The sequence below is a fragment of the Psammomys obesus genome, unplaced genomic scaffold (assembly GCF_907164565.1).
Source record: "Psammomys obesus unplaced genomic scaffold, mPsaObe1.curated_primary_1811, whole genome shotgun sequence".
Classification (NCBI taxonomy): domain Eukaryota; kingdom Metazoa; phylum Chordata; class Mammalia; order Rodentia; family Muridae; genus Psammomys; species Psammomys obesus.
The window spans coordinates 30810298-30874477 of NW_026590062.1; the positions used below are offsets into that span (position 1 = coordinate 30810298).

The following is a 64180-nucleotide window of genomic DNA, read 5'->3' on the forward strand; positions in this document are numbered from 1 at the left end:
CGTATGTGTTTCAATATACATAGCTGTGCATTGCGTTTCTGTTCTTTCATTCGTAACGGGTTTCTGTGTTCTACACCATCAGATATTAGTTTTCTCTACATAGTTAATCAGGTGGCACGTATGTGTTTTAATTACAATGCTGTGCTGCTTTTCTGTTCTTTCGTTGAGTAAAGGTTTCTATGCAGTACAGTATGAGATATCACTTTTCTGTTTTCTTCTAAACCTAGTTAATTAGGCAACACATATGTGTTTTAGTTTACAACGCTGTGCATTGCTTTTCTGTTTTTTTATGGATATGGGTTTCTGTGTTCTATACCATCAGATATTAGTTTTCTGCTTTCCTCTCAATGTAGTTAATCAGGAGACACATATGTGTTTTAATTTACAATGCGTGCTTTGCTTTTCTCTTCTTTCATTTAAGTCACGGTCATCCTCAGGGGCCAATTTCTAAGCAAGTTTGCCTTGATGATGAGAAACATAGTTCAAGGAATAATTGATCCAGAGTTTTCCAAGCCCCAGAGTGAATAGAATGACCGAGTCTTCCCTTCTGGTCGATGTATTTGCAATGCACAGTGGTCATATACAGTCACTTCTATTAGTTTCGAGGAGAGGGTATGTTTACAGATATAGTTTCGTATCCATAGTATGCTCAAGATTACACTTATAAAGTTTTCAGTGAGATGTATTTTAACATCAGAAGACTGAGTCTATAAGAATAAGGTGCATTAATTAAAACAGTAAGCTACAATAAAATTTCAGTACACCACACTTCTACAACGTGCTTATGTTTTAATGTTATAGTGCTGATAAGCCCACTTTGTATGTAATCAGGTTATATTCTTCCTTAAATGAGAACGATTTAAACTATTTAAACTATAAATTTAAACTATGGTTTAAATAAAGCTAATTCTTTTTGAAGAACATTTTCCCAGAGTAAAGAATGAAAAATAAACCAAGTCATTTTACACAGAAGAGAATTGGAATAAAAGACTCTTGCTATTTTTTCATCAATTTGTGGTGAAATTAGTTCCTTTACATATATATTGACTCCTTCAGAAGTGAATATGCATATCCCAGAATTTTAGGAGATTGCTTATTGTTATGGACAGAAACTTATTTTGTACATTTTACATCTTCAGTGGATTTTTGTGTGGCCAATGAATTTTAGCTATTACTGGCCAGACAGGGTAATTTGTAGAAACCAGCATCCAACTATTTGACAAACAGGTGACTTTGATGATTTCAGATGATGAACAGCTAAAGCTGGCTTTCTACATGGTCTTATCTTAGTGTACTCCCTACTTATCAGATCACCTTGACAACGCTCTACTTAGATATTTTCACATTTGTCAGTGTTGCTTACATGCAATCAAGGTCATGACAATAGGACCAATATCATCTCAGTATGTAGTCATGGTAGAAGACAACATGTTTTCAGAGTTTATGCTCTTTCACTTTACATTAAAGGACATTGACTAAGCCCTATGTATACCACTTCATTCTTTCTGGAATTATTTTTACTATTGAAATATATTTAGATTTTATTTAATTCATCAGATGATAAGCATTATTTTTCAAATTTTACTTAGTTTTTCAATTAATTGCATTATTATGTATTTATAAACAGTGGTTTGAATAACATTATCATCTTGACATTCCCTTCTTCCATCTCTTGTGCCTTCCCGCAACCCCCACCTCTGATTTCTGATGCTGGTTACCTTCCTCTTCTCCAAGGGTCTCCTTGTAAAATTGTGTGCTCTTTTCCCAATTCCACATATGAGGGAAAACATAATAACTGACTTTCTGAATATGGCTTATTTCACTTGACATGATGTTCTCCATTAACATGTACTTTGTAACAATAATCGGCAAGAGGTCTGGGTCTAACTAATATCTGTGGAATACTGAATTGTATATAGATGCCAGAATTTCTCTTTCTTCTCATCATTGGTTGTAAAACAGTCTGATGCATGGCTTGACTATAATGAAAATTACAGCGTAATTGTGCAGCTAAATCTGATAGACAGTGCGTGTGTTTTTTTTTCAAGAGTACTTTTGGGATGATGTTGTAATATGAATAATATCACAATTTTTTATTATTGTTTTCCATTCTTACATATATTTTCATTTTATTTTTAAATTATTCTTTTGCAATTTTATTGCACACACACAAATGTAGTTTTATTTTATTCCTTATTGTACTTTCTCTTGTCATTCTCAACAAAACATTTGTTCTTAATAGCATGTCTTTTTTCTATTTGCACACCTTTCTGGTCTGTTTTGTTGTGATCCACTATTTTTAATCAGCATTGTTTTTGTGAGCTTTGCCACTCATGCTTATTTGCTTGAGCAAGGGCAGTTTACTGATGACTACTACTGAGGAATATGGTTTCCCCATCTCAAGCAACCACAAATTCCCTGTAGCTCCTTAGCAAGATGTGGGGTCTTATGCATTTTCCCACCTCCGTGATGAGATGTTGACAGCTTAACCTTTTGAGGTAGTCACCATTGGAGTGAGTTCATGATGAGATGTTGACAGCTCTAACCTTTTGAGGTAGTTACCATTGGAGTGAATTTATGATGAGTTGTTGACACTTCTAACATTTTGAGGTAGTCACCATTGGAGTGAATTTATGATCAGATGTTGACAGCTCTTACCTTTTGTAGGTAGTCACCATTGGAGTGAGTTCATGATGAGATGTTGACAGCTCTAACATTTTGAGGTAGTCACTATTGGAGTGAATTTATGATCAGATGTTGACAGCTCTTACCTTTTGTAGGTAGTCACCATTGGAGTGAATTCATGATGAGATGTTGACAGCTCTAACATTTTGAGGTAGTCACTATTGGAGTGAGTTTATGATCAGATGTTGACAGCTCTAATCTTTTGTAGGTAGTCACCATTGGAGTGAGTTTCTGAGTGCAATAGCCATGCCATGTTCTAATTTTTGTAGTCCTCATTCGCATTCCCTTGCTCTTCCATTGTGCACTCTCTTCCACAACATTCCCTGGACCTTGGAAGGGATAATACAGAAACCCAGTTTAGGTCGGAAGATTCAAAACTCATGTATTTTCAGAACTTTACTTGATGTTTCTCTGATTTAATAACTTCACACATAAAGCAAAAACCTTTGTGAAGAAGACTGAAAGTAGGAAAAATCTGTTTGTAGAAACATAAATACTAGTACCTACAAATTTGTTTCTTGAACTCTATTCTAAAAGTGCTAGAAAGTTGAATTTTCATGTTTATTTATTCTAGAAAATTTTATATTCATGCCTATTTATTCCATGGTCCAATCATAATTTTAAAGTGTTTTGTCCAGTCATCATAGTTTTACATAGTTTCTTCAGTTTCATTTGGTGTTGATTTATGCTTTTATTTGGTATTGCCTGTTAAGAAACTATGAGTTTTATATTTTTTATCTGTTAAAACTTGTTTCATCAGATGCTGAGACTTATGGCCAACCTTTGAGGAGATTGCAGGGAATCTTATGAAAGAAATAGGAGTTAGTAAGGCCTTGAGGGGACAGGAGCTCCACAAGGAGAGCAACAGATCCAAAATATCTGGGCACATGGGTCTTCCCTGAGACTGATAGTCCAACCAAATAGCATGCATGGAGATAACCCAGAACCCCTGCACAGATGTAGCCCATGACAGTTCAGTCTCCTAGTGGGTTCCATAGTTATGGGAACAGGGACTGTCTCTGACATGAACTGTTGGCCTGCTCTTTGATCACCTCCCCCTGAGGGAGGAGCAGCCTTACCAGGCCACAGGGGAAGACAATGCAGCCACTCCTGGTGAGATCTGATAGACTAGGATCAGAAGGAAGGAGAGGAAGACCTCCCCTATCAGTGGACTTGGGGAGGGGCATGTATGGAGAAGGAAGAGGAAGGGAGAGATTGGGAGGGGAGGAGAGAGGGAACTACAGAAGGGATACAAAGTAAATACAGTGTAATTAATAAAAAAAATAAAAAAAAAACTTGCTTCATGCTATTAAACTGATAAAATTTGGATAAAGTTCTATGAATTGCTTAGAAAAGTGTTAAATGGAGTAAATATACTATAGATGCTGTTCAAGTCACATATTTCATAGGTTATTTTTTAGGGTTTTTGTTGATATTTTTGTCATTGTGAATTAGGAAATATGCATAGTTCAGAAAGCATGGAAAGAGGAAAACATTTAATGTATTGGAAAAATAATATTAATAACTTTATTATTAAATTTCTGGAAAGAATTAAGCAAATAAATCTAAAACTGTTAAACATGTAAACCTGTGTCACAATACATGTTGATAGTTATACCTATTTTCATTCACTAAGGATACAGTTACTAAGAAGCAATATATACCATTCATTTATATTTCAGAAAAAAATTAATTCCTGAAATAATTTTAAGTTCCTTGAATGATGTGAAAAATGAACCCCTTTCAGCAACAGCCAAGCAGTGATAATCTTGGTCTTGTGCCAGTTTTATGCAGGTTAGCCGGAGATGCTGTGTGTTTGTGAGGGCGATGATATTATCATATTCATAAGAAAACATTTTCTGGCACCGTTCTCTATACTCTGGATCTATTTTCAATCTTTCCAGGATATTTCTCGAGCCTTGGAATAGGGGATATGGATGTCTCACTTAGGATTGAGCAATTGCATTCACTTTATTCTCAGCAATTTGATGAGGTGTGAATCCAGTACAAACCTCTGCTCACTGTAAATAGCAAGGTTTGTGCATACAGTTGGTAGAAGCTCTAATCTATGGGTTTAAGCCTAAATATTCAGAAGATGTTAAGTAATGCACACTTGATGAAACAAAAGCAATAGGCCCCTCTATGGCTTTTAGAGCAAAGAGCTATTAACAGGACAAGTCATTACTTCTCCCAAGTGGAGTAGGCCCTGAATACAATCAGAAAATGATTATCTATAGCATGGTAACATCTTTCCAGACAAGTCAGTTTTGTAGTACATGTAGCAGCCGCTGGATAAAATCACTGGAAACTTTTCTCATCGGGATTTTTTCTTTAAACACAAATGACTGTAGCGCCTATAATTACATGCCTGAAGAGTTGTAATTTCATCTACTACAAAGTCATAGGTGTAGGATCTCAAGGCTTGTCTGAGCAATTAAGCCTGTTTGATAGTAAAAGAAGCAAAACATACACCAAGAAACATGTTTCAAAGTCAGAATACACGCATAGCATCTGTTCCTATGTTAAATTTTAAATAGGTAAGAAATGGATGAAGCAAAGCTCTATTGATACTTATGATGCTATAATATCCATAAGCATACAATATATGGCAAATCCGGTATAAATAACAAGAGATTTTTATCTGCATTGTTATGAGTCATATTAAATATGTGCTATATCATCTTATGTAGACTATAAAGTATTGAACTTGATTTTTTGCTTTAAGATTTAGCTTCATTTGTGTGAGTTCTTACATGAGTTTATGTGTACCATAAGCATATATCACCCAGGAGGACAGAAGGTGCTGGATCCTTGGATTTGAGGTTATAGAAAGTTGTGGCCAGTCACATAGGTGCTGAGTACCAAGGCCTGGTTTGTTGAAATAGCAACAAGTACGTTTAATGCCTAGCCATTGCTTCAGACCCAAATTGAATCTGTTAGTTTGAGATTCAATTTCTACTGTTGTCAGAAAATAAGAACTACTGATGTTAGGATTGAAATGAGAAATGCCATTACTAGCCCTTGCACACAGGCAGATATTAGAAAATATTATGTATTTCAGTAGCCTTGATAGTTGCATAAAGGTTGCATTCATTAAACATACAACACAAGAAATAAGCAATGTAAATAGTCTATTTAGATTCTTTAGTATTTAATGAGAACTACTGAAAAAAAAAGAAGCATTTTTGAGTATAAAAATTTATTCTGCATGAAATTCAACATAATCACACAGTGGTTAAAATAGGTGTATATTAGCATGTTTATTCTATATTATATGACTAATATCCACTTATAAGTGAGTATATATCATCCATATGTTTCTGCTTATGAGTTACCTCAATCAGAATCTTTTCTGATTCCATCAAATTCCCTGCGACTTCCATGATTTCCTTGTTCTTAATAGCTGAGTAGAATTCCATTCTGTAAATGTACTACAATTTCTGTATCCATTCTTCAGTTGAAAAACACCTAGGTTTTTTTTCAGTTTCTAGCTATCATGAATAAAGCTGCTATAAACATATTTGAGCAAATATCCTTGTTGTGTAAGGTCAGACAGTAAGGGAGGAGGACTTTCCCTATCAGTGGACTAGGGGAGAGAGATAGGGGAGGAAGAAGGAGGGAGGGACTGGAGGGAGATGACAGATGAGCTATGACTGGTATACAAAGTGAATAAATAGTAAATTACAACAACAACAATAATAAAAAGAATTACAAAAAATGTTGGATATAACAAAATTTCAATAAGATTCTCAAAACTTAGTTTGAACAGCTACACATGATTACAGAAGCCTTCAAAGCCAGCCAGATGAGAGATGAAGGAACATATCTCAGGGTCCAAGGTCATCTTGGCAGCACAGTAGATTGGAGCCTATACTCACCTAAGGAGGACCATGTATCAAAATATAGCTTAAATCTGCTCTTGAGCATGGGGCCTTCCTTAATGGAGAATGATAGACATCCCACTCAAGAAAACGGATGTTTTTCTCTCTCAGCAAGTGTAATTTATGAACTGTTCCTTTGCTGCTGCTGTTTTTCACTGTCTTGTTTTGTTTACAGCTGGGATACAAAGTAAATGAACTGTAATTAATATAAAAAATAAAAATAAAAAAGAGATAGCAGGGACTTCAACTTGGGTGAGTAGAAAAAGAGGCTCTGGAAAAATTTGGGAGAAAAAAATGATAAAAATATAACATTTATATAATACACACATATATGTATATCATACATACATATATATATATGATGTGGTTTAGAGCATAGTTGAGTAGCAAACAAAACATACTATTTTTTATGCCTCAACCTTTTTTTTGTGTGTGACAGAGTATTTTTAAACAGTATACTCTAGCCTATACTCAATATGTAGCTCCAAATGTTCTTAATTGTTGCTAATCATTTTTTCTGAGACTCTTGCACGGTGGGATTGTAGGTATTCGTCATCACACCCAGAGAGCTGAAGAATTACTGTGAAACATAAGCAGATTTCTGCCTTGGTGTGATGCATATATTCAAGCAACAGCCCATTTGAAAGATATATTCTGTTTTATTATATATTATATGTATATAAATATATAATTACATATATACATACAATCTCATTATTATATCCATCTCCTTATTTAAATTAAATATATATGTGTAAAATCATATGGCTTTATATATTATATCCACATATATTATATCCATCTATCTGTAATATATCCATATTATATCCATATATATTAAATATTTATATATATATATAAAGTCATATAATTTTCTTGGAAACTGTAATGAAGGGTTTCTGTAATTTTAGATAGGCTTCTAATTTGTATCCTTAAAATAATGAAATTGTAGAGGTATATAAATACAAATATTTTATACTAATGAACATAAGTTGTAACTACATAATAATATTATAAAAAGGCACCACAGATGATAGAATAGATTATAATTATTGCTTTGGGTTTCCTGCTGGCCTGAACCAGGTGGTAAAAAACCATTGCTGAAGTCAGCATGCATTTTAGTTACAGGATAAAGACGAATCAAGATAAATATGTGGTAGAAGATTATGCTTTGCTGCTTGTTAGTGTACACAGCAGTTGAAGGGACTGTGTATACCTCAGGCTGCTGGGGATAGAAATCTCCATTGATCTCACCTGCCTGTGGACCCTATATTTTATAATACCCGACTGTCAGGAAAGATATATCTGCTCTTACAATAGCGGCATGAGTATTTTGGGAGTAACCATTTTTATATTACATTCGAGGCTTTCTTTAAGAATCTATACCTGGTACATCAAATCTAGTAAAAAAACAAAACAAAACTATTTTTTTTGCACTAAATAGTGCAAAAAAAAATACGGTTTTGAAAATAACAGGTCCTTAGGGCACAAACTGACACCATTTTTTTTTTTCCCATTTTGCTGAATGGACATATTGTCAAACTGCCTTCTAAATGCCTATATTCATAGACTAGTGTTGCTTTAAGACTTTAATAAGAGTCTTTTTTGTAGTAGGAAATTGTGAAATCAGAGGCTTATATGTTGTATAGTGTTCTTGTGAAATGTATATAATTTACCCTTGTTCATTCAAATGTTTATTTCTCTACCCCACTATCTGATTTTAATCTGGACATTGCATTGTGATGCTTATTTTCACCTGTCTCAACTTTGTGTAAACATGCCACCATTTGTTCTCTATATTGTCATTTAAACAACCAGCCCCAATGCTGAGCAGTTTGAGAGAATAGGGTGAGACACCCTGGTCCAGAGGGGAGAGAGAGGAAGCAGGGCAAGCAGAGGTCAGCAGGAGGGAACTTAGAACTATGAGGAGGGTCTTGGAACCAGGAGTAAAGATAGCCAGACCTACGATATAACTAAAAGCAAGTATAATGGGTGAAATCTGAATGGGAGAAAGTTTAGGATGGAGTAATTATTGCCCAAAATTATGTTCTAGGTTAATTAAATAAATCCGAGTCTCCGTGTGGTGATTTGGGTATACAGTAGGTTTAGGAATAACTGCTGTTTAACTAAAAGATATGTCAATAGTAAATATTAAATACACACAACACTTATATGTGACAAAAACATACTAAGAATAAGTGACTGTTGAGAACTGTCACTCATTTCACAACCATGGAACCTTGCAGAAGAGTGGTCAAGAGCAGGACAAGGGTAAGAGGATCAGGACACATGCTGTGAAATGGCTGAGGCCATGAGGACAAAGCAGATATCTTTAGGAGCTTTCTTAGACCTTTCAAGTTTCTGCCATGTGTGTGGCTGGTGTCTCTGAAATCCCACTTCTCCATGATAATGATCAGTTAATGATTGTCACGTTCAGGCTGTCATTTTCACTGATACAGCCATTGCTGACTTGCTCATGCCAGAAAATTGTCTTTCAAGTAACACATTTAGGTCTAAGAAAAAAATATACAATAGCACACTAGTTTGGAAAAAAAGTCAGAGGAGAATTGGGTAATGGGGGTTTAATAACATTTCGTATATATATGACTTTAATATATATACGACTAATAAAATTTCATATAAATGCAAGTATATTTACATATACATGACTTGCAAATAAGTTTGGAAACAGAAATTAAACAATTGGAAAATAGACTATATGCTTAGAGAAGGAAGACAATTCATATTGTAGTTACAGTACATGGACATAAAATTTTATTATAATCAAATCTGAGATGTACAAAATACCTCCTTGTCAATTATTTGCTCTTAAGTGTTTTTATTTATAAAATGTAAAAATAAAAAAAAACATGTTAATTTTTTATTAAGAGTTTAATTTCAAACCATCTAAAAATCCTAAACCAACAAAGTAAAACCAGTGTGATATTATGCCAGAGGTGCTTCATCTGTCTCAGAATTAAATGGCTTCCAAATGAACTGTGTGTTTTGCATAGAAGATACATTTTTAATGTATCAGTGCATGAACAATACTAAATTAGACACAGGATTTTTTTTTCATACACTTAGAAAACTATCATTCCATAGAATGTAATGGCAGCCTAAAGATTTAATTTTTTCTTTAACTATTTATTTTTATTTTTATTAGTCATTTTTTTTAATATTAATTACAGTTTATTCACTTTGTATCCCAGCTGTAGCCTGCTCCCTCATTCCTTCCCAATCTCACCCTCCTTTCATGATCTTTTCCCATGTCCCTCTCCAAGTCCACTGATAGAGGAGGTCCTTTCCCCCTACCGTAGGACACTAGCCAATCTGGTCTCATTAGGACTGACTGCATTGTCTTCCTCTGTGGCCTGGTATGGCTGCATGCCCTCAGGCAGAGGTGATCAAAGAGCCAGCCACTGAGTTCACATCCTAGACAGTCCCTGTTCCCCTTACTAGGAACGCACTCAGAGATTGATCATGAAAACATTTATGTCAAGTCAGTACCTTACTTGTCCATGTTCATTGTCACTAACTTACAACTGCCAAGTTATGAATAAAGAAAATATGGTGTGCTCACAGACAGAAAGTAATTTATTCAATGTTGAGAGAGAGAGGAGAGAGAGGAGACAGAGAGAGAATTCTCTAAAGAGAAATTATAGAATGGCAGAGAAACACTTAAAGAAATGCTCAACCTCCTTAGTCATCAGGGAAATGCAAAGAGATTTTACATTAAACCCATTAGAATGGCTAAGATCAAAAACTCAAGTGACAATCCATGCTGGAGAGGGTATGGAGAAAGGGGAACCATCCTCCATTGCTGGTGGGAATGTAAACTTGTGCAACAACTTTGGAAAACAATCTGGTGCTTTCTCAGATAATTAGGAATAGCGCTTCCTCAAGATCCCCCTATACCACTCTTAGGCATATATCCAAAATACACTCAAGTACACAAAAAGGACCATGTTTGTAGTAGCTTTATTTCTATAATAGTAAGAACCTGGAAATAATCCAGATGTCCCTCAACTGAGGAATGGATACAGAAATTGTGGTACATTATACAATGGAATACTACTCAGCAATTAAAACAAGGAAATCATGAAATTTGCAGGCAAATGGTGGGAACTAGAAAACATCATTCTCAGTGAGGTATCCCAGAAGCAGAAAGACACACAGGGAATATACTCACTCATAAATGGATATTAGACATATAATACAGGATAAACATACTAAAATCTGTACACATAAAGAAGCTAATAAGAAGTAGTACTCTGGGTAAGATGCTCAGTCCTCATTCAGAAAGGCAAAGAGGATGGACATCAGAAAAGGGAGAAAACAGGGAACAGGACAGGAGCCTACTACAGAGGGCCTCTGAAAGATTCTACCCTGAAGGGTATTAAAGCAGATGCTGAGACTTATAGCCAAACTTTGGGCAGAGTGCAGGGAATCTTATGAAAGAAGTGGAAGATAGTAAGACCTGGAGAGGACAGGAGTTCCATAAGGAGAGCAACAGATCCAAAAAAATCTCGGTCTAGGGGTCTTTTCTTAGTTTGATACTCCATCTAAGGACCATGCATGGAGATAACCTAGAACCCCTGCTCAGATGTAGCAGAAGGATTTTAAATGAATGAAGAATGGGTCAAAGAAATATAAAGGGAATGAAATATATTTTGTTTCTATGTGTCTTACACAGATATGTGTTCCTCATTGATTTAGAACAGCTTATACATGGTTGTTTATAATTGTTACAGTGTTTCCACTTCTTTTTAAATTTTTTCTTTATTATTACTATATATTGCAATTTATTCACTTTGTATCCCAGCTGTAGCTCCAGCTACAGTCCAACCCCCCCCATTTCCTTCCCCTAGTCCAATGATTGAGGAGGTCTTCTTCCCCTACTATATGACCCTAGCTTATCAGGACTCATTAGGACTGGCTGCATCCTCTTCCTCTGTGACCTGGCAAGACTGGACTACTGGAGCGGGGAGGGGGTGGGAGGGAAGGGGAGTGATTAAAGAACTGTCTCCTGAGTCCATGTTAGGGACAGCCCATGCTCTCTTTACTAGAAAAAAAAAAAAAACACATGGAGGCTGAGCTGCTCTTGGGCTACATCTGAGCAGGGGTCTAGGTCCTTTCCATACATGGTATTTAGTTGAGTCATCAATCAAACTTGGGGCAGAGCACAGGGAATCTTATTAAAGAAGGAGGACCTTCTTATTAAAGAAAGAAAGACTTGGATGGTACAGGAAATCCACAAGTAGACCATTTTTCTACTTTTTAAAAACTTTAAGTATTTTCCAAATAGTTACAAGCACTGGCATATAGAGTTTTATTTACTTAATTCTCTTTAATAGCTTACTCTAAATTATTGCTGTGCATTTCAGAGAATGTTCTATGATAGACATAATATTTGTTTGAAATGAGTGAATGTATTTAGTGTACAGCAAGTCTCAGTAAAACAACAAATAGCAGGATAGGTAGACATATCAATTGTAGGATAGATGGATGGATAGATAGATAGATAGATAGATAGATAGATAGATAGATAGATAGATAGATAGAAAGGGACAACACATAATATCTAGACCTTAAAATAGCCAACTGAAAACAACAAAGTTAGTATCTGTATGAAAAGCAGATGGCGGTCCCAATAGAGAATAAGTGGTCCCCTGATTGAGATGTCCAATAAAAACTACAGATAGCAACAGATGTCTGTTGGAAATGGTTAACCTTCTAGTGGTTCTCAAAGACACAATGTGACTATCTACTATTTTCTTTTATCCCTGTCAAAGTGTTAGGAGAACAAGACTATCATTTGGGACCTTGGTGGATGCTTTGAGACAAACATGCTTGGCTTTGAAAGTGACAGGGAAACACCACTTACAAAGACAACTAAACAGTAAACACAAATGACATATAACAATTTACCAATATAATTTACATTACAAAATCAGAGAATTACTGATTGTATTCTTTCTAGTGTTTTCCTGAACTAATGAAATGGAAAATTATTTGCAAAACATACTAGATAGTTTATAAGAAAAGGCATCATGAATATAAATTATTGCAAATTAAATCTTAATGATTTAATTTGTGATACTTAATTTAATTGTGTACTGTGATTGCCAGGCTTATTGTTCCATCACATGCACCTAGATTTACTGTTTATATTCTGAAGTTGGGAAAATGAGGCTTAAATATTCATTTATCATTTCATAGCTAACTCATTAATCCATATACTATAAAAATGATTCTGAAACTATTGATTATTGTGTCAAAGTTACCTTTTCCATAGTGTGAATAATTAAAATTTAATGTGTTGAGTTATGTGTTTAATGTGTTTAATATAGGCTGAAAATTAAAAATTTATTATTTTTTAACAATAGATGTTTTCAAAAACATATTTAAGCCACAATTAACGTGTTTCCCATTTCCCAAATAAAATAAATTTTAGAAACCACAGTCTTCTGAATGGCTAAAACAGTGTTTGTATAAGAGGAGCTCTACAAATATAGAAGTCAGGTTGTCAGTTGCATTTAGGAAGACAAAACAAGTCATATTTCAGGAAAACAGGCTGTCAGATACATTTGGACAGGCAGACAAGAGAGATTTCAATATTAAAAAAAGAAAACAATAGTTTAATCACTTAGCATCACTGTGAACTTAACTACCTTGAGCTGTCCCATTTCTTGATAACTTTACCGACAGCATTTTTCACTTCTTTGTTTCTGAGACTATAAATGAGTGGGTTCAGCATGGGGATCACAATGGTATAGAAAACAGAAGCCACTTGATCCTTTCCCAAGGAGTAGGACTTACTTGGTTTCAAATAAGTAAAGATCAAAGCTCCATAGAAGACAGTGACTCCCAAGAGATGAGAGGTACAAGTAGAGAAGGCTTTGTGCTTTCCTGAAATAGAATTGATCTTCAAAATAGTAGAGAGAATAGACACATAGGACACAGATATTGTAATAAGAGACACCATTAGATGGAACCAGCAAAAATGAACATAATGATTTCAATATTACGTGTGTCATTGCAAGAGGGTGCCAAAATTGGAGTTGTGTCACAAAAAAAGTGATGGATTACTTTGGGTCTGCAGAAATGTAAGGTGCTCATGCATAGCATATTAACAGTGGAGTCCATAGTTCCAATCATATAGCAACCAGTGATAAGGACACTGCAGAGTCTTGTGGACATGACAACTGGGTAGTGGAGAGGGTTGCATATAGCTACATACCGGTTGTAGGCCATTGAAGCAAGAAGGAAACACTCAGCAGCAGCCAAGAGCACAAAAATGTACATTTGAGTAAAACAGCCAGTACAGGAAATAATCTTAGTGGAAGTCAGCAGATTCTCTAGGGTTTTAGGTGTGATGGTGGTGGAGTAACTGAGGTCTAGGAATGACAGGTGGGTAAGAAAGAAATACATTGGAGTGTGAAGCTGAGTATCTAGATGGATTATCAGCATCATGCCTGTGTTCCCCAGCACAGTGACCAGGTATATCAGGAGAAACAGTAGAGCAAGGACCCTCTGTATCTCTTTGGAATCTGTCAGCCTCATGAGGATGAAGAAGTCAGGCTCATTTGTGTAATTCAATTTTTTCCTAGCAAATGGCCCTAAAACTGATGAGAAATCAAAGGCAATACTAAACTGGAGTAACTTTAAAAAATAGTTTTGTTTAAATTAAATATTGGTATATTTGTAGTTTTGGTTGGCTCAATATTGATATTTCTTTTAGAGTATAAGGATGAACAAATTCTGAAAATAATGAAGGTTATAACTCACATTTGGCTTGGATATGATATAACACAGCATACTCCATGTTTAAAACAACCATGGAAATATTCTAAATGATTTTATTTAATAGCACCTAATTAGTATAGAATATTTGTTTGTAGGTACTACTGGCATGCATTCATTTTAAATGAAGAATCTAGAAAGGTCAAATAACTTACCAGAATTGTATACAATGAATGCTGTCTCTTTGGTGTTTTCTACTAGTTATGCTCAAAGGACTATAAATGTGATGCTGATTCCTGTATATGACTACTCATCATACCCTAATTACTTACTTATTATAAAACAACTTTACAGATTATCTGTTCTTTGTTCATTTTTGATGTCAGTGAAAACTTATTACAATTATATTTTACTTTTTATAGAGTTCAATAGGGTATTTGAAACCATATAAACATTAATGAAGGTTGTATGCTTTCTCCTCCTGTCAAGTATGTTCTAAAATTACGGTCGTCTTCTGTGGAGTCTAATTCCATCACTTCTGCATGTCTGATTGCACAAATATTGATATTTACTTAGATAAGGCACAACTACTAAGTGCTCACCTGTGTCTTAAGTAAAGCCCTTACTTCATTCTAACAGACCTACACCGTGCCAATTTTAACAATACTTACTGTGAGCCAAACTTTGTGAATGGAAAACACAGTAATGAATGCAATAAACCTTCAATATCCTATGTCCAAAATGATGCTATTTTCCAATTTTTCTCATGACTAACATATGAAATCCAAATAAAGACATAAATATTTCTGTACTACAGCATATATTTTTCATGCAATCAATACTTTTGGATCTTTTATCCATTTATTTTTTAAATTCAGAATTAAGTTACCCTAGACTTTATTCTTGGGTCTTGACAAATGGAGCATTTCTTAGACAGCTTCATTTCAGAGAGCTACTGTGAACACAGGCTGAGCTGTACACAGCTCTTATCTCTGCCAGGGTCTAAGGACAATGAGCACCACCATTGGTCTTCCTTAGGGACCAATTTTCCTGCAAGATTATCTGGCATGCTTTCAAAAACCACAGTTCTAGATCTAATTCAGCAAAGGCTTCAAAGGAGCCTGAGAGAAAGACTGGCTATGTTGAATATGTTCATTTTTCCAACTAAATTAAAAACACATATTTAAAATGAACACATATTATAAATGAATGTATAGATTTATGATGTGTAATTTTAGGGATTACAATGGCCATGAGATAATCTCCTACACTATGAAAGAGAAAAATATTATTCATACCTACCTACATACATGTATACATTTTGTAACTTATATTTATCAGTGACAGTATCAAGGATAAATTGGGAAATTTTCCATAAGAGATATTTTGAATTGAAAACTGTGATAGTTCCTGAATAAAATGTATTCTGTAGAAATAGTAGACTATATCAAATCTGATATGAATCAATGAAGGCAAGCCCCAGTTCTTGTTAATAGTTTTTATTAAACATAAATAGCAGTTTTCTCAATCATTTTCTTTCATAAACAAGCACAGTGTTTTGCATATTTTTATAAATATTATTCTGCATATTCAATATTTTCTGGTATTTTACCATAAGAATTTTATATATTATGGCCTGTCTTTTGCTGACATTTTACAAAGTCCTTAGATTCATGTATTTCTGATTAGATTGCCATCAATTTTAAAGAAATGAACTGACATTCTCAAGGTGATAAGCACATTTTAGTATCACAAGGATGCATAATACCCCATTTGTTTTATCTTCTTCAGCAACATAGGAAAAAGTGGAAAACAGTAAGATCTGGAGAGGACAGGAACTCCACAAGGAGAGCAACAGAACCAAAAAATCTGAGTACAGGGGTCTTTTCCTGAGACTGCTATTCCAACCAAGGACTATGCATGGAGATAACCTAAGACCCCTGCACAGATGTAGCCCATGACAGTTCAGTATCCAAGTAGGTTCCATTGTAAAAGGAACAGGGACTGTCTCTGACATGAACTGATTGGCCTGCTCTTTAATTACCTTCCCCTGAGGGGGAAGCAACATTACCAGGCCACAGAAGAAGACACTGCAGCCACTCCTCATGAGACCTAATTGACTAGGATCAGAAGGAAAGAAAAGAAGTACCCCCCTATCAGTGGACTTGGGGAGGGGCTTGCATGCAGAGGGAGGAGAAAGGGAGGGATTGGGATGGGAGGAGGGAGGGAACCACGGGGGGGGGGAATAAAGAAAAAAATGTGAAAAAACAAACAAAAAAAAGAAACTTGCAAAATTTGCTTCATTTTGTCAGTGAGTCTCTTAAGTTCATTTTTATTTAAAAATATTGTGAAAATGTAACAAAGTCTGTCTGAATCTAATAATAATTCTAGAATTAATTAAGTAAAATAAATCTCATTTCATATATTCATAATTGTGTCAAATGAGCCCTTTTAATAAGAATGAAGGGGTGTGAATGTGATTTTAAAGTAGCTGTGTATTTTATTTAAAAATATTTTTGCTGGAAAAGAAATTATTACAGGGAAAGATTCTGTGAGTTTAGTCTAAATTCAAAATGAAATTAATATTTTTGAATAGGTAGAAATGACTCCTCCTTTGGCTTGGACCATAAGGTATGTGTGGCATGTCCAATACACCACAAGTTGGCAGATGTCAAATAAAGTTGAACCTAAGGCTGAGTGGGATCCAGATGGAAGGAGGCTCTGCCTGAGAAGGAGCTGTAACATACCATCAGCTGCATCTGATGATTAGAACGCTCCTTGAGAATTCGTGTGTGTACGTGAGTTAAATACAAACTTCTGTAAATATTACTACTTTGTGTGCAGAATTTAAGAACTTTATCTTATTTACTGTCATAAAACAGTCTCACCATGTAGAACAACTTGCCTCAGACTAATCATTCTCTCGACTCAGCCTCCTAAATGATGAGAATATGGCCTTGTGCCACTTCCCACCTCAGCAATGTTTCTTGAGTCAGTGCAATGAATAATGAAGTAAATAATGAAGAAATACATCTTCCACATTTAGCATAGTTATAATAAAACTCAGGGATTTGAACACTTAATCTGAGATGTCATAATCTTTATCTATGCTTGCCTTGCTTCAGATTCATATATTAAATGAAACAGGAGATGGCTTTAAACTGAAATTTAACAACATTGACTTAAAAAATAAATTGAGTTTCTTTCTATTTTTCTATTAAGTTGATAATATTTGAGTAGTATGACTGGCTATAAGTATGATTCTGTAACACATATTAGAACATTGTATTTTATACAATTTAGATATTAAATGTTTGCATGATTATAATTTTTTAAAGTTTGAATAAATGTGTGAATCTCTGTGTGTACATAAGCATGTGCAAATTATACACATCTGTTCATACTTGCATATTCACTCTGCTTTGCCTCAGAATGTGATTGTATTCACAATCATATTACTTAACGAAGCAATGAGATGAAATGAGGAGATCTAGATAAGAATGTATTCAATTTTTTTGTATATGTGTAAGGTGAGGTTAACATACAGAGATATTTAGAGTGAAGAATATGTGGAGATACTGGGAATAATTTCCTATGGCAAACCATAGAGAAAATTCTCAGAAGAAATCAACTCACAACAGCATTCCTAAGCGAATCTGCCCTTCAGAAGACGACGATGAATCTGACTATCACTTACACCATTTGCTGTCCTGCGTGTATTTACTTCCAGCACATCAACCTAACAGCTCTCAGTGTCGCAGGGGTGTGTGTGTGGATGTACATGAGTGTGTGAACCGGAGAAGATTGAAATAGTGGAGGAGTTGCTTTCCGCCTGTGAAAATGAAATAAATACAGTGATAATTATGACTTCTGCTTACTTTTTATTAAAATAAATTCTTCTACAAGATATCTCAACCATAGTTTCTCCTCCTACCAGTCTTCCCAGCACCACTCCACCCGCCTCCCCAAGATACACTCAGAAAAGAGCAGGTCTTCGAGAGACAAAAACAAACACAACAAAAACAGTATACAATAAAACAAGTCAAAAGCCCTTGTATAGATGTTGAACAAAGCAACCCAATATCTGAAAGAGTCCCAAGAGCAGGTAAAAGGTCTAGCCACTCCTGCTTTTACTTCTAGGAACCACACAAAAACACCAAGCTGACAGCCATTACATATACATATAATACATGTTATATATATGTGTATATATATGTATATATATGTATATGTATATACATATATATATATATATATATGTAGAGGACCTGGTACAGATCCATGCAGGCAGTATGTTTGCAGCTTCAGATCCTGTGAGTTCATGTGAGCTCTCCTTAGTAAATTAAGTGGGCCATGTTTTTCTGGAGTCCTTTATCGCCTCTGACTCATACAATCTTTCCTGCTCCTATTCCATGGAGTTCCCCAATTTCCAAGGGGAGGGACCCATAGAGACCTCCAGTTTAGACTCTCTCCTCACATGTCTGGCTGTGGGTTTCTGTGCTCAATCCTACATGCTGCAGAGAAAGCCTTTCTTATGATGACCAATGACATCAATCTAGGAATATAGCAGAATATCATTAGGAATTGTTTCATCATTGATTCTTTTCCCCAAGTCATGGTTGGTTCTACCTTAGGTGTCTGAGCTATCTAGTCTCCTGTTTCTAGCCCCCCAGGCAGGGTTTCTATAGTGGATGTACAAGCTTGCACTACCACCAGTAGTGGAGAAATGTTTCTCCTTGTTCCCCATTCTTGCCAACATAAGCTACTGCTTGTGTTACTGATCATCTTCATTTTGAAAGATGCAAAATGGAATCTCAATGTAGTTTATATTTGCATTTTCATGACGGCTGAGAATATTGAACTTTTCTTTAAGTGACTGTCAGCCATTGAGAATTTTCTGTTTAGATATGTACCTTAATTTTAAATTGGCTTATCTGATTTTTTGATATCTACTTTCTTGAGTTCTACTCATATTTTGGATAGTAGTCCTCTATTAGATGTGGACTTAGCAAAAATCTTTTCCTGTTCTGTAGGCTGCTGCTTTGTCCAATTCACGATGTCCTTTTCCTCACAGAAGCCTTTCAGTTTCATGAGGTCCCTAGTGCCTGCCCTATTGGTGTTCTGTTCAGAATGTAGTCTCCTGTGTCGATATGGCTGTTCCCACTTTCTCTTCTATCAGGGTCAGTGTTTCTGGTTTTATATTGAGTTCTTTGATCCACTTAGATTTGAGTTTTGATCTTTACTTTAAAATGTTAACTGAGAATAGAAACACAATTAAAATTCAATGAGAAATTGGGGGAAAAGAAAAGGGGGAAGTAGGAGAAGTGGGGGGAACTAGAAAGACAGGAGGGAAGGGGCACCCATTGGATGTAAAGTAAATACATAATATAAAAATATAAGATATAAATAAAAAATTAAAAATAAAAAGAAGTTTCTAACAGAATCAGTGATAAGACATTGAAGGTAAATCTTTGTTTTATTGAGGATTTAAGGTGAAAAATTCATTTTATAGACATAAACATTTTTCTTAAAAGTTTTCTCATTGCCTCTTTCACATCTCTGTTCCTGAGACTGTAGATAATGGGATTCAGCATGGGAATTACAATAGCATAACATGTAGATACTACCATATCATGCTCCAAGGCATAGCTGGAACTTGGTCTCATGTACATGAAGAGGATTGCTCCATAGTAGATGGACACTCCAGTGAGGTGAGAGCCACATGTAAAGAACACTTTTTGCCTCCCTTCAGCAGAATGTATCTTCAGAATGGCAAAGAGGATGAAACTGTAAGAGATGATGATGATCAAGATAGTGACTACCTCAATAGAGCTTACAAAGATGAAGAGTAGAAGCTCATTCACTTTCGTGTCCGAGCAAGAAATAGCCAGCAGAGGGGGAATATCATAGAAAAAATGCTTCATTTCATTGGAGCCACAAAAAGATAGGCTAGCGGTGGTTGCTGTATGGATAGATGCATGGAGAATTCCACCAGCCAAGGAGCCAATAATGAGTGAGATGTAGACTCTGGGTGACATGCTTACTGCATACAGAAGTGGGTTGTAGATAGCCTCATAGTGGTCATAAGCCATTGCTGCCAAGAGAAAACATTCTGTGGTTCCACAACTGACAGCAAGAAACATTTGTGCTGCACATCCAAGGATTGAAATGACTTTCTTCTCTGACATGAAATCTATTAATATTTTGGGGGTGATAATGGTAGAAAAGCAAGTATCTATGAATGATAAAACACCCAACAAATAGTACATTGGGTTGTGAAGCTGGGTATTCCCAATGACTGCTGCCATCAGTTCCCCGTTTCACATTAGTGTGAAAAGGTAAATCACTAGAAATAGTACAAAAAGAATGATCTGAAGTTCAGCATTGTCTGTGAGGCCTCTCAGGATAAATAGAAGGAAGTCAGTGACATTCTCCATGCTGAAATCTCAGACAAGTATCTTAAAGTCATTCAGAAAGTAATCATTCATAGTACTAGAAAATAGTAAAGAGTCTTGGAGTTAAGATAGGTAATGGCCCCTTTCATTTATCAACTTGTCGTATAAAATGCTCAACCACAAACACAGAATCCAGCAGAAAGTATGTTGATGAACTCATGTTGTGCTTATAACTGTCATCTCTATTAGTCACTTCATCCCTGCATTCAGTTAGCTTTATTTCTCATTTCAAATTCCATAAAAAATCCAATTTGGGAATCAAGAGTGATAGTACAGTGTTGGGAGGTGGAGGTTGTAAGCGCAAAGGTGTCCTCGTAAGTGTGTGGATAGCTTGAAGCCTGTGAGACTGTCAAACAAACAAGTCGAGAGGTCAAAATTTCTCTGACATTTCAGACAATCTAATTTCTGTTAGTGTCAGCACACAGGATTCAAATGTAGATTTCTAGGTCCTTCAGCAACTGGGTAAAATAATTTGCTACAATCTTCGGTCCTATAGAATGTGAACATGACTTCACAATTGAAGTATAAACATTGAGGAAAAACATGTTAGTAGCATTGTTCTACAGTTAAACAACATGCTGAAATAAGTTGATGATCCAGAGTAAAAGAACCATGAATTGAAATATTTTAAAATGTTTTAAAAGAATGTTGTCTCTCTTAGATGTTATTAATGTAATTCGTGGCTGGTGAGGACCAAGTCAAGTCATTACTGCCAAACTGACAACTTGAATTTAATCCCTGAAAACTAACATGGTGGAAGGAGAGAACCAAACACTTCACGTTTTCCTCCGATCTCCACATGCATGCCTTGCCACATTTATGACAAAATCTTCCAAAAACGCAACAAATTTCACGTATTCTATAAAATGAATGGATTAATAAATTGATAAATAGTTGAAGTAAATGGAACATTATGGTTACATTACAATATATCACATTTCTTAAATTCTTGACACTTTATCTGTTACCAGTGATAATAAATAAGTTAATTAGACTTACCAAAGGCCTGTTTCAAACTACTGGTATTATCTATTCCAGAAGAGTCTTTGGAAAAAAGAATGAAGCCACGTTTCAACAAGCCCTGACAGGAATTCTGGGTTGTGTGAAAGAATGTCAATATCCTGAAAAATATTGTGGCAGCATTTGTAGAAATAATAAGGCCAAAGCAATTATAAAAACTATTTGCCTCTTTTCTTCCCCTCCCCTTTTCATTTCCCCCTTCTCTTTCTCCTTCCTTACTCTCATTTGTTTTCTTCCCCTTTTCTCCAAGTTCTCCTTCCATTATTTATTATTTTCATCGCTATTTTTACTATCTATTACCACAATAATTCTCAACCTCAGTATCTCAAGGTGGGTGGTTATCTATTAAGATTCCCCCTCTTTTCCTTTTGGCATTAATACAATTGCTTTTTCAAGTCATAAAACTGTCATGAGGCATATTATTTTTAGTTGTGAATATTTATTCTTTCAACTGAAAAGGGTGGGGATTATTCCTTATTGAAAAGTTCATCAAACACAAAATCACAGACATCAATAAAATATAGCCATGTTATCATAAAAAGTTTTGATAAAATCCACCCTGAGGATGAAGAAATAGAATCTGCATATCTTGAAAAAATAATAAACTAAAACTCCACATGAAAATACAGAATATATAAGGACAGAGAACTAGAAATAAAAGGTTTTTATGATTGTAGTATATACATTACATATTACTTTAGTGCTGAGCTAAAAGAGGTGAATTAAATATTATATAAAATTAACATGAATTTTCAAAAAGGAGCAATATCATAGTAATGAAAACATATGGAGACTACTGTGTTACTTCAAATTATGTTTACATAGGATTTATTATTATTATTTTTATTATTATTAGTTACATTTTATTAACTCTGTATCCCAGCTGTATCCCGCTCCCTTATTCCCTCTCAATCCCACCCTCCTTCTCTCATCTCCTTCCTGCCCCTTTCCAAGTCCACTGATAGGGGAGGACCTCCTCCCCTTTCATCTGACCCTGTTTTATCAAGTATCTTCAGGACTGGCTGCAAAGTCCTCCTCTGTGGCCTAGCAGGACTGCTCCTCCCTTGGCAGGTGAAGAGGCCAAAGAGCCTGCCATTGAGTTCATGTCAGAGATAGTCCCTGTTCCCCTTACTATGGGAAACCAATTGGTTATTGAGCTACCACGAGCTTCGTCAGAGCAAAGGTTCTAGGTTATATCCATACCTGGTCCTTGGTTGGAGAAACAGTTTCAGAAAAAAACCTTGTGCCCAGATATATTTGGTCCTTGTGGGGCTCCTTTTACATAAGATTTTATATTCATATAAAAATTTTATTCTACATTATTATTTTCTTTGTGGATTATTGTCATTTTTATTCATTACCAAGTCATTTTAATATAGACAACTGTGTATTAATTATACACAGCATCTATACTCTCTTGGGATTACCTAGTGTTGTGGAGAAAAGAATTAATCTGAAATTATACAATCAGTGATTATTAATTAATTAAATTAATTAACTAATTAAATAATCAGTGATTATTAGAGTTTTGGAAGAAAGTAAAAGATTGGCTGTTAAGAATCTGAATTCGATTAATGTATATACTGTGCACACTGGACTATTACAGGCACCACTATGAGAGTTTCACATAAGATGAAAGTCTTAATATAAGACTCTTTTAAATCATTCGTATAAGACAAGATGAAAACCACTAAAATATAACAAATACAATTGTTGTCTATTCTATAATTTTTGTTATTAGCATATCATGAAATTTTCAGAACTGCTAGATAGTTTTTGCATTATAATCTGGAGGCAAAAGCCTGAGAAGAGAAAATGAGAACAAAACCAAGGGCTTGAGATGGCTCCGTGGATAACGGTGTTCCCGTTAAACATGCCAACCCGGGTTCAGTCCCTGGGACTAGCCCATGTGCTGCACAGCCTGCCCACTGACGCTGTCTACACAAACCCCAAACACACAGGGATAAAGTAAGTAACTGTGATTAAAGTAAACACAAACAAGCTACTACAGGACCAACTGAAAGCTATGAAAGGATATATTTTGAATCTATTACAATACAAATATTTCCCATGTGCATGAAGAAGAGAAGAAAGTTTCACTGGGATAGCAGCTAAATTACACAGGACTTGCTTAGCATGCTTAAAGCAATGTACTAGGATAAAAGTAAAACTTTAAAAGTACATGTGTTTAAAAAAGCTAGGGTGATATATTTTAAGATTTTTTTTGACATAATACAAATTTGTGACCCATCTCTTTTCAAATTAGATTTTTATGAAAATAATTTTGATTACCTAGTTATTTTAATCCCAACAGCACAAACATGTTAAAAAAATTTATCCTCCATGTTTAATAATGAAACTGTTTAGTACAAAATAACATACTTTATGTTGAATTTTAGGTCTCCTAAACATTCTAAGTCTAGGCCTAAAAAAAAATGTATCTTACCAAGGAAGATCAAATACAGGTTTAATTAACTGACAGATATGGTTCACTGAGATTGTTTATATCTGCTGAGTTTGCCATGAAGCCCACAGGAAATTCTCCTGGGTAGAAATGGTACTAATTATCTTCTGTTTCAGTAAACAATGTGATAACTTATCAATAGAAAACAATGCAACACGTGTAGACAATTCATAGAATATAAAAAGAAAAAATTTCAAAAAATGACAAATTAGGAAAATATTTAATATTTTTAATATGAATTAAGAAATCTTGATATATGTGGGCCAAGATGGCTGCGCAGGGAGAGCACTGTGTCTGAGAAGCAGGACAGCACTCTCCGTGCAGCGACCAGGAGACTGAACTCTGGGCCCTAAAACTACAGCGTTCGTGTTTCCCAGGTGAGGGGAGGCTCCCACGGCATGGGAATCGGTTGGGTCCACTCTCGGCTGCCCAGCCAGAACCCGGAAGAGATCTTGGGTAACGCGGGCTTTGGGTCTCCAGGCTGGAGCCGCAAGCCTGCGTGTCCCGATCACTTACCAGGCTGATTGGTGGGCACAAGGGTGCCTGAGATTGGGAGTCCCAGTTGCAAGAAAACCCCAGGGGAAGAAAAGTTGTGGGACTGATCACGGGTCACCCAGTCTTTCCCTGGAAGGTCTCACTGACCGCGGGTACCTGTCGCCATCACAATTGAGCTCCCGCCGCGCTCAGAGAGCGGCTGCAGCTGCGCGCCCAGCTAAAAAGCCCTACTCCCTCTTTAGAGGAGGCAGGAGGCGTCCAGCAGAATCTGCCACAGACCACATTGTCTGTACCCCAACCCGAGATCAGGGCTGAGAAAACCCAATCCTTTCGGGCACTCCCCCAAACACCGCCATAACCCTGCCGCAGCAGAGCACAAGGATAAAGAGGTGCACAGCGGCTTCACAGTGCCGGAACTCCAGTGCTGCCTGCCGCTCCTAGCAAACAAACTACAGCTCGGGATCTGGGACTGTGGTCATTCAACTCGTCCTGAGACTCTCTGGGGTCCAGTGCAATAAGGTCTAGCACCAAGTCCTAATACCGCCCCCCCATCCCTGGCAGAGAAACCCCGGCTCAGGATCGGACTGAGAAGTCCCAACCCCTCTGGCACTCCCCTGAGAGCACCGCCATAAGCTTGCCCTAGTGGAGGGGAAGGTCAGAGGAGAAGGACAGAGAGGCAGCCTGCCACAGGACACAGCACCTCCTCTCCAGTTCACCCAGCGGCCCCTAGCAGAGAAACCCAAGATCTGGATCTGAGGACACTCAACCCTACCTGGTACTCTCTCAGGATCAGCAAACTTAGGTTCTTCCGCCAGGCTGCTTCTGGCAGAGAGATCTGGGCCTGGGATCTGGGATTGAGAACACTCAACCTAACTCTTTCCCGCGCTACCCCAGGACCAGCCAACATAACCCCTCCTGGCAGAGGGAAAGGACAGAGAGGCAGAACACAGGAAAGCTGGACACTGAGTCCTGCTGCCACAGTGTCACAGAGCTGACTGTTAGCCTACCCGCGCATTTACCGCAGCAGGACCAAATCAGAGAGTAGAGAGCAAGGGGAACCCCTGTGCATTCCAACTCGTCCTGCAAGAGAGTGCGTGAGCATTCTAGGGAGAGTTTGCCCCAGACCCAGAGCCTCTCCACAGAAGCAACCAGACGAGATCCCTGCCACCCACCCCCCTAGTGTGGGCATCATAGGGATTCTTGGGATAGCGACCCCAACGTTGAAGCCTCTGCCTTGTGGGTCTACCAGTGCAATCCAGGCATACAATCCCTGGATCTCAGACAGAACTGCATAATAGGGGACTGCAGGCCACTGCAATAGTCAGAGAACCCGGGTATGCACACTGCGCCCACTAAAAGCGCATGCGAATAGCGCCAGCGTCACATTCCTTACTTAGGCAAAACTGAAAGCACAACGCATACTCCCAAACCAGGGAACCTCTCTCATCTTCCTGAAAAAACAGTCCAGAAAACAGAAAGAGATGATCATAGCCTGAACTACAAACTCGAGGAACAAAAGTGAGGGTTATAAATAACCCACAAAACAATGGACACTTCAATTCACTAGATATACAAGAAAACGACCTCAAAACTATGTTTCTCCACCTATTAGGGCCCATAAAGATGAAATGAACAAAGCCCTCAGAGAAATAGCCAAAGAAATCGAGACGAACCAAGAGGAAACAAATCGCGCTCTCAGAGAAATGACCATGAAAATTGAGGCAAACAAAGAAGAAATGCACAAAGCTCTCAAAGAAATGTCCACACAAATAAAGGCAAATAAAGAAGAAATAAACAAAGCTCTCATAGGAATACAGGCAATTATAGCCAAAGAAGTAGAGGCACAATTAGTAATACATAGAGAGGAAACGGACAAAAAAATAGAAGCTGTCATTGAAAAGCAGGACTCCACATTCAAACAGATGAAGGGAATGGTGCAAGACATGAAAACAGAATTAGAATCAATAAAGAAAACACAAATAGAGAAAAAACAGGAGCTGGAGAACATATAGAAAAGATCGGGAACTACAAAGGTAAGCATCACCAACATAATACAAGAGATGGAAGAAAGAATCTCAGGAGCCGAAGATACACTTGCGGAAATTGACACGTCTCGCAAAGAAAAAATAAAATCAGAAAATTTCCAAACACAAAACATCCAAGAAATCAAAGACAGCATGAAAAGACAAAATCTAAGAATAATAGGAGTAGGAGAAAAAGAAGACATCAGGCTCAAAGGTCCAGTAAATATTTTCAAGAAAATTATAGAAGAAAACTTTCCCAACTTAAAGAAGGAGATGGCCATAAACATACAAGAGGCCTACAGAACACCAAGTAGACCAGACCAGAAAAGAAATTCTTCACGTCACATCATAGTCAAAACACTGAACCTACAGAACAAAGAAAAAATTCTAAAAGCAGCAAGGAAAAAAGGCCAAGTAACATATCAAGATAGACCTATCAGAATCACACCAGATTTCTCAACAGAAACTATGAAAGCCAGAAGGACCTGGACAGAAATCATACAGTCCTTAAGGGACCACAGATTCCAACCCAGACTACTATACCCAGCAAAACTTTCAATCACATAGATGGAGAATTCAAAATATTCCGTGACAAAACCAAATTTAAACAATATCTACATAGTAACCCAGCTCTACAGAAGTTACTAGAAGGGAAACTCCAAACCAAAGAAAACAACTACATCTAAGGAAACAGATAACTACACAACAAAAAAATCAAAAGAATACAAGCAATGAAACACCACCAACCCCATATCAAAAGTGAGTAAGAATTGTTGGTCACTAGTATCTATCAACATCAACAGACTGAACTCCCCAATAAAAAGACACAGACTAACAGAATGGTTGCAGAAACAGGATCCAACATTCTGTTGCATACAAGAAACACACCTATGCAACAAAGATAAACACTACCTCAGAGTAAAGGGCTGGAAAAATGTTTTTCAAGCAAATGGTTCCAGAAAACAAGCTGGAGTAGCCATCCTAATTTGTAATAAAATAGACTTTCAACCCAAGTTAATCAAAAAAGATAAGGAGGGCCACTATATTCTCATCAAAGGAAAATCCACTAAGAGGACATCACAATTTTGAATATCTATGCCCCAAATACAAGAGCACCTACATTCGTAAATGAAACAATATTAAAGCTTAAATCACACATTGATCCTAATACCATAATAGTGGGAGACTTCAACACTCCACTCTCAACAAGGGACAGATCAACTAGAGAGAAAACAAATAGGGAAATAAAAACACTTACAGAGTCCCTAAATCAAATGGATGTCTACAGATCTTTTCATCCAAACTCAAATGAGTATACCTGATTTTCAGCACCGCATGGAACCTTCCCCAAAATAGACCATATAGTAGGTCATAAAGCAAGCCTCAACAGATACAAAAAGATTGAAATAATCTATTGTATTCTATCTGACCACCATGGACTAAAGCTGGACCTCAACAACAGAAATAACAAAAAGCCGACACGCACATGGAAACTGAACAACTTGTTACTCAATGACAGCTGGGTTAAGGAAGAAATAAAGAAAGAAATTAAAGACTTCCTAGAATTCAATGAAAATGAAGGCATAGCATACCCAAATTTATGGGACACATTGAAAGCAGTGCTCAGAGGAAAATTTATAGCACTAAGTGTCTGCAAGAAGAAATTCTTAAATCACATACAAACAACTTAATGGCCCAACTGAAAATCCTAGAAAAAAAAGAAGCAGATACACCCAAGAGGAGCAGATGGCTGGAAATAATCAAACTCAGGGCTGAAATCAATCAATTAGAAACAAATAAAACTATTCAAAGAATCAATGAAACAAAAAGCTGGTTCTTTGAGAAAATCAACAAGATAGACAAACCCTTAGCCAAACTAACTAAAAAGCAGAGAGAAGCTATCCAAATCAGCAAAATAAGAAATGAAAAGGCTGATATAACTACAGACGCTGAGGAAATTCAAACAATCATTAGGTCATACTACAAAAGCCTATATGCCACAAAATTTGAAAACCTAAATGAAATGAACAATTTTCTTGATAGATTCCATCTTCCAACATTAAGTCAAGATCAGGTAGAAAGACTGAATAGCCCAATATCCCCCAAGGAAATTGAAGCAGTCATTAACAGTCTCCCCTCCAAAAAAAGCCCTGGGCCAGATGGTTTCAGCGCAGAATTCTACCAGACCTTCAAAGAAGTGCTAACACCAATTCTCCTCAAACTACTCGACAAAACAGAAACAGAAGGTACATTACCAAACTCATTCTCTGAAGTGATAGTCAACGTGATACCTAAACCACACAAAGACACAACAAAAAAGAGAACTTCAGACCTATCTCTCTTATGAACACTGACGCAAAAATACTCAATAAAATACTTGCAAACCGAATCCAAGAACACATCAAAGATATTATCCTCTATGACCAAGTAGGCTTCATCCCAGGCATGCAAGGGTGGTTCAGTATACAGAAATCCATCAATGTAATCCACCACATAAACAAACTGAAGGAGAAAAACCACATGATCATCTCCTTAGATGCTGAAAAAGCATTTGACATAGTCCAACACCCATTCTTGTTTAAAGTATTGGAGAGATCAGGGATACAAGGCACATACCTAAAGATAGTAAAGGCAATATACAGCAAGCCTATAGCCAACATCAAACGCAATGGAGAGAAACTTAAATCAATCCCACTGAAATCAGGGACAAGACAAGGCTGCCCACTCTCTCCATACCCGTTCAACATAGTACTTGAAGTCCTAGCCAGAGCAATAAGACAACTAAAGGAGATCAAGGGGATACAAATCGGAAAGGAAAAGGTCAAAGTGTTACTATTTGTAGATGATATGATAGTATACATGAGCGACCCCAAAAATTCAACCAGAGAACTCCTTCAGCTGATAAACACCTTCAGCAAAGTGGCAGGATACAAAATCAATTCAAAAAATTCAGAAGACCTCCTGTATACCAATGACAAAAGGGCTGAGAAAGACATAAGGGAAACAACACCCTCCACAATAGCCACTAACCACATAAAGTACCTTGGGGTGACACTAACCAAGCAAGTGAAAGACCTGTTTGAGAAAAACTTTAAGTCTCTGAAGAAAGAAATCGAAGAAGATATCAGAAGATGGAAAGATCTCCCGTGCTCATGGATTGGTAGGATTAACATTGTGTAAATGGCCATCCTGCCAAAAGCAATCTACAGATTCAATGCAATTCCCATCAAAATACCAACTCAATTCTTTACAGACCTTGAAAAAATTCTCAGCTTCATATGGAGAAACAAAATACCCAGAATTTCCAAAACAATCCTGTACAACAACAGATCATCTGGAGGTAGCTCCATCCCCGATCTCAAGTTGTACTACAGAGCAATAGTAATAAAAACTGAATGGTATTGGCATGAAAACAGAAAGGAGGATCAATGGAACCGAATAGAAGACCCAGAAATAAACCCACACACCTATGAATACTCAACTTTTGACAAAGAAGCCAAAACCATTCAATGAAAAAAAGACAGCATCTTCAACAAATGGTGCTGGACCAACTGGATGTCTACATGCAGAAAAATGAAAATAGATCCATATTTATCACCCTGCACAAAACTAAAGTCCAAGTGGATCAAAGACCTCAACATAAAACCAGATACTCTAAATCTGTTAGATGAAAAAGTGGGGAACAGCCTAGAACTCATTGGCACAGGAGACAACTTCCTGAACAGAACACCAACAGCACAGGCTCTAAGAGCAACAATCAATAAAGCAGATACAAAGATTCATGACCAAACCTTTGGCAGAGTACAGGGAATCATATGAAAGAAGGGGAGTTAGTATGATGGGGAAAGGATAGGAGCTCCACAAGGACCAAATATACTTGGGCACAGGGTCTTTTCAGAGACTGACATTCAACCAAGGACCATGTATGGATATAACCTAGAACCTCTGCTCAGACGTAGCCTGTGGTAGCTCAGTAACCAATTGGTTTCCCACAGTGAGGGGAACAAGGACTATTTCTAACAGGAACTCAATGACTGGCTCTTTGGCCTCCCCACCCCCCAAGGGAGGAGCAGTCCTGTTAGGCCACAGAGGAGGGCTTCGCAGCCAGTCCTGAAGATACCTGATAAAACAGGATTGGATGAATGGGGAGGAGGTCCCCCTCTATCAGTGGACTTGGAAAGGGGCACGGTGGAGATGAGGGAGGGAGGGTGGGATTGGGAGGGAATGAGGGAGCGGGACATGGCTGGGATACAGAGTTAATAAAATTTAACTGATAAGAAACAAATAAAATTAAATAAAAAAAGAATATTAAAAAAAAAAGAAATCTTGATATACCAGGCAAAAATCTTACAGCTTTGACAGAGTTATAATTTAAGTTTGATGATGCATGGCCATGGTCTAGCCTAGTTATACTGCGATTAATCAGCTTTCATGATAGGCTGCTGGAACATTGAAGCAGAGATGATTAAAGCCACTCAGATCCTTCACATTCTGCCCAATTTAAACTATTAGTTAGAAATAAACAAAAAATACAATTTGAGAATATCACAGGATTATTATTTTCAAGTAAAAGTCAAATAAAAATGCTAGTTGCCATGCGATAATGGCACATGCCTTTAATCTCAGCACTTAAGAATGAGGCAAGCAGATCTCTGTGAGTTCAAGACAAGTCTGGGTTTCACAGTAATTGTAGGACACTCAAGGCTACACAGAGCAACTCTGTATTGAAAAACAAAATGAAAACAAACAAAAATGTTGAGGAGACAAAAGCCATCTAATACTTTTTAAGACTTTGTAAAGCTTATGTTGTGGATCATGATCCTAACTTATAGTCTACTCATTTTAAGTATTCTGAATGCTTGCAAGCATTCATATATGCTTCCTCATACACACATGTATGTATGTGCTCCCATGCAGAAGTACCATATATAATTGACACACAAGCACACAGAAGTAGAAAGAGAATATCCCGTTCTTAGTGCCGCGGTAAAAGAATTTGACGTTGATAAATTAGGAATACACAAATATTTTTTTCCACAGCCAATAAGGTGGTACACATCTATTGTCTTAGCACTTGGGAGGGACAAGCAGACCGGTCACATCTACATGTCTGTTTCACACAGCTACATAACCGAAAGGACAAACTCAGCTGTCTTCCTCAGTTAACAGCATCTTGTGTTTAAGAGACAATGCTTCCTCAAGATCCAGCTGTACCACTCCTAAGCATATATCCAAAAGATGCTCAAGTATACAAGGACATCTGCTCAGCCATGTTTGTAGCAGCTTTGTTTGTAAAAGCCTGAACCTGGAAACAATCCAGATGTCCCTCAACTTGAGGAATGGATACAGAAATTGTGGTACATCTACACAATGGAATACTACTTAGCAATCAATCCCTCCTCTCCACGCATGGTACTTGGTTGGAGTATGAGTCTCTGGGAAGACCCCTGTATTCAAATTTCTGGTTCTGTTGCTCTCCTTGTGGGGTTCCTGTCCTCTCCAGATCTTACTAGTTCCCACTTCTTTCATAATATTCTATGCACACTGCCCAACAGTTAGCCATAAGTCTCAGCATCTGCATTGATAGTCTGCAGGGCAGAGCCTTTCAGAGGCCCTCTGTGGCAGATTTCTAGCTTGTTTCCTGTTTTCTTCTTCTGATGTCCTTCCTCTTTGCCTTTCAGGATGGGGATTGAGCATTTTAGTTAAGGTCCTCTCTCTTGATTAGTTTCTTTAGATGTACAGATTTTAGAAGGTTTATCCTATATTATATCTCTTTATGAGTGAATATATACCATGTGTGTCTTTCTGCTTCTGGGACAGCTCACTCAGGATGATCCTTTCTAGGACCCACCATTTACCTGCAAATTTCATGATTTTCTTATTTTTCATTGCTGAGTAGATGTATCACAATTTCTGCATCCATTCTTCAGTTGAGGGGCATCTGGGCTGTTTCCAGCTTCTGGCTATTATAAATAAAGCTGCTACAAACATGGTTGAGCAAATGTCCTTGTTGTGTACTTGAGCTTCTTTTGGATATATCCCTAGGAGAGGTATTGCTGGATCTTGAGGAAGCATTATTCCTAGTTGTCTGAGAAAGCACCAGATTGATTTCCAGAGTGGTTTTACAAGTTTACATTCCCACCAGCAGTGGAGGAGGGTTCCCCTTTCTCCACAGCCTCTTCAGCATGTGTTGTCACTCGAGTTTTTCATCTTGGCCATTCTGATGGGTGTAAGGTGAAATATCAGGGTCATTTTGATTTGCATTTCCCTGATAGCTAATTATGTTGAGCATTTCTTTAAGTGTTTCTCTGCCATTCTATATTCCTCTACAGAGAATTCTCTGTTTAGCTCTGTTCACCATTTTTTTTAATTGGATTACTTGGTTTGCTGCTTTTCAGTTTCTTTAGTTCTTTATATATACTGGATATTAGCCCTCTGTCAGATAAAGGGTTGGTAAAGATTCTTTCCCAAACTGTAGGCATTTGTTTTGTTTTGATGACAGTGTCCTTTGGTTTACAGAAGCTTTTCAGTTTCATGAGGTCCCATTTATTGATTGTTGTTCTTAGAGCCTGTGCTGTTGGTGTTCTGTTCAGGAAGTTTTCTCCTGTACCAATGAGTTCTAGAGTCTTCTAACCGATTTAAAGTATCTGGTTTTATGTTGAGGTCTTTGATCCACTTGGACTTTAGTTTTGTGCAGGGTGATAAGTATGGATCTATTTTCATTTTTCTACATGTAGACATCCAGTTAGACCAGTACCATTTGTTGAAGATGCTATCTTTTTTACATTGTATGGTTTTGTTTGTCTTTTTATTTCATTTTTTTAAAACTTGATATTTTTGAGTGTGTGTTACTCTTGGCTTTTTCACCCTTTCTCTGAATCTATTTTTCAAGCACCCACTTCTCCCTCTCAGTGCTTTCAAATGATATGTTTTTCTGTCTTTATTGTCACCTCCCTTTAGATAGCTGCTAGAATTTATAGTTTTCCTCTTGTATCAGTTCTCTCTAAAGAGTTAACAACATTAGCTTTGTGCTTCCTTACAGGTTTGTTGTTTTATTCATAGGGAGAACCCAAAAGAGGTAACCCAAATTTCCTCAGCAATGTGTTTAAAAATCCCTGTTGTATATTGACACACACAGACGGAGAAGTGAGCAGTTAGAACATACGAAATACACAAGGGTCTGTTAAGCCTTAAAAGGCTGACATTGGACTGCCAATGCTCTAATTTTATATTGTCCCATTCAAAGAATTTTATAGTGATTAATCCATTTGTATAGCTCTTCTTTTAATGCTTCTTTTCCAGATAAATGTAGCTTAACTATGTACACTTGTATATTTTCTAATCCATTATATTATATAACCGAAATCTATCTCTCATATAAATTAGAAGTATGATGTTTTAAAATTCATGTTTAGTTAGTAATCTTTGTTGAAAGAGTACATATTCTTTCATAAGCTGTATTTATATAATATCTTTGTTTTTATATGTTTACAGAATAATCAGAGAAAAATATTATATTTCAAGAGTGGAAGCTGGATTTCTGAGTATTTATTAGGTCCATGACACAAAATAAGAGCTAGAATTATGTTTTAAATCATTGAATTTGTTTTCCCATCCCCCAGATATGCTTTTTGTATTGAGGGTTAATAGCTGTCAAGGCCTAATTTCATTTTTATAATCATTTGTATTATTTTTATATTGAAATTTCATTTTTGAAAGCAATTCTGTTGCTTACTGTGGGGGAAATAATAGCACATGGGTACTGTTCTGCCCTAAGAAGTTTTAGTGTTTTCCTCCTTGGGGAGCCCCTGGGGGCTTCAGAGGGGCTCAAGGGCCTGGTATAAGGAGGGAATGTGCAATGTTTACAACTTGCCTCCCTTGACTGACACATCATTTTCTAAAGGTAAGAAGGAAAGCTTCTTATTGCATATGAAATATTTAGAAGACATAACCTTTCATTTAAAATTGAAATGAAAGTGTACTATTACTGAAATACAGGTTGCATTAAGGAACATAGCCAAACAAAGAGACAGATGCCCGGTGTACATTGTGAGCACAGATCTAAGTTAAGGACTTCCTTTAACACACTTGAGAAAGCAGCACAAGAGCAAAGCAATCAGGGATATATGTGTAGTTTATAAAATCTATAAACCAATCTTTGTTTACTTGCCATTTAGGTATTACTACTATTTTTCTTATTGAGGATTAAAATAAAGCTTAGACTTGTTTAATTAAAAAATTAATAAAAATCGAAGACTAATTTGTGAACTAATTTGAATCTGTGGAAACTTGATTTTATGTTGTTTCTAGAAAAATAATATTCCTATGTTACGGTAGGTCTAAATGCGCTCACAAAAAAATGAGACATGAATCATTGCTTGCTTATGAAATATGTGACCTCAGGATCTGTGACTAGACTAGTCAAACTTACCTTATCAATTAAAGAATATTGAATCATTTCCTTAGCATTCTTTACAGAGCTACAAAGTATACATAAGAAAATGTATATTACATATCTTTTTTCTCGTACAAACTTATTAGTTAGCAGTTGCCTTCCTGACTTTTTCCCTCTTGCATAGGAATACCGTTCTTGTTTATGTCCCGTGTTTTGTGTTTTGTAATTAATTTTAAAAAATCTCTAAAATCTTCATCATTCTATGACCCATCAAATATGGCAAACACACGTACAATTGTTGTTGTGTTTTCTAATTAAAATTTTAATAAATACTTCTCTAGACTCTTCTTCATTCTACTATATGTCAAATATGTTAAACACACACACATACACACAGAAACAACATTGGTTCAAGCTTTCTAAAATATTTGGTGGAAACTTTTGTGTTTGTGTTTAGGGTCCTTGGAAAAAGTCTCTGAACCCAGTTATTTTCAGTTATTTCAGTGTCTTACATACTTGTTACATTGAGCCACGCCCCACAATTGTTAATTCTCTGAATGGGAAAGAAATTGAAGATGTTGATATATTTGAAATTTTAGTCTGTATGTCAATCAACATGTCCAAGAGTATTTTATATCATGATTCCTATCCAGTTGGATACCTGTCAACTGAAGACCAGTTTAAAAAATGCATGCATAGCTTCCATTTTCATGTGTATGTATTCACCTAATTTATATTGTGTTCTTGATATTCCAAAAAACATTTAAACTGTAGTGTGAGCAAGTATAAATTTGTAATGAGAATTACAATCTTTATCATGGCCCTTCCATACATACACACACACACACACACACACACACAAACACAATATTCCTTAGAAAATTAAGGAAATTCCCTCTGTTGGCCATATATGATTATGTTCAGGCTCGCTCTCTGAATTGTAATATAATATAACATGAACTATGATAAAAGTGTTTGAGTGGTTAGGGTAACTAGACTTAACTGCTTGACTATATTTTAACCTGATTTATTCAAAAACCGAAAAATGAGGAAGGGGCTATAGCTGGGATAAAAAGCGAATAAAATGTAATTAATGTAAAAAATAAAAATTTAATTAAAAACTGACAAATATTGCTCTTCAGTTTACTTGAACAGAATAATGGATCTTCTCACTCACTTTACTGACAGCCCCATCGATGACAGTAACTTCCAAAATGTGCCCACGGGCATTGGATTGTGTTGACTTGTATCTACAGGCTGTCGCTTCAGACTGTGTAAGCGAAACAAGAAATGCCAAGAACATGATCAGGTATGAATGCAGAAAACCCAGATGAAAAATATGACGGAAATCACCGTGTTTATACTACTGGGATTCACAGAAGATTCTGACATGAACATATTCTTATTTATATTATTTTTTGCAATATATGTTGTAACTCTGATTGGAAATCTGGGATTGGTCGTATTGGTCATTGAGGATTCTCGGCTCCATCACCCCATGTACTATTTTCTTACTGTTTTGTCATTCATTGTTGGATGCCTGCTTTTCTACAGTATTGACGCCCAAAATGTTGGTCAATTTTCTCTCTAAAAATAAATCTATTTCATTTGTCATTGTCGGTTGTGAAACACAGATGCTTCTCTTTGTTACATTTGGAACCACAGAATGCTTCCTTTTGGCAGCAATGGCTTATGACCGTTACTTGGCAATCTGCAGCCCACTTCTGTATGCAGTGAGGATGTCACCCAGAGTCTATGTGCCACTCATTGTTGCTTCATATACTGGTGGAATTTTACATGCTACTATACACACAGTGGCTACTTTTAGTCTTTCTTTCTGTGGATCCAATGAAATTAGGCATGTCTTCTGTGATATTCCTCCATTGCTTGCACTTTCTTGTTCTGACACCCACTTAAATCAACTTCTGCTCTTCTACTGTGCAGGCTCCATTGAGCTAGTCACCATCTTCATTGTCCTGGTCTCTTACGGTTTTATTCTGTTAGCCATTCTGAAGATTAATTCAGCTGAAGGGAGGAGGAAGGTATTTTCTACATGTGGAGCTCACCTAACAGGTGTGTCGCTTTTTATGGGACAATTCTCTTCATGTATGTGAGACCAAGTTCTAACTATACCCTTGAACATGACATGGTAGTGTCCACATTTTACACCATTGTGATTCCCATGCTGAATCCCATCATCTACAGTCTGAGAAATAAAGATGTAAAAGAGGCAATGAGAAAGTTACTCAAGAGAAAATTGCTTCATGAATAAAACACATTTCAAAAATTGAATTGAATAAACCTAAAACTCACATAAGCTTACATTTACATCATATATGAATATCACGTACCTTATATGCCTCATATTTTTCCATAAAAGCATTGATCTTAAATATAGCATGTAGGAATGTTAGCATATGCTTTACATATCTACATTTTGTTTAAACTGAAATACATCAATTAATTATGAATGTTCTTTGTGGGGCTCTGCTGGATAAGGTTGAAGTCTGATGTCTCTAGCCATTTATTTGTGCTCTGTCCATGAAGATGGACTCCCCTTTCTTAGAGAGGTTCTAAGTCTTCCCTGAGCTGGGTGACCCTAGGACTTGTAAGGAGTGTCACATAGCCCTCAGGGCAGGTTACAGGCCAGGATCCTTTCCTGATCAGAAAACTGTTCCAGCAAGCATCTAGGAATTCCTAGAAATGCCCCACCCTGGTAAGGAGATCTTAGTCTTACGCAGTGGCCTTCAACTGTATTTGGAGATTTTCTCCTCACTCTAGGATAACTACTGTATTTTCCTTCTTGTGATAGGACCATGCTACTGCATGGAAATTGTAAATCAGGAATCCCTGACCCTCCAACCACAGGGAATCAAATACATTTACCCTTGAAAGCCCTCTCACTGTCCAAAGTTTATAAAACCCTGATTTCAAATAAAGGTGCTGCTGACTGGCTGCCTGATACCATCAGCCTTTCACCATGACCTTCTGAGACTCTTCATTTATCCCCTGGCTCTACCTGTCCCTGAGAGAAACAAAAAGCCCCCACACCCTGTAAGCAGAACAATCCACCCGCCCCTCCCAGCCCAGTAGAGAACACAGTGCATATGATCTTATAGATAGACTTCAGATAACTCCAGCTGGACATGTCCATGCTGGACATGTCAGAAATTATTTATATTAGGGATGTTTAGCTTATAATTTCTCATAGAGAGTTTGTTTTGGAAATATAGTATGAATTTAATTACTCTTTTTTGTCTTGTGAAATTTTGCTGCAACTGCACAATGATTTCTTACATACACACATTGAACTCATCATTTAAGCATTATTTCGGGCTATTGACTTTAAATCAGAGGTTTGTTTCTATTGAAGTCTTTCCTTTCAACACTTTAATCATAGAGATGGAATAGAAACTTCAAAACCTAAGCTGACACATTTAGTGATGTTACTGGGAAGATTTCTACATATTAGCTATGCAAATGAAAGTATAGACTAAAGGAATAACCTTAAATTGGCTTCAATAGGTGCCATTTGCTTATCTATACAGGTTGCCTGAAGAATTGAAATAATAATTGCTTTTATGCTAAAAGTCATTGCTCAGGTCCCAAACCAATCTTCTACTACATGTCTAAGAATTATTTTGCATTTGTTACAGCACAATCATGACCAAGGAAAGTCTCATAATATTGAAAAAACATTCACTTAAACTCAAGAATGCATCTGTCGTTTTCATTTTGCTGCATTTATGACAGAATTATGACAGAATTATGCAATTATGATAGAATTAATTTACATAAGGAAGTATTAAGGCTGGAATCTGTTTTTATTTCATTGAGATGAAGCCTATTCTCAATGAGGTTATTTTATTGTGTTCAGACTGGAAAACACTATATAACAAAATATAGTTTTGACCCTGTAGGAAAAGATCACATGCCTCCATCAGCAAACCTGTTCTGATAAAGGTAAATAGTAGCATGCAAAATCAAGATTAAAAACAAAATTCAGTAACAATGTTATATTTTAATGAGAAATTAAGTCAATAAAATTATCACTAATATTTTTAACATGAGTAGGACCACCAAGCTGATTATAATGGCATACTATTGTATAAAAATGGTATTATTTTAATAGTGATAAACAGACATTGGTGGGTCTCTAGACTCAGACAGTGATATACTCTTGAATGAAAGAAAAAAGCTATCTCCATAACTAATGCAATAACCTTCAATAAGGCATTTAATCACTTGATGTTCCAGCTTCCCTAGTTATTACTGTCAGGCTCCAAGTACATTAATTGTTGTCTGCGGCTATGACAAATATACTGGTCATAGAGTAACTCGATCAACATGCTGACAAAATGTAGAGAATTTGATGTAGTAATAAATGTCATGGAATAAAAGTTAAGTAGAAGAATGAGACAGGAAAATAGAATTTTAAATAGGGTATTGAAAAAGAACCATATAAAAACAAGCAAACAAAAATACATGCCAAAAAATGCACCTGTCTTCTACTGCTTCACATGTCTAACCTGTTTGCCCTTCTGAATGAGGATTAAGCCTCTTCCTTAGGGTCCTCTTTATTGTTTAGCTTCTTAGGACTATAGAATTTAGTATGCTTATCTTATATATCTAATATCCACTTGAAAGTGAATATATACCATGTGTGTCTTTCTGCTTCTGGGTTACCTCACTCAGGATGATCTTTTCTAGTTCTATCCATTTGCCTGGAAATTTCATAATTTCCTTGTTTTTAATGGTTAAGTAACATTCCACTGTGTAATGTACCAAAATGTCTGTATCCATTCCTTGGTTGAAGGACATCTAGGTTGTTTGCAGATTCTGGCTATTATGAATAAAGCTGCTATGAACATAGTTAAGCAAATACCTTTGTTGTATGCTTGAGCATCTTTTGGATACATGCCCAAAAGTAGTATAGTTGGGTCTATACAACTATTCCTAGCACTATTCCTCAGTTTTCTGAGAAAGCAACAGATTGATTTCTAAAATGGTTGTACAAGTTTACATTCCCATCAGCAGTGAAGGAGAATTTCTCTTTCTCCACATCCTCTCCAGCATGTGTTGTCACTTGAGTTTTTGATCTTAGCCATTCTGATGGGTGTAAGGTAGAATCTCAGGGTTGTTTTGATTTGCATTGCCCTGATGACTAAGAAAGATGAACATTTCTTTAAGTGTTTCTCTGACATTCAATATTCTTCTGTTGAGAATTCTCTGCTTAGCTCTGTACTCCATTTTTTAATTGGATTACTTGATTTGCTGGTGTTTAACTTCTTCAGTTCTTAATGTATTCTGGATATTAGCCCTCATCAGATGTAGGGTTAGTGAAGATGTTTCCCAGTCTGTAAACAGGGAACAGGACAGGAGCCTTCCACAGGGAGCCTCTGAAAGACTCTGCCCAGCCCGGTATTGAAGCAGATGCTGAGACTCATAACCAAACTTTGGGCAGAGTACAGGGAATCTTATGGAAGAAGGGGGAGCTAGAAAGACCTGGAGGGACAGGAGCGTCACAAGGAGACAGAGTTGAAAAATCTGTGCCCAGGGGTTCTTGCAGAGGTTGATGAATCAATCAAGGACCTTAATGGAGAGGACCTAGCCCCCCTGCTCAGATGTAGCCCATGTAAGTTTGTTAGTAAGGGGAGCAGGGGCTGTCTCTGACATAAACTCAGTGGCAGGCTCTTTGATCACCTCCCACTCTCTAGGTGGCCTAAGTAGACCACAGAGAAAGAGGATTCAGACAGTCCTGATGAGCTCTGAGAGAATAGGGTCAGATAGTAGAGGAGGAGTGCCTCCCCTATCAGTTGACTAGTAGAGGGACATGGGAGGGGAAGAGGGATAAAAGGTGGGCCTTGGTGGAGCTGAGGGAGGGGGCTACAGGCAGGATACAAAGTGAATAAATTATAATAAATAATAATAATAAGTAAATAAATTATAGCTGATTTCAAGAAGAAAAAAAAATCAGAACTAAAGAAAAAAAGAGAAATATCCATAACAATACAAGGACAGTATTCATGGAAAAAAAGGGATGAGTTAGCATTTGAAAGGACTAGAGTGGGGCAAGTGTTCTTGTTGTGTGGTGGAGCAACTTTTGGGTATATACCAGAAAAAGGTATACCTGGGTCTTGAGGTAAAGTTATTCCCAATTTTCTGAGAAAGCACCACAGTGATTTTCAAAGTGGTTGTACAAGTTTACATTTCCACCAGCAATGGAAGAGGGTTCACCTTTCTCCGCACCCTAGCCAGCCGGGATGTGCTGTCACTTGAGGGGTTTTTTGTTTTGTTTTTTTCTAATTTAATTTTATTTATACATTTATTCACCTTGTATCCCTGCTGAAGCCCCCTCCCTCATCTCCTCCCACTCCCATCCACCCTCTCTTTCTTCCCCTCTACCTATTGCCTAGTCCCCTGATAGGGAAGGACCTCCTCCCTTTTATCTGAATCTAGCTTATCAGGTCTCATCAAGGCTGGCTGTTTCATCTTCCTCTGTGGCCTGGCAAGGCTGCACCTCCCAGAGGGAGGTGATCAAAGGGCTGGCCATTGAGTTTTTTCAGTTTTTGTTTGTTTGTTTGTTTTTGTTTTTTTAAGATTATTTATTTTATTTTATTTTTTATATTAATTACAGTTTATTCACTTTGTATCCCAGCTGTAGCCCCCTCATTCACTCACTCCCAATCCCACCTTCCCTCCCTCATTTCCTCCCAAGCCCTTCTCCAAGTCCACTGATTTTGATCTTAGTGGATGTGTTTAAAGTGGAATCTCAGAATCCTTTTGATTTGCATTTTCCTGATGACAAAGGAAGTTGAACACTTCTTTAAATGCTTCTCAGCCATTCCTATTACTCTGTTGAGAACTCTCTGTTTAGTTCTGTGTCCCATTTTTTTAATTGGGTTATTTTGTTTCTTGTTGTGTGATTTCTTGAGTTCTTTATATATTCTTGATATTAGCCCTTTGTCAGATATAGGGTTGGTTAAGATCTTTTCCCAGTCTGTAGGCTGTTGTTTTGGTCTGTTGACAGTGTCCTTTGCTTTACAGAGCTTTTCAGTTTCATGAGGTCTCATTTGTTGATTGTTGATCTTAGAGCCTGAGTTGTTTGTGTTCTGTTCAGGAAGTTGTCTCCTGTGCCAGTGAGTTTGAGCCTCTTCACCACTTTTTCTTTTAACTGATTTAGTGTGTCTAGTTTTATGTTGACGTCTTTGATCCACTTGGACTTGAACTTTATGCAGCATGATAAATATGGATGTATTGCATTTTTCTACATTTAGACATCCAACTAGACCAGTACCATTTGTTGAAGATACAAAAATAATATTTAAAAAACGACTAGAGACAATCTCCTCAGAAAGTGGGATTTCCACAGGAGAAATGATGCCAAAGGGCATTTAGAAATATCTTTATTATTTAAAGATTATTTGACAATGAGACTTGCCATCTTCTGGCAGCACCCAGACTATCTCAAAGAAGATGATGATCATCAAAGAACCTCCACATGGAGATTGTTTCCAATGCAGCAAACCAGCTACCTAGGTAAAGAAAATGCCCTCATTTTATACAGACAGAATTCTGCCTAAAATGGGCAAGCTTAAACGCAGGCCAAGTTGACTGACAACTCTGCCAAGACAGGGTAAGCAAGTCCTAAATAGTTTCTGCTGCACATATATGTCTGTCAAATATACTGGGCCAGAAGGCTGAAGATGATGCTCCAACATTAGAGAGAGTTTTAGGTGGCTATTCAGGCAGCAAGCTGTCTCTGCCAATATTCTGTTTTTTTTTTTAAGTTGCTAGCATACACTTTCTATTTACTCATGTAATTAATTTTATTCCTTCTCAAGTGTCTGATGGGGTTGAAGACCAGATAGTCATAGTATTACAGTTAGCTTAGTTGCTTAGAAAGTAAAAAGATTTTTTAGATCTAGATAGATGTTTTTAGATTGATAAATACAAACTATAAAATAATTTAGGTACAAAACCTTAAACCCACATAGATAAAATAGATATTTTCTTCAAGACTGACAAATACATTTACCCTAGACATTTTATACGTAAACCTTAGCTCTCAGTTTTTATAATTGTTTCATAATCACTCCCCCCCCTTTTTTTTTAATAAACAATGGCCTTTTATTTAGACAGAAAAGGGGAAGTGTTGGAGGTTGGTCTAATGCTAATTACTGGCACTTAAGATCTGGTTACACCCATCTTTGTTTTGTAAAACTGCCTAAGACATAAGACATATCTGACTGATTGACTAAAGAACCTATACCTGGGCAGGGCAGAATTCGATAAGAGCAGTTGAGTTTTCCAGCTTTGGAGGACAGCTAAAATCTCAGGACAGACAGACAGGAAGAGAAGAAGAGGGACACCATTATAGTTTAGCCTAAAGAAAACACCACATGGGTTGAGGAAGGATTCTAATAATGCTGTGAAAGACCCAGATGAAGAATACAAGTACCATGGGTTTATGGATGAAAAGTAGTCCAATTGAGTAGGATTAAGGTGGATGGCATTGGATGGGAGCTGGGAGAAGAATGGGGAAATGATTCAGAATATCTGGAAGGAATATCTGCCTGGTCCATGGTAAATTACATCAATTATATAATCTAACAGGTGTCTGTGTCTCATTATTTGTGATAGCAGGTTAAATAATAATCTTAGGACTAATAATAAACATTATATAGCCCAACACTCATTTTATTTTTTTATTTACCACAATAGACCAACATGGATTAAAGCTAGACTTAAACAACAACAGAAACAATAGAATTCCTACAAATTCATGGAAACTGGGCAACTCTCTACTAAATGACCACTGGAACAGGGAGGAAATAAAGAAAGAAATTAAAGACTTTCTAGAATTCAATGAAAATGAAGACACAGCCTCCCTACCAAAAAGAGCCCTGAGCCAGATGGTTTTAGCACAGAATTCTATCAGACTTTCAAAGAAAAACTAATGGCAATATCCCTCAAACTGTACCTCAAAATAGAAACAAAAGTCACACTCCCAAACTCATTTTATGAGACCAAAGTTACCCTGATACCTAAACCACAGAAAGACCCAACAAAGAATGAGAATTTCAGACCAATCTCCTCATGAACACTGGTACAAAAATAGTCAATAAAATACTTGGAAACAGAATCGAGGAACATATTAAAAATATCCACCATGATTAAGTTGGCTTCATTTTAGGAATGCAGGGATGGTACAATATACAAAAATCCATCAACATAATTCACTGTATAAACAAACTGAAAGAAAAATACCACATGATCATCTCATTGGATGCTGAAAAGGCCTGTGACAAAATCCAATACCAGTTCATGTTTACAGTCTTGGAGAGATCAGGGATTCAAGTCACATACCTAAACATGAAAAAAGCAACATACAGCAAGCCAATAGCCAACATCAAGTTAAATAGAGAAAAACTAAAGTGTTCACACTAAAATCAGGGAAAAGACAAGGCTGCCCCCTCTCACCATATCTATTCAACACAGTACTTGAAGTTCTAGCCAGAGCAATAAGACAAGTAAAGGAGATCAAGAAGATAGAAATTGGAAGAGGAAAAAGTCAAAGTATCACTATTCACAGATGATATGGTAATACACATAAGTAACCCCTAAAATTCTACCATGAAGATTGAATGACCACCTCCTAGCCAGGAGGGACTAGTGGAAGTGAGAGATCCAAGATTTAAAATTTGAATTTTGGAGCCACATAACTCGGGTTCTGAATACAAGTTTAAACAAAGAAACGGGCATGATGAGATATGTCTGGCCAGCTGCAGGGAGTAATGCTATCTCCTGGCAAACTGCCCAGAAGGCCTGGCCAGAACCGTTTATGGTCTTGGCACCTAAAATAATAATTCTAAAGGTCAACTTCCCTACCCAATCTTGTAATGCTAAGGCTTGGAGCCCCCTCACTCACCCCAACTTGCGTTTTTTGTTTTTTGATTTTTTGTGATTTAAAAACCCTGTTCCCCTGGACCTCTGTGCTGTACTCCTCTCCTGCTTCGACAGGAAGGTTTGTGTCCCAAGCTCAGCTTGAACTGAGTAAACCCTTATGTGTTTGCAGTGGAATAGACTCCGGGTAGTCTTTGGGGGTCTCACAAACTGAGCATAACAGAAGGAGGGGAACAACAACCTACTGCCAAAACCTATGATCCAAAAGTTACCCTGCCTATAAGAAGTGCAAGAATAAAGAGGGAATAAAGATAAAGGAAAAGTCTAAATAATATTTGGCCCAACCTGGAACCAACCTCAGGGTACAGAGACAGCCCCTGACACTAATAGATACTTGCCTATGATGGGACTTAGCTTGAGAACAACCAAGAAAACTGGAAAACTGGGAACTTTCCACTAATTGTCAAGTGCAGAATATACCCTCTTTCCTCTGCCCCCCTGCTCCAGGACTCAAACCTCACAGACATTCAGACAGTTGCTGGAAAACTCTAAGGACATAGATGTAGGCAATCCTTGGAACAGTCACACAGACTGTTGCTGGAAAAGCCCCCAAGGACACAGGTAGGGGCAGGCAATCCTTGGAGAAACTGAAAAGAAGGCAGCTTAACCCTGAGTATACTGGCCCAAGTGTAGCCAGACCCAAAATATCCACCCATGAAAAATTGCCCTGTTGCTATTTCCAAAATTGCCTATAAAAATCCAAAGCTTTTGTTCCTTGGGGTCGCCTCTCCTTAGGGTGCAGGAGACCCCAATATGTTGGTTTCAATAAACCTCTTGCTGTTTGCATTGATCCTGGTCTCTCTCTGTGTCTCACTGGAGGGCTTCCCCAGAAACATACAACTCCCATGAGTCTTACACCTACGCTTTCAGAAAGTAGCCTAATTTGACTGTCCTCTGGGAGATTCTGGAACTTGCAGCCAAACATGGGATAGAGCTCTGGAGGTCCTGTAGAAGTGTTGGGGAAAGATGGAAGGACCTGGAGGGGACAGGGACCCAACAAGAAGACCAACAGAGGCAACTAACACAGTCCCGTGGGGCTTACCGAGACTGAGACATCAACTAAGGAACATGCATGGTCTGGTCTTAGGTTCCCTTCACACATGTAGCTAAAGGGTGGGTTGGAATTCATTTGTGGTGCCTGGTGAGTGGAAGGGGGTGGTGGTTCTAACATGGACTCAATTGTCTGCTTTTGGATCACTTCCCTATAGTAGGGCTGCCTTGCCTGACCTTAGGGATGAATGTAAGCGCAGTCCTGATGTGACTTGTTGTGCTGGGGAAGGTTAATACAGTGGGTAGGAGAGTGCTAGTAGAGTCAAACAGTTCCCGAGGAAGGAGTGAGGATTGAAATAATTAAAGGAAGTCACACTACATATGGGATCAGATCGAGTGGGCTGTCAGTAAGACAGTTTATTCCACAATTCCTTTTTAGGCAAAGTAAAAACAAGCCACATCAATACAAGAAAGAAATCAAGAAAGAAATTTGTGGAACTGCCAGACTTGTTTTCTAAAAGTACTTCTTGATAGCAGATATGGTCCAAGGTCACCCAAACAAGTTTTAAGGAAGCTGGCAGAACATCCTCTTATTTCTGTCTCAAGGTGAAGGCCAGGGTGAAAACATGTTTTCCCTTAATACTCAATAACAAAGCAGCTTGACAAACAAGCAGCTTTCTACAGGGGTGCTCTCTTTTTGGGGGGAAAGGGAGGGGGGGAAAAGAAGGGAGGGAAAGGGGGGGGGCTGGAAGGAGAGGAGAGGGAGGGATCACCCTCAGGAGAGAAAGTTAATAAACTAATATAAAATTAAACATATATATATTTAAAGAAACCCTTTTATTTTCCCTTAATAAAATTTATGTTTGGTGGCACTTACTGGGGAAATCATTTGTAAAAATAAACTTTGTTTCTATAAAATATATTCGATATTGTTTGACGTATTGTAAGTTCTGAGCGATAGGTTACCTCCATCAATTAAGTGAGCTAATTCAAGCTAAATTAAGAGTGAATAAACTTTAATTAATAAAACAATAAATGAATAAAAAAAACCAGAAAACAAAACAAAAGTGTAAATGCAGGTTTATTGGGGGCAGCTCTCAGGTTCACAGACCTCACAGAAAGAGGACAGAGTCCAGGAGCTGGGATCAATGGAGTCGCTACTCGAGAACTACAAAGACGGGAGCAGAGGAGGCTCAGAGAGAGAGGAAACTTAAATTCAGAACTCAGAGACAGAGAGCGAGGTCTGGGTTATATAGGGAAGTGCTTTTGGAGGAGGGGAGGCTGAGCTCTTGGGCTGGCAAGGTCTGAGCAGAGGTAGGCTATACCAGCCATTCTCTGTAACACACAGGACAGAGGGAGGCCAGGTCTGCTTTTGTTAATTGGGTCTTTCAGCCACTTATCTCGGTCTTTATCCCAACACTGAACAAAATGATTGTAGTTACTTCATATCCATCAGTCATTGGGAAGCCAGTTATCTGTTCACAGTGTTCTATGCTCTATTAGTCTTTTTTCTCTAAGCATCTCCCTCCTCTGTGTTTTTGTATGTGTCTGCCTATCTGTCTGTCTGTCTGCTCCCTCTGTCCACATTTCTTTCTCTCTCCCTTTTTCTCACATTTTGGACAGTATGGCTGAGGTTCAGTGAAATGAACTCACAAGACTTCTCAGTGGGTAAAATATAGTTCATGTAGGAAAACAAACTGCTGGGTTATGTCATCAGGGTAGGTGAGTGGAACAGAAAGTCAGTTTTAAGGAGTCAGGTAGGTAGGGGAAGAAAGGTTGGAAAAGCCTGGAAGTTCCAGCAGGCTGTTTGGGTTAATCAGGAACTAGATGCCCTTGCCCAAGCTAGCTGACCATTTGAGTAACATAGGGAATGTAATGGCTTTCCTTAGACTTCTGTTTACCTGATAAATTTCCTTTTGTTTCCTGGCGACCTTCTGTTTAGGACATTGTCAGTAGTATAATTATTTTTAAAATGATGCACACAACAGATGTTATCTGAAAGACACATTGAATGAAGATGGAGAAAGGGGAGAAAGAGAGAGAGACAAAGAGAGAGATCTTAGCCATTCTGACAGGTGTAAGGTTATTACTAAGCAATTAAAAACAAGAAAATCAGGAAATTTTCAGGCAAATGGATGGAACTAGAAAAAGATTATCCTATGTGAGGTAACCCAGAAGCAGCAAGACACACATAGTACATACTCACTTATAAGTGGATATTAGCCATATAATATAGAAAACATACTAAAATCTATACTCCTAAAGAAGCTAAACAACAGGAGGACCCTAGGGAAGATGTTCAATTCTCATTCATAAGGGCAAACAGGATAGACATCGGAAATAGGAGAAGACAGGAAACAGGACAGGAGCCTACCACAGAGGGCCTCAAAGCAGGGTATCAAAGCAGAGACTGAGACTCACAGCCAAACTTTGGGCAGAGTGCAGGGAAAGCAGTCTTTTTAAAACTTAATTTATTTCAACTCTCTCTCTCTGTGTGTGTGTGTGTGTGTGTGTGTGTGTGTGTGTGTGTGTGTGTGTGGCTGTGTCACTGTAGCTAAGTGTGTGTAAAATCAGAAGCATTGCCTACCCTGGAGGTGCAATGGAGGCTAAGTTGCAAGCCACCTGATATAGGTGCTAGAAACGAATCCTGGGTACTTTGTCACAGCAGCATGTGGGCCTAACTGATGAACCTTCACACCCAGAGGAAACAGCCTTCAACTTTAGTATCCTAATAATCAAAAGCTGAAATATACTAGAACTCATAATTATGAGTCCAAAACTCATAATTCTTGGTTCAAAAACAACCATTCTGTGGATTCCTCCTTGATATTAGAAACTGAACACCCTTGTTGTCTTTGTACAAGTCATTGCTCTACAATTCTCTAGAGTTATAGAATATATAGAATATCACACAATATCATTTTGAGAAGAAGATCATTGTTTCTAATTTTTCAAACACTTGTCTTTAAAACAAACATATTTAGACCACAGATTTTATGTTTTATTATTTCATATTATTTTCTAGCTTTCTAAAATGTTTCCTTAATAATATCTAATATCAAGTTGTACTATGCAAAGAAAAGCTCAACACAAATTTAAATAAAACATAAAATGAGTGTTCAGTGGAAAACAAGAAAAGACCTAACAGTGGAAAGGAAATAGAAAGAGTAAAGTCTAAGTGCTGACCTCCGATCTTATCTTAACTGCTTGGAGCTGCTCCTTTTCTTGATAACTCTACTGACAACACTTTTCACATCTTTGTTTCTGAGACTATAAATAAGTGGATTAAGCATGGGGATCACAATGGTATACAAAACAGAAGCCACTTGATCTTTTCCCAAAGAATAGGACTTCTTTGGTTTTAAATAAGTGAAGATCATAGTACTATAAAATATGGTGACTGCCAGGAGATGAGAGGCACAAGTGGAGAAGGCTTTTCGCTTTCCTGAAGCAGAACTGATTTTCAAGATGGTAGAGAGAATGGATGCATAAGACATTGATATGGTGAGAAGGGATGCCATTAGTGTTGAACCCGAGAAAATGATTATTACCATTTCAATGACATACATGTCACTGCAGGACAGGGCTAAAATTGCAGGTGTGTCACAGAAAAAATGATTGATGATGAGAGACCTGCAGAAATTCATCCTGCTTGGACAAAGCATGTTGACAGAGGAATCTACAGCTCCTATCATGTAAGAACCAGTGAGGAGGGCATGGCATCGTCTTGTGGACATGACAACTGGGTAGTGCAGAGGGTTGCAGATAGCTACATAGCGGTCATGGGCCATGGAGGAAAGAAGAAAACATTCGGCACCTCCAAACAGGACAAAAAATTACAGCTGAGTGAAGCAGCCCATGAAAGAAATGTTCTTGATGGAAGTCATCAGGTTCTCTAAGGTTTTAGGTGTAATGACAGTTGAGTAACTGAGGTCAAGGAATGACAGGTGGGTAAGGAAAAATCATTGGAGTGTGAAGCTGGGCATCTAGACGGATGATCAGTATCATGCTAATGTTTCCCAGCACAGTGACCAGGTGTATCAGGAGAAACAGCACAGAGAGGACCAGCTGGATTTCCCTGGAGTCTGTCAGTCCCATCAGCATGAAGTCAGCCTCACTTGTGTGATTCCAGGGATTCATAGTGAATAGTCCCACACTGATGAGAAATGAAAAATTATTTTAGTAAGAGTTGTGTTTGGATTAAGAATTACAAATATTTATGGAGTATATTTAGATTTGTATTTCCAAGAAATTCATAATTTATAAAATACTAAAAGATAAGTTATCAGATATTGATGCAGATGTAAATTAGCATTTGGGAATGTTATGAGACCATCCAGAGTCACAAAGAATGAGAATTTACTCCAAATGAAGTGTCTGAACACAGTAGATTTTTCCTCTTAGTCAAGATGCTGTGCTTGGAATAAAGCACCCTAAGACATTGGTTTGAGGCAGGTTGCATCTTATTTCTTCCCTATTGACAGGGTTTAATGTCAAAGTCTTTCAAGACTGGTTAATGTGAAAAGAATTCTTGCCAAGGAAATGAAGGAAAGCAAGAAGGCTTGGCTACTTAAAATTCCTAGAATGTAGCAGACTTTGTGTACAAAAAGATTTCATAGTGTGTGTGTTGAGATGGACGTAGAACATTTGCATTATAGTCTTATACCTTACAAGGTGAGGAAAGTAGAGATTTGCATTCTATGTCATGAACACATTTTATCTTAAAATATTTGATGAGAAATGCCAATATTAATATTCATTTCAGGTGTGATACCACAAAAGATGACAGTTCACTTTATCATTTCCTGTTCCTGTCCCTTTCAATTAAAGTTAGAATTTAAAGTTGGAATAAAATTGAAAATGTTGCAACATAAAACTGTCTACCTAGTGAATTTATAACTCATAGACATTGTTTGTTTATTTATTTATTATTATTATTATTATTCCTTTTTCATGACTATGAGGGGAAGTTTTTAATTTTCACATTAAAAAGCTGAGAAGTATGAGGTTTTAAAAGAAAATCAATCCCAAAGGACTATTTCATTATGCAGACATTTAACAAAGGCAATGTTATTTCTTTGACAATGTGGAAAATTAAAAGTCTTTATTGTTGCTGTATGCTTATTAGCATTTTCTCTGATGTGTGTTGTGTGACACATGCTTGAAGTGTGTATGGAAGACAGAAGTGGGAGCCAGATCTCAGAGGATTGTAGTTACAGTCAGGTGTGAGCTGCCTGGCAGATGTTCTGAATTGAACACAGATCTCCTAAAAGAGCAGCTCGTGCTCTTATTCACTAAACGATGCCTTTTCCTCCTAAATTAAAATCTTAATAAGCACCTGTATGGAGCTAAAGCTCAGAGTTTGAATTAAGCATTTTGGAGTACAAATATGACATATCTCAGAATTGGAAGAAAGTCTTTTTTTCCACAGTGTTTCCTTCCTGAATACATTTACTATTCATGATAGGTGATACTACAGGCATTGCAGTTACCTACATATTTAATAAACAACTAGCAAGTGAAAGGAGCTAAGCACAGTTGTCTAAAGGAAGAACAATTAAAGTAGTGTGAGTCTACACAGATTTTCAGTCCCAAAATTTACAGGATTTTAAACAAAGTAAAGTCAGGTTGTATAATTAATCAACAATAATAGGGAACATCTACAACATATTATTTAATTTCCCTTTAATCTAAAAATAATTTAGCATATTCTAAATAAATTTTAATCTTAAGTCACTCTGTTGTGATATGTGAGAATTCCAGGCATTAAAATACTTTATCATTCTAAACCAAATTGAGAAAAAGCACTTAAACAGATTTACACTGAATGTAGAGCCTGACTCTTTCAACACTTCATTTCTGTTTCTGCAAATACCGACACTGTTCATGTTACGACACAAACAAATTGGTCTAAAACTTTCTAAATAAATTTGAGGATACTTACTGTGAGGCAAGGGTTATGAGTACACTTCTTCAAGATGATAGTTTATAAATGCTTTCACATTGAGTTTCCTAGTGTATATAAAGCATGAAAGCTTTTAAAAGAATTGTACAGTTCTATAACATATTGTTTGTTTTTCTTGGAGTGATTATTTTTGTAATTTTGTGCATTCATTTTTTAATAACAATGAAGACAATTGACCACTAACTTTTGTTTGAATCTAGGTTAAATGAAAATTTTAATACATTCTGTCTCCAAAGTATGTCAAATACTTAACACTCCTCAGAGTACAATGCTTCTCATTCTGATGAGGCAGGGCGCCTCATATGAAGTGAAAGTGTCCTTAGGGAACAGTTTCCAGTGGAGTGTGCTTGGCACAATTTCAAGGTCAATAGGTGGAGGAAAAACGAGCAATAGCTTGTTTTCTCAGAATTTCTTCCATGAACCAAACCCTCACTGAGTCTTCATTTCTGACACTTTATATTAAAAAAATATATCTATTTGCTTTTCAAATAACCTAGTTATTATAGAGTTTTTGTATTGCATAATGATCAAGTTGTTTTCTAGAGTAAAAAGAAATGTTCAGAGAAATACTTGTTATTTTCAGCCTCATATCATTAAGACGGAAAATTAATTTTTATTGTATTTGAAATATTTTTTTCTCAAAGGAGTAGACATGTTAATTTTAAAAAAGTTAGACTGCAATAGATTTCAAAAGTAAATAGAAAATTCAAACTTATTCTTGATATTTTGCTAACATAATTTTAATTTTTCTCAATTATCTTTCTTCTGTGGGTACGAAACAATTATGTGAGCACACAATTATATGTTTGCCTAATTTTATTTACTATAGCCAATATTATATTCTTAATTCATATTTAAAATTGTAAAAATAAATTAATAAATATAATGAGTTTAAAAAAAGAAATTAATAAATGTAATGAGAGTATTTGTATATATAGCTGATATCTAATGTGAGATAAATTTATTTATATATTAGAGAATGATTAACTCAGGGTAACTAGGATAGCCTTATATTTTTACCATTTCAATATCTCTTCATATTACATTTAAAATTTTACAATATGGTAAGATTTTGGTTAGAAACTTAAAGTATAAGAATGAACCAAAATACATATGATCAGAAGAATTTTCATTCAATTTCTTTTCATTTACAAATTTGTTTCTCTGTAATCCCTGAAATATATTTTGAATTGAAGTAAATCAAAAGTTACTACTTTTTAAAAATTAATTTATTTTTTATTGATTACAGTTTTTTCAATTTGTATACCAGCTCCCTCATACCCTCCAAATCTCACCCTCCCTCATCTCCCATGCCCCTCCCCAAGTCCACTTACAGGGGAGGTCCTCCTCCCCTTCCCTGTTACCTTAGGCTATCAGGTCTCATCAGTACTGGCTGCATTGTCTTCCTCTGTGGCTTGGTAAGGCTGCACCCCTCTCAAGGGGAGGTGATCAAAGAGCCAGCCACTGGGTTCATGTCAGAGACAGTCCCTGTTCCCTTACTAGGGAACCCATTTGGAGACTGAGCTGCCATGGGCTACATCTGTGCAGGGGTCCTAGGTTATCTCCATGCATGGTCCTTGTTTGGAGTATCAGGCTCAAAAAAGATCCCTTTGCCCAGATTTTTTTGGTTCTGTTGGTCTCCTTGTGGAGCTCCTGTCCCTTCCAGGTCTTACTATCTTTCCCTTCTTTCGTAAGATTCCCTGCACTCTGCCTAATGTTTGTCTTATGACTCTCAGCATCTGCTTCAATACCTTACTGGGTAGAATATTTCAGAGGCCCTTTGTGGTAGTCTCCTGTCCTGTACTTTTGCTTTATACAAAAAAATACAGTTTAAAGATGGACAAAAGGATGCACACTTTAAGAATGCTGTTGAATAAGAGGAACATTACAAAGCTATTCAAGATCTAACACACTGGGTGTGAAAGTGGCATTGTTTAAAAGGCCAATGCAACACATTTTAAATGTAGTGTCTTTTCTCACTTTTCAACAAGTAGAAGACATGCACATCCTACTGGTAGAGCACACAGGATAAAAAAATGAGGTTTTAATAATCTAGTATGGGAAAAAAACAAGAGATCTGAAGTAGCAAACCAAAAGAAATGACTAAAGAACAGAAACAGACATACTTATAAAAGCTCACCATTACAGGGGATAGAGGTAAAAGAAAAATAATAGACATATGGGTAGAAAGTGCCTAAAGAAGGTAAATATCTTAAATTAGCACATATGGATGTTTAAATATACTTTTGGTAAAAAAAAAAACAACAAAAAAACCACTTTATTCTCATAAAGAAGAATAAAAGACACAATAAGGATATTAGCACAAACATGTTTGTAGCAGCTTTATTTGTAATAGCCAGAACCTGGAAACAACCCAGATGTCCCTCAACTGAAGAATGGATACAGAAATTGTGGTACATCTACACAGTGGAATATTACTCAGCAATAAAAAACAAAGAAATCATGAAATTTGCAGGTAAATGGTGGGATCTGGAAAAGATCATCCTGAGTGAGCTATCCCAGAAGCAGAAAGACACACATGCTATATACTCACTCATATAGACATATAATAGGATAAATGTACTAAAATCTATACACCTAAAGAAACTAATCAAGAGAGAGGACTCTTGCTAAAATGCTCAATCCCTGTCCAGGAAGGCAAAGAGGATGGGCATCAGAAGAAGGAGAAAAGAGGGAACAAGTCAAGAGCCTGACACAGAGGACCTCTGAAAGGCTCTACCCTGCAGACTATCAATGCAGATGACTTATGGCCAACCTTTGGGCAGAGAGTGCAGGGAATCTTATGAAAGAAGAGGGAAACAGTAAGATCTGGAGAAGACAAGAACTCCATAAGGAGAGCAACAGAACCAAAAAATCTGAGCACAGGGGTCTTTCCTGAGACTGATACTCCAACCAAGGACCATGCATGGAGATAACCTAGGACCCCTGCACAAATGTAGCCCATGGCAGTTCAGTGTCCAAGTGGGTTCCATAGTAATAGGAACAGGGACTGTCTCTGACATGAACTGATTGGCCTGCTCTTTAATCACCTCCCCCTGAGGGGGGAGCAGCCTTATCAGGCCGCAGAAGAAGACAATGCAGCCACTCCTGATGAGACCTTATAGACTAAGATCAGAAGGAAGGAAAAGAGACCTCCCCTATCAGTGGACTTGGGGAGGGGTATTCGTGTAGAGGGGGGAAGAAGGGAGGGATTGGGAAGGGAAGAGGGAGGGAACCACAGGGGGGATACAAAGTGAATAAAGTATAATAAATAAATAAATAAAAGCGTGCACCACTACAGCCAGCCACTTACCTTTTAATAAAACCACTTTGCTAAGAAAAAAAAAAAGTTAAGCATAAGCATTAAATCCTGGTTGTCAGTGGCTGGGAAATATAGGAAGTAGGGGGGGTAAATTGTTGTTCAATGAGTACTAACAGCTAAATAGGAGAAATACTGTCATAGCCAGTGTTTTCAGATGATGTACTGTACATTTCAAAACAACAGGAAGGATTTTGAATGTTTTCTCCACAAAGAAATAACAGAGTTGTTTGAGACAACTAGCATGCTAATCTTGATTTGTACAATGAAACACCAAAAAGAAAAAAAAAAAAAAAAGAAGAAAAGGACTGTTGCTTTTCTGTCCTATGTACAGAAAGGTGATATATCAATCACAAGAATGTAGATTGTTAGACATAGTTTTATTAATACTAATTAATATTAGTATTTCAAATTATTTGTGGAATAATGCAAGAATACACATATGAACACCAGCATCTACATTCCTAAGAATGAAGGTAGATTCTCTTTATGAGATGCTTATTAAAATGTATGAATGTGATAATTCCAAACCAGCTGACTAATTAGGTAAGGTCATAAACACATTATATAACACTTTGGGAAGTCACTTCCTCATCCTAAACATTCACACACACAAAAAACCCCACAATAACAGAAGTAATGTATTTACATTTAGTTATGCTAAATTCAATGTATCAATAAAATATTTCAAGAATATTGTAGAGATGCAATTTTGACACCCTTAAACAATGTTATAGAACTCTATACTCATGAGTTTTCTAATACCAAATAAATATAAAACATAAATATAGATAGAATTTCATCACTCTAGCATATAATAAAGTAGAAATGTTGCAAGTCAACTGAGCAATAGTCTCAAGGACACAAAGCATGCATCACAGGTAAATGGTGAAAACTGTAACTGCTGTGGTTTAATGGCTCAGCATTCTTCTCCTGCAAGACTCAGCATTGTGCCCAGCACCCATATGGAAGCCATCAACCATCTGTAACTCCAGTGCCAGAGATGGGATTTCCTCCTCTGGCCTCCAAGAGCATCAGGCACAAGTGTGATGCTGTATAAATATACATATTTTGTGTGAAACACACATACAATAATCTATACAAATAAGAGTACTTATGCCTTAGTTCCAGGATGTGTTCACTGGAATGTGTACAGATGAATTTTAATTGCTTTATATATATTTATTACATGAATAATTTATAAAATTAAATGACCTCCTAATAAATTTAGTATATACCATACATAAATAAAATAATGATTCACACCTCATATTCTAAGACACTATGTTCTTAATAATTTTGTGTTATTTCTTTTGAAGTTCTTTTGAAGTAACTGTTTGAAATTATCCAGTTTTTTTAATTAAATTTTAATTTTTTATATTAATTACATTTTTTCGCTTTTTATCCCAGCTGTAGCCCCCTTCCTCATTCCCTCCCAATCTCACCCTCCTTCTCTCTTCTCCTCCCATGGCCCTCTTTAAGTACACTGATAGGGAGGTCCTCTTCCCCTTCCATCTGACCCTAGCTTATTACACAATGGAATATTACTCAGAAATTAAAAACAAGGAAATCATGAAATTTGCAGGCAAATGGTGAGAAGTAGAAAAGATCATCCTGAATGAGTATCCCAGAAGCAGAAAGACACACATGGTATATACTCACTTATAAGTGGATACTACCCAGGTCTTTTTAAATTGCAATTTTCATGGTTTGTCACAGAAAAAAAATTTCTGTGGCTGACTCTCAGAAGAGCATTTTTCACATCTTTGTTTCTCAGACTGTAGATCAGTGCGTTCAGCATGGGGATGATGTGTTATCAGGTTGCAAATAGGTGAAAATCAAGGAGCCGTAGAAGACAGTGACCCCTGTGAGGTGAGAGGCACAGGTAGAAAAAGCCTTCCACCCGCCAGCTGCAGACTGGATCCTCAGGATTGCTGAGATGATGATCAGGCAGGTGATGGTGATGATGAGGAGAGAACTGAGAAGTATGAACCCAGCTAGCACAAAGATCACCAGTTCAGTGTTGAAGGCGTCTACACAGGACAGGGCTAAAAGAGCTGTGGTATCACAAAGAAATGATTGATGGAGTCACAGAAGGGCAAACTGCTTCTCACACAGATGGATATCAGAGAACTTGTGAAGCCAATCATGCATGGTATTACTCCCAGCCAGCTGCACACCTTCGGAGACATAATCACCGAATATAGCAAGGGATTGCAGATTGCTACATAGCGATCGTAGCCATGGATCCCAGAAGGAAACACTCACTGCACACTAAACCTACAAAGAAGTACATTTGAACAAAGCAGCCTATAAACGCTATTGATTTCTGTGTGGACTGGAAATCAGTTAGTGCCTTGGGTGTTACAATGGAAGAATAATATATGTCAATGAATGCTAAGTTGCTGAGGAAAAAGTACATAGGTGTGTGAAGATGAGAGTCAATTCTGATTAATGTGATTAGCCCAAGGTTGCCCAATACAGTGAATAGATATATGAATAGGAATATTAAGAAAAAACTGACTTGTAATTCTGGGTGACCTGAAAATCCACTGAGTATGAAGAGTGTCACTTCTGTGAAATTATTTTCTGTCATTTTTGATAACTCAACCTTAACTTGATAACTTGACTTAACCTTGAATCAACAATGAGAAAAGTTAAAGAAACTCTCAAGACAAATGGCCCAACAAGCAGTGCTTGCTTAACCTCCAGCATTGAGAGAAAAAAAATGAAGTTAGTAAATGCTGAAAGACAATGTGGTTTTTATTAATTTAATTTAATTTAATTTTTTATCTGTGTGTGTATGTGTACCTGCACACAGTTTTCTATAGAGGCCACAAGGAGCAGTTGAAAATCTGGGAGCTGAAGTTCCATGCTGTGGGTGATATTCACCAAACTCCAGTCCACTGAAGGAAAAACAGGTGCACCTAACCTCTGAACCACATCTCCAGCTTCTTACTTCTTTTAAAGAAGATGACAGATGGTCATTTTAACACTTTAAGATATTAAAACATTATGTCTGTAATAGTTACAGGACACTCCTGCTAAGCCACGCTAGCTTCTACCCAACTCTATCACTGGGGCATAATTTTACCCCTACCAACTTATTTATTATAATTATATTATTGTCTTAGGAAATATAAGGTTTTTAAAGAGAAACTATAAAGCTTTAAAAATCAAACTATAAGTCATGCATTTGGTTATAATTTCATATTGAATCTTAAATTTTTAACATCTAACTTGTAAGTTGTGGACAAGATGAAAACATTTGATATTGTCTCAGAATCAGTAAATTTCAGTTTGTATTCATGTTAGAAAACTATAAGCATTTAGCTCAAATTTTATTTACATAAAAATTTCTTCATGTTTCTCTGTTTTCTGTCACTTATCTTTTCTGTCCATTGATGATTTAAGGCTTGCTGCAGATTTAATTTATAACATGGTCCTAATTCTTTCACCTGTGAATGCAGAGAACATAAAAATATCCAATTTTCAGCACACGTGACATCAGGAAGTAAATTCACTGTCCATGAGCTCCAAAGCAATGGCGAAAAGGCTGAGAACAAGTATTTAACCAAGGAGGTACAAGGTGATCTCACGGAAACGGGAGACTTTACTTTTTAATGCACTGAGAAACATGTAAGAAAAAGTGAAAGTAGTAGACACAATTAAAGTAAATTTGTTTTATATTTAACACATCATGCCAGAGGGACTTGAATCCTATTTGTCTAAATAAACATTTAATCGGCCTCATGCTCACAAGTGTTCTTATATATTTGTTTATTTAATGTGAAGCTGTTCAATGACAGCGTGTTCACTTGTCTGTCACTAAGCTAACTTTCTTAAGAACCTACTAGAACATGCGTATTTGTAAAAGGAAAAAGTAATCTACTGTGAGAAGCATAGAAATTATTTTTATAGCCAGATCTATAGACATATTTGCCATGGGTCATGGAAAGATTATGATACTTACATAGACTTTCACAGAAAGTCTATTTGTCTTTCTACTACCATCATTTTCTTTTTTTTTTTAATTTTATTTTTCTTTTTAGTTACATTTTGTTAACTCTGTGTCCCAGCTGTATCCCACTCCCTCATTCCCTCCCCAACCCCACATTCCCTCCCTGGTCTCTTCCGTGCCCCTTTCCACGTCCACTGATAGGAGAGGACCTCCTCCCCTTTCATTTGACCCTGTTTTATCAGGTATCTTCAGAGCTGGCTGCAAAGTCCTCCTCTGTGGCCTAACAGGACTGCTCCTCCCCTGGGAGAGGGGTGGGGAGGTCAAAGAGCCTGCCCTTGAGATCCTGTTAGAAATAGTCCGTGTTCCCCTTACTTTGGAAAACTACTTGGTTACTGAGCTACCACGGGCCACATCCAAGCAGAAGTTCTAGGTTATATCCATAGATGGTCCTTGGTTGAATGTCAGTCTCAGAAAAGACCCTGTGCCCGGATATATTTGGTCCTTGTAGAGCTCCTATCCTTTCCATATCATACTAACTCCCCTTCTTTTATATAATTCCCTGCACTCTGCTGAGGGTTTGGTTATGAGTCTTAGTGTCTGCTTTGAAACACTGCTAGTTACAGTCTTTCAGATGCCTTTTGCGGTAGACTCCTGTCATACGTTCAATGCACATCCTATTTGTCTTTCTAAATGAGGATTGATCATCTTTGCCCTTGTCCACTTTCTTGATTATCTTCTTTAGGTGTGTAGATTATTATTCATTATTATTCATTATGTTTATCATATCTTGTAGGTCTATATAAGCGAGTATATACCAAGTTTGTCTTTCTCCTTCTGGGATACTTCACTCAGAATGATCTTTTCTAGATCCCACCATTTGCCTGCAAATTTCATGATTTCCTCCTTTTTGATTTCTGAGTAGTATTCTATTGTGTAAAAATACAACAATTTCTGTATCCATTCCTCCGTTGATGGACATCTGGGTTGCTTCCAAGTTCTGGCTATTACAAATAAAGCTGCTACAAACATGGTTGAACAAATGTCCTTGTTGTGTACTTGAGCAAATTTTGGGTATATACCTAGGAGTAGTATAGCGGGGTCTTGAGGTAGCACTACTCCTAATTGTCTGAGAAAGCGCCAGATTGACTTCCAAAGTGGTTGTACCAGTTTACATTCCCACCAGCAATGGAGTAAGGTTCCCCTTTCACCACAACCTCTCCAGCATGTGTTGTCACTTGAGTTTTTCATCTTGGCCATTCTGATGGGTGTTAGGTGAAATCTCAGGGTCGATTTGATTTTCATTTCCCTGGTGGCTAATGAGGTTGAGCATTTCTTTAAGTGTTTCTTTGCCATTCAATGTTCCTCTTTCGAGAATTCTCTGTTTAGCTCTGTTCCCCATTTTTTAATTGGATTACTTGGTTTGTTGCTTTTCTGCTTCTTTAGTTCTTTATATATACTGGATATTAGCCCTCTGTCAGATAAAGGGTTGGTGAAAATTCTTTCCCAATCTATAGGCAGTCATTTTGTTTGGATGACGGTGTCTTTTGCTTTACAGAACCTTTTCAGTTTCATGAGGTCCCATTTATTGATTGTTGCTCTTAGAGCCTGTGCTGTTGGTGTTCTGTTTAGAAAGTTGTCTCCTGTGCCAATGAGTTCTAGGCTGTTCCCCACTTTTTTTTTCCAACAGATTTAGAGTATCTGGTTTTATGTTGAGGTCCTTGATACACTTCGACTTTAGTTTTGTGCAGGGTGATAAATATGGATCTATTTTCATTTTTCTGCATGTAGACATCCAGTTGGTCCAGCACCATTTGTTGAAGATGCTGTCTTTTTTTCCATTGAATGGATTTGGCTTCTTTGTCAAATATTGAGTATTCATAGGTATGTGGGTTTATTTCTGGGTCTTCTATGTGGTTCCATTGATCCTCCTTTCTGTTTCTATGCCAATATCATGCAGTTTTTATTACTGTTGCCCTGTAGTACAGCTTGAGATCGGGGATGGAGATACCTCCATATGATCTGTTGTTGTACAGGATCATTTTTGAGATTCTGGGTGTTTTGTTTCTCCATATGAAGCTGAGAATCTTTTTTTCAAGGTCTGAAAAGAATTGAGTTGGTATTTTGATGGAAATTGCATTGAATCTGTAGATTGCTTTTGGCAGGATGGCCATATTCACAATGTTAATCCTACCAATACATGAGCATGGGAGATCTTTCCATCTTCTGATATCTTCTTTGATTTCTTTCTTCAGAGACTTGAAGTTTTTCTCAAACAGGTCTTTCACTTGCTTGGTTAGAGTCACACCAAGGTACTTTATGTTATTAGTGGCTATTGTGAAGGGTGTTGTTTCCCTCATTTCTTCCTCAGCCTTTTTGTCTTTGGTATACAAGAGGGCTTCTGATTTTTTTTGAGTTGATTTTGTATCCTGCCACTTTGCTGAAGGTGTTTATCAGCTGAAGGAGTTCTCTGGTTGAATTTTTGGGGTTACCCAGGTATTCTATCATATCATCTGCAAATAGTGACACTTTGACCTCTTCCTTTCCGATTTGTATCCCCTTGCTCTCCTTTAGTTGTCTTATTGCTCTGGATAGGACTTCAAGTACTATGTTGAAGAGATATGCAGACAATGGGCAGCCTTGTCTTGTCCCCGATTTCAGTGGGATTGATTGAAGTTTTTCTCCATTGAGTTTGATGTTGGCTATAGGCTTGCTGTATATTGCCTTTACTATCTTTAGGTATGTGCCTTGTATCCCTGATCTCTCCAATACTTTAATCATGAATGGGTGTTGGACTTTGTCAAATGCTTTTTCAGCATCTAAGGAGATGATCATGTGGTTTTTCTCCTTCAGTTTGTTTATGTGGTGGATTACATTGATGGATTTCCATATGTTGAACCACCCTTGCATGCCTGGGATGAAGCCTACTTGGTCGTGGTGGATGATATCTTTGATGTGTTCTTGGATTCGGTTTGCAAGTATTTTATTGAGTACTTTTGCATCAATGTTCATAAGAGAGATAGGTCTGAAGTTCTCTTTTTTTGTTGGATCTTTGTGTAGTTTAGGTATTAAGGTGACTGTGGCTTCATAGAATGAGTTTGGTAATGTTCCTTCTGTTTCTATTTTCTGGAATACTTTGATGTTTGGTGTTAGCACGTCTTTGAGGGTCTTGTAGAATTCTGTGCTGAAGCCATCTGGCCCAGGGCTTTTTTTGGAGGGGAGACTGTTGATGACTGCTTCAATTTCCTTGGGGGATACAGGGCTATTCAGTCTTTCTACATGATCTTGACTTAATTTTGGTAGATGGAATCTGTCAAGAAAATTATCTATTTCATTTAGATTTTCAAATTTTGTGGTATATAGGCTTTTGTAGTGTGACCTAATAATTGTTTGGATTTCCTCAGTGTCTGTAGTTATGTCCCCCTTTTCATTTCTTATTTTGCTGATTTGGATAGCTTCTCTCTGCTTTTTAGTTAGTTTGGCTAAGGGTTTGTCTATCTTGTTGATTTTCTCAAAGAACCAGCTTTTTGTTTCATTGATTCTTTGAATAGTTTTATTTGTTTCTAATTGATTGATTTCAGCCCTGAGTTTGATTATTTCCAGCCATCTGCTCCTCTTGGGTGTATCTGCTTCTTTTTTTTTCTAGGGTTTTCAGTTGGGCCATTAAGTTGTTTGTATGTGATTTAAGAATTTCTTCTTGTAGGCACTTAGTGCTATAAATTTTCCTCTGAGCACTGCTTTCAATGTGTCCCATAAATTTGGGTATGTTGTGCCTTCATTTTCATTGAATTCTAGGAAGTCTTTAATTTCTTTCTTTATTTCTTCCTTAACCCAGCTGTCATTGAGTAACAAGTTGTTCAGTTTCCATGTGCGTGTCGGCTTTTTGTTATTTCTGTTGTTGAGGTCCAGCTTTAGTCCATGGTGGTCAGATAGAATACAATAGATTATTTCAATCTTTTTGCATCTGTTGAGGCTTGCTTTGTGACCAACTATATGGTCTATTTTGGGGAAGGTTCCATGCGGTGCTGAAAATCAGGTATACTCATTTGAGTTTGGATGAAAAGATCTGTAGACATCCATTTGATTTAGGGACTCTGTGTTTTTATTTCCCTGTTTGTTTTCTCTCTAGTTGATCTGTCCCTTGTTGAGAGTGGAGTGTTGAAGTCTCCCACTATTATGGTATTAGGATCAATGTGTGATTTAAGCTTTAATATTGTTTCATTTACGAATGTAGGTGCTCTTGTATTTGGGGCATAGATATTCAAAATTGTGATGTCCTCTTGGTGGATTTTTCCTTTGATGAGAATATAGTGGCTCTCCTTATCTTTTTTTATTAACTTTGGATGAAAGTCTATTTTATTACAAATTAGGATGGCTACTCCAGCTTGTTTTCTGGAACCATTTGCTTGAAAAACATTTTTCCAGCCCTTTACTCTGAGGTAGTGTTTATCTTTGTTGCATAGGTGTGTTTCTTGTATGCAACAGAATGTTGGATCCTGTTTCTGCAACCTTTCTGTTAGTCTGTGTCTTTTTATTGGTGAGTTGAGTCCATTGATATTGATAGATAATAGTGACCAATGCATTTAGTTCCTTTTGTAATGTAGTTGGTGGTCTTACTGTGTTTCATTGGTTGTTTTCTTTTATTTTTGTTGGGATATTGTCTGTATGCCCTGTTTTCTTCGGTGAAGTTGTTTTCGTTGGATTGGAGTTTTCCTTCTCGTATCTTCTGTAGGGTTGGTTTGCTGTGTAGATATTGTGTAAATTTAGTTGTGTCATGGAATATTTTGTTTTCTCCATCTATGTTGATTGAAAGCTTT

The 64180-nt window shown here is 37.1% G+C and overlaps 3 protein-coding genes and 2 pseudogenes across 3 annotated transcripts; 1 reads left to right on the forward strand and 4 right to left on the reverse strand.

The window, feature by feature from the left end:
* Positions 1-13236: 13236 nt before the first annotated feature.
* On the reverse strand, positions 13237-14394 carry LOC129676130 (olfactory receptor 8H3-like). Its single transcript, XM_055606443.1, is given in 3 exon segments — positions 13237-13559; positions 13562-14194; positions 14358-14394. Coding segments are annotated over 3 exon segments (993 nt in total).
* Positions 14395-19813: 5419 nt separating this feature from the next.
* Positions 19814-20749, reverse strand: LOC129676107 (olfactory receptor 1094-like). The gene is given in 1 exon segment (XM_055606413.1): positions 19814-20749. A coding segment is annotated over 1 exon segment (936 nt).
* A 15746-nt stretch (positions 20750-36495) lies between these two features.
* LOC129676103 (olfactory receptor 1102-like) lies at positions 36496-37437 on the forward strand. Its single transcript, XM_055606409.1, is given in 3 exon segments — positions 36496-36693; positions 36695-37244; positions 37247-37437. Coding segments are annotated over 3 exon segments (939 nt in total).
* An 11878-nt stretch (positions 37438-49315) lies between these two features.
* On the reverse strand, positions 49316-50261 carry LOC129676095 (olfactory receptor 8H1-like; annotated as a pseudogene).
* A 6819-nt stretch (positions 50262-57080) lies between these two features.
* On the reverse strand, positions 57081-58001 carry LOC129676131 (olfactory receptor 8I2-like; annotated as a pseudogene).
* Positions 58002-64180: the final 6179 nt, after the last annotated feature.